A 67,647-nucleotide genomic window follows, 5' to 3' on the forward strand; every position below is an offset into this window, starting at 1 on the left:
CCAGACGCCTAAGATCTTCTTCCCCTCCTCCGACAGCAAAGTCAGCCGGAGCATCCTCACCGGCCAACCCAATCACGCTGAGATCGACATGGCTTCGCCAAAGAGGTTGTACACTTGTTGCATCTCTTTTTTACTCTACATGTTATATATATATATATTGTCCACTGAGCACACGGATTTGTTCCTTTAGTGTCTCCCTGAAAGAAAAAACGTAGGAATTTTAATTTTCACTTGTCCTCCTTTTCAAATTCCTATTCATGAAGCACAAGACTAAGAGATAGTAGCATAATAGCATTATAACCGTACATTTTCTTGTGGTTTGACTTAATCTCACCATGCTTCTTTGCATCCTGTGATCTTCCAATTGTTGTGAACCAAACACCAGATTGGCAGAAATCCTGTGTTTTTAAATTCTCTGTTTTGTCCGTGCATTCCTATCCTATTCCTGTCTATTTCCTATCCCTGCATTGTTGGAATCCTCCAATTCAGATGAGCCCTTACAGAATTACTTCTCTTGCAGATAGTTGTCAAAGAAAACCTTGCGTGGTTTGTCCCGCTCCTGCTGCGCCATCGTCCACCCCAGCTCAGCTGCTCCAACGACAGAAGGGTCCAGCACAACAGGGATTCGGCCTCCAGACTGCCTTCCGTCGCCTCAGATCTTCTTCCCCGCCGCTGGCAGCCATGAAAACTGCATTACCATCATCAACCGGGTAGATGACCTCGAGGACTACACGGGTCCGCAAGAGAGGTCGCACTCTTTCGTGTCTGCTTACGTTATGCATCGCTTAATATTACATGCTATTTTATCGTCCTGTTCACCAATTAGACTCTGAGTCAGCTCCAAACTAATGGTCAAACTTGAGTTTTTAAATGGTTGTGGGGTACATATCGGGGCCGCTATCAATAGTATATATCTACTATCTGGTTAATCTCCGGTGTCTACTATGAGTTTCATGTTGGGTGGGAAACAAACAGTAAAGAAGCCATTATCTATATTTTTAACTAAAGCCATTATCTGCCTGCTATTATTGGTTTGGGGTCTATCCACAGGTTGCTACCATCGCTCTGGATTTCTGCATGCACTCCTTACATAATCGCACTATATTTTATTCCTATGCATGACAGTTATTGTAAACAATGGAACTGAACATGCAGAGCAAAAGAGACGAGCCTTGCGTGGCAATAAAATTTCATGCAGACGTCGCTCCATGGTAGGCGCAAAGGCAGCCCCCCTCCACGCATTTCGGATTGTAATCGAGAGGAAGATATCTGTTCTGAGGAGGATTCAGAAGGAGAAGACAACTCCTATTTACCTCCCGAGGTCTTCGCTCTAACTTGGCATGCTGATGTTGGTTATATCATGCATATGGTGTCTTGCATTGCTTACTTTATACATCAAATATGTCATCTGCTTAGTTTAGACATCATTTGTGTGAATGCCATCTGTTTAGTTTATTCATCATTTATGTGAATTATGCAACACCATCTTGTTTAGCCAGGCATCATATATATGAATTTTGCAATGCCATCCTGCTTAGCCAGTCATCTTATATGTAAATTATATCAGGCCATCCTTTTTTCATTACATATTACATTTGTCAACAATGTTAGTACATTCAACTGCTCTTCGTGTGCATCAGCCATTTGACATGGTGATGGCAAATTCTGGAGTGAAAACAAGGTCTTCAGAGCCGACTATGCTATCTGACGAAGTGCATATCTCGCTGGTTACGGATAGCTCCTCATAGGAGGATTCAGAGACAAATGACCAGTCCTATTCCCCCCACCCCAAGGTGTATTCTCTAACTTGGCAGGGTTATGTTGCTCATATCGTGCGTATGGTGTCTCACATTGCTATGTCATTTGATTAGTTTAGACATGCTTTGTGTGAATGCCACCTGTTCAGTGTCTAATTACCATATATGTGAATTATGCATTGCCATCTTGTTGCAAGACATTATATATGTGAAATATACAATGCTATCTTGTTGCAAATGCATTATATATGTGAATTATGCAATGCCATGTTGTTTAGCCAATCATCATGTATGTGAATTATATCATGCTATCATTTTTTGTATTACGTGTTCCATTTGTCGACAACGTTTGTATATTCAACTACTATTCCTGTGCATCAGCCATTTGAAGCGGTGATGGAAGTATCTGGAGTGAAAACAAGGTATTCAGAGTAGACAATGCTACCTGCTGAAGCAGACATCTTGCTGGTTACAGAGAGCTCCTCAGAGGAGGATTCAGAGACTGATGACCAGTCCTATTTCCCCCCTGAGGTCTATGCTCAAACTTGGCAGGGTTATATTACCCATGTCATGCATGTTGTCTTGCATTGCTTAGTTTTTACATCATATATGGATTTCCATCTGCTTACTTGCTTACTATATAAATCATATATTTGAATTATCATGCCATCATGTTTACATAGTACATACACATCATCTATTTGAATTATGGCATGGCAACCCATTTAATAAAGACATCATATAGTTATATCATCTCATCCTGTTTAGTGTTTACAGTCATCATAATTTTGAATTATGGCATTCTATCCGTGAATGTATGTGAATTATGGCATGCCAACCTATTTAATGAACACATTATATAGTTATGTCATGTCATCATGTTTACATAGTCTCATATTTTGAACTATGTCTTTCCATATTTTTTAGTTAGCCATCATAATGTGAAATTGTGTCATGCTATCCTGTTTAGTTAGCCATCATATATGTGAAATTGTGTCATGCTATCCTGTTTGGTTAGACAACATAAATATGAATTATTTCATGCGCTCTTTTATTCCCCACTATCCATTGCACATGTCTATCATACAATGTCTATACTTTCAATTACTTTTCTTGTTTATCAGCCATTTGAATTGGAAACCGTGATGGCAGTATCTAAGGGAGTAACAACACGGTCTTCGGAAAAGATAGTGCTACCAGTTGATGCAGATAGAACCACGGTTGTACTTGCCCAAGGACCAGATCCACCACACATAACCCAGACTCTCGCAGATTGTACCCCTACCCAGTTGGACAGAGAACCAGCTACACCCCTTCTAACCCCAACCCCGGCAGATAGTAACCCAGTTCCAGTTGACACAGCACCATCTCCACCATAGAGCACCCAAACACGAGCAGTTAGTAAGGGAAATGTAGTGCCCAAAGCACGAGGACCACCACTACGAATCCCAACTCAACGCTTAAAGGAGAAGAAGATTTGTTCTCAGGTCAGGTTCTGTAGCTATGGTTCATACACCTTTGCTCTTGCATTACTATATTTACTCATACCAACTATTTTCAAATTTGAAGGATGGAATTGAAACTCCAATGACGCAACAGGTATGTTTTAAACCTGTTTCTTTAACTGGTTTGCTGTTGTAACCAGCTCTATGTTGATTTCAGGTTCAATTGAATAAACAGTTATGTTCTCATGTCATGCACATTACAAGTGTTGTTATTGCTCTATAGTTACCCACACTTATATCCTGTCTATTCTGCTTTGTCTTGAACAAATATTATTTGAACTGTGTCTCTATCTTGATTTGGCAACAAAAACTAGAATGATATAGACCATAAAGTGACCATGGTATATAGATATATGTTTGTTTCATGCTGTTATCCTGTCCACTTTACTATTGAACTCATTTACCAAAATGAGTTTCATATACAACATGGTAAACATGTGATGTGTCTGCTTGTTTCTCTTTTAGAATGCGGACAAAATATTGGAGAACAGTACCGCGTTATCCAATGGTAAAGGAAGTAATGCAGATAAGGTTCAAGATAGTGAGACATCCCTGTTGGTCTCCAAGAAAGCTGATAAAAACTATCTTGACGACAGTGAGGGAACCCAAAAGTCCTGTCTTGATGTAGTGTTCGAGTTACTGGCCACTACTGCTGGCACAAGCTCTTCGAACTCGCTGCCTGAATTAGTTCATCTTCTTAAGTCTCAACTTCAAGTTGAAAGACAACGATCAGATGTGCTGCGACAGGAAGCTGAAGGACCGAGGAAGTCCCATCAGAATTCAGATGCATATTTTCTGGTGCAACAGCAAGCGCTGAAGGATTTAAGCGCCAAACAAGAGAAAGTTAATAAGCTTGCTAAGCATCTTGCCAGCATTATGGGTACCTAGGATATTGTTTCTTGAGATCTTCTGAAGTGGTTTCAGTTCTGGATTTGTTTTGCTGCGGTGTTTATTTGCGCTGGTCGCCAACTTTGACAACCAGTGTATATGATATGCTGCTTTGTTCCCTATATTTGCACTAGTGGCGAACTTTGATGCCCAGCGGATGTAATATGTGTAATAGTCGTGATAGCCTAGCGTTAGTTGCTTGCTTATTTATTTCCTTGTTGTCTTATTTTTTTTTTGCTTGTAGTCATTGCAGTTCTTTTTCCGCGGTTAGCTAGTGGCTGCAATAACCTATTTTTTAAAACTAGGCCACAATAACCATGGGCTAATATTTACTGTAGTGACACTCGGCCTCCTACTGGCCGTAGAAACAGTGGGCCTTCTACGGGCCGTAGAAACAATGGGCCTTCTGCGTGACGTATCATCAATGGGCCTTATACGGGTCGTATGATCGATTGGCCAAACATGGGCCAAACAAACCACATTATGGCCGTAAACGGGCTAGAGTTGGAATCGTCCGTTCATGGGCCGACCATAACGGGCCATCGTTAATAGGCCGTATTTGATGACGCTATGAAAATGGCCCAACGTATTAACGGACCACAAATGGGCCAACTGTAACCACGGGCTGAATTTGGCCCACAAGCAGAAAATGACAGTAACGGACCGTAAGCAAACGAATGCTGGAAATGAGCCCAAGAATAAATGGGCTCTGAGAAGGCTGAAAGATAACATGGGCTGGAAACGGCCCAACGGAATAATGGGCCGTTAATGGGTATAAAGTGATACACTGTTCATTACGGGCCAGTTTCACCACGAGCCGTAAATGGGTGTAAAGTGATACACTGTTCATTATGGGCCAGTTTCACCACGGGCCGTTAATAGTCCAAGAGTTACATAGGGCCTCATATGGGCCGAAAGACGTCATAGGCCATACATGGGCCAGAAGTGAAAACGGGCTGGAATCATATTGGGTGGCCCAGATGATGCTACTGGGCCTAATTCGGATAGGGCGTAACGGGCCTTGGGTTAGCGGGTTGTAAATGGGCTATATGCGAACATGCCATTAACAGGCTTTACATGGGCCGGCGCGCCACCTTTTGACCAAGTCAAACGGGCCGACTTTTTCATAGGAATGGGCCTCTGTTGGGCCGTGCCACGTGTCGACGTATCATAGGCACCTTCTGTCCAATGAGTGTGGATGACATCTGTCCCAACGATGAGCCGAGACGTGTTTCCTCCAGCCAATGATGATTTTACACGTGGAAAATCCCCATTGGTCGGGGCTGTTAACGGGTTATCGGATCCAAAACCCGACCCGATAGCTTAATGGTGTTCCGTTACGGTGGATGCCACATGCTGTGACGCGGGATTTATCGTCATGGAAGTGGACACTTCCGTGATGATAATTTTGGTAATGTCATGGAACACTTCTACGACAACACAGGTATGACTATCTGGATTCTGTCATAAAATCGTCATGGATGTACATGCATGACAGAAAATGCGACCTACTGTGACAAACACGTATCATCACGGAAGTGTATTTTTTTTGTAGTGCTATGATGTCTCTTACTGATTTACCACTATCATTTTGGGGTTATGCATTAGAGACAACTGCATTCACTTTAAATAGGGTACCATCTAAATCCGTTGGGACGACACCGTATGAACTGTGGTTTGACAAGAAACCTAAGTTGTCATTTCTTAAACTTTGGGGTTCCAATGCTTATGTGAAAAAGCTTCATCCTGATAAGCTCGAACCCAAATCAGAGAAGTGCGTCTTCATAGGATACCCAAAAGAAATTGTTGGGTACACCTTCTATCACAGATCCGAAGGCAAGATCTTTGTTGCTAAGAATGGATCCTTTCGAGAGAAGGAGTTTCTCTCGAAAGAAGTGAGTGGGAGGAAAGTAGAACATGATGAGGTAATTGTACCTTCTCTCAAATTGGAAAGTAGATCATCACAGAAAACCATTCCCATGATGTCTACACCAACTAAAGAGGAAGCTAATGACAATGATCATGAAACTTTAGATCAAGTTACTACCGAACCTTGTAGATCAACCAAAGTGTGTTACGCACCAGAGTGGTACGGTAATCCTATTCTAGAAGTCATGTTACTAGACCATGACGAACCTACGAACTATAAAGAAGCGATGATGAGCCCAGATTCCGATAAATGGCTTGAGGCCATGAAATTTGAGATAGGATCCATGTATGAGAACAAAGTGTGGACTTTGGTTGACTTGACCGATGATCGGCGAGCCATAGAGAATAAATGGATCTTCAAAAAGAAGACTTACATTGATGGTAATGTTACTGTCTACAAAGCTCGACTTGTCGCGAAAGGTTTTCGGCAAGTTCAAGGAGTTGACTACTATGATACCTTCTCACCCGTAGGGATGCTTAAGTCTATCCGAATCATGTTAGCAATTGCCGCATTTTATGATTATGAAATCTGGCAAATGGACATCAAAATTGCATTCCTTAATGGATTTCTTAAAGAAGAGTTGTATATGATGCAACCAGAAGGTTTTGTCGATCCTAAAGGTGCTAACAAAGTGTGCAAGCTCCAGTGATCCATTTATGGACTGGTGCAAGCATCTCGGAGTTGGAATATACGCTTTGACGAGGTAATCAAAGCATATGGTTCTATATAGACTTTTGGAGAAGCCTGTATTTACAAGAAAGTGAGTGGGAGCTCTGTAACATTTCTAATATTATATGTGGATGACATATTGTTGATTGGAAATGAAATAGAATTTCTAGATAGCATAAAAGGTTACTTGAATAAGAGTTTTTCAATGAAAGACCTCGGTGAAGCTGCTTATATATTCGGCATCTAGATCCATAGAGATAGATCAAGACGCTTAATTAGACTTTCATAAAGCACATACCTTGATAAAGTTTGGAAGAAGTTCTAAATGGATCAGTCAAAGAAAGGGTTCTTGCCTGTGTTACAAGGTGTGAAATTGAGTCAGACTCAATGCCCGACCACTGCAGAAGATAGAGAGAAAATGGAAGTCATTCCCTATGCTTTACTAATAGGTTCTATCATGCATGCTATGTTGTGTACCAGACCTGATGTGTGCCTTGCTATAAGTCTAGCAGGGAGGTACCAAAGTAATCTAGGTGTCGGGGGTGTCGTGCGACATATGCCAAATGATGGCTTATCATGGTGGGGGAGAGTAATACGTCGTCGGTGCCTGGAAACGGGATAAGGCATAGATAGGTACGCCGGCGCATCTTACCTAGGTTCGGGCCTCTCGTAGGAGATAACACCCCTAGTCCTGCTCTGCGGGGTCTCCGTATGATCACTATCTCAACAAGTAGCTACAAGCTTGCTCCTTGAGCTGTTTGGCTAGAGGAGGAAGAAGGGCAGGGCTAGCTCTACTCCTCTCTCTATGTGTGTGTGCTATCTAAGAAGCTGAACCCTTTGCATAGGTGCGCTAGGGGGTTTATATAGGCTTACCCCCTAGGGGTACAATGCTAATCCGGCTGGGTGTAGGATCCATCCATCAGTGTCTCTGGTGGCCGGCTTCTCCACCGGCTGTTGGGGCCTACCGCCTGGTGGGTCCCGCTGGTTGTCTCGTACTTGGCCAACAGGTCGCGCCCGCCGCTTGTGGGTCCTGCCGATTGCTTAGGACTGTGGTAGTACCACTGATGATGTGTGCTTTGTCGGGGGGAGCATGGCTACAGTGTCGCCGCCTGGCGGGCGTTTACTGTAGCCATTCCCCGTCTCTTCTGGTTAATGGTGCATAGACTTTGAGGGAGGGGGAGGGCCGCCTACTAGGAGTCGGCCTCCCCCTGCGCTGATTGGTCAGGGCCTGCCGCCTTCTGGCTTCTCACAGATAGGTAGGGCCCGCCGCCTGCAGGCTGTACCGACAGCCCGTCGTGGGGGCGCCGCACCCTAGGCCATAGGTGTGGCAACAATGCCGCGCCAGGCGAGGGATGTCCGCCCAGTACGCGGCACTGTGGCCACGCTCTTCCCTGGATTCGGGGGTGGCAGGCTGCACTGTAGCCACGCCCCGTCTCATCGTCATAATGAGGTGCTAAATTTGAGGGAACGAGGGGCCGCCTGCTAGGAATCGGCCTCTCATGAGGCCGCCTACTAGGAGTCGGCCCACCTCGTGGCTGTCTTCTGGGCTCTGTCGCCTTCCAGCAGCCGATCGGTTGGGCCAGCCGGCCCCCAGAAGGCGGATGCTTATCTTTGATGCTTTGAGGGCCGTAGCTAGCCCCGATGTCTTGAAATACCAAGGGGGCGATGTGGCTACCCGTGGTCATTTACTCCGACACCAGGAGTGGATCACTGGACAACTGTCAAGAACATCCTGAAGCACGTGAAAAGGACCAAGGATATGTTTCTCGTTTATGGAGGTGGCAAAGTGCTTGTCGTAAATGGTTACGTCAATGCTAGTTTTGACACTGATCCGGGTGACTCTAAGTCACAAACCGGATACGTATTTATATTGAATGGTGGAGCTGTCAGTTGGTGCAGTTCCAAGAAAAGCGTCGTGGCGGGATCTACGTGAAGTAGAGTACATAGCTGCTTCGGAAGCAGTGAATGAAGGAGTCTGGATGAAGGAGTTCATATCTAATCTAGGTGTAATACCTAGTGCATCGGGTCCAATGAAAATCTTTTGTGACAATACTGGTGCAATTGCCTTGGCGAAGGAATCCAGATTTCACAAAAGAACTAAACACATCAAGAGACGCTTCAACTCCATCCATGATAAAGTCAAGGAGGGAGACATAGAGATTTGCAAAATACATACGGATCTGAATGTGGCAGACCCATTGACTAAGCCTCTTCCACGAGCAAAACATGATCGACACCAAGACTCCATGGGTGTTAGAATCATTACAATATAATCTAGATTATTGACTCTAGTGCAAGTGGGAGACTGAAGGAAATATTCCCTAGAGACAATAATAAAGTTGTTATTTTATATTTCCTTACATCATGATAAATGTTTATTATTCATGCTAGAATTGTATTAGATGGAAACTTGATACATGTGTGGATACATAGACAAAACACCGTGTCCCTAGTAAGCCTCTACTAGACTAGCTTGTTAATCAAATATGGTTAATTTTCCTAACCATGGACATGTGTTGTCATTTGATGAACGAGATCACATCATTAGGAGAATGATGTAATGGACAAGACCCATCCGTTATCTTAGCATATTGATCGTTAAGTTTTATTGCTATTGCTTTCTTCATGTCATATACATATTCCTTTGACTATGAGATTATGCAACTCCCGGATACCATAGGAATACTGTGTGTGCTATCAAACGTCACAATGTAACTGGGTGATTATAAAGATGCTCTACGGGTATATCCGAAGGTGTTTGTTGGGTTGGCATAGATCGAGATTAGGATTTGTCACTTCGAGTATCGGAGATGTATCTCTGGGCCCTCTCGGTAATACACACCATAAGATGCCTTGCAAGCAATGTGACTAATGAGTTAGTTGCGAGATGATGTATTACGGAACGAGTAAAGAGACTTGCCGGTAATGAGATTGAACTAGGTATGAAGATACCGACGATCAAATCTCGGGAAGTAACATACCGATGACAAAGGTAACAACGTATGTTGTCATTACGGTTTGACCGATAAAGATCTTCGTAGAATATGTAGGAACCAATATGAGCATCCAGGTTCCGCTGTTGGTTATTGACTGGATAGGTGTCTCGGTCATGTCTACATAGTTCTCTAACCCGTAGGGTCTGCATGCTTAACGTTCGATGACGATTTTGTATTATATGAGTTATGTGATTTGGTGACCGAATGTTGTTCGGAGTTTCGGATGAGATCATAGACATTACGAAGAGTCTTGAAATGGTTGAGAGATAAATATTTATATATAGGACAATGATATTCGGACACCGGAAGTGTTTCGGGGTGTATCGGGTACATATCGGAGTACCGGGGGGTTACCGGAACCGCCCGGGGGATTAATTGGCCTTATGGGCCATAGGAGGGGAGCACACCAGCCCACAAGGGGTGGTGTGCCCCCCTAAGGAAGGAGGCCGAATAGGAGAAGGAGGAGGGGTTTCAGCCCCCACTTTCCTTCCTCCCCCCTCTCTTCCCTTTTCCCCCTTCCGGTAATAAGGAAAGGGGGGCGAATTGGATTAGGGGCCCAAGCAGGATTCCTCCTACTTGGGCGCCCCATGGCAGCTCCCCTCCCCCTCCCACCTATATATACATGGGGAGGGGCGCCTAGAACACACACCAACAATTGTTAGCCGTGTGCGGCACCCCCTCCACAGTTTACGTCTCCGGTCATATCTTCGTAGTGCTTAGGCGAAGCCCTGCGCGGATCACTTCACCATCACCATCACCACGTCATCATGCTGACAGAACTCTCCCTCAACACTTTGCTGGATCAAGGGTTCGAGGGACGTCATCGAGCTGAACGTGTGCAAAACTCGAAGGTGTCGTACGTTCGGTGCTTGATCGGTCGGAACGAGAAGAGGTTTGACTACATGAACCGCATTGTCAAATGCTTCCACTTTCGGTCTACGAGGGTACGTAGACACACTCTCCCCCTCTCATTTCTATGCATATCCTAGATAGATCTTGCGTGACCATAGGACTTTTTTGAAATTGCATGTTGTGTTTCCCAACAATTGTGTGGATAGGAAGTCAACTTCTGGAGGGTGTCAATTCCTTGGTCACTCTTTGGTGAGTTGGTCTTCAAAGAAGCAAAATTGTATATCACTCTCATCCACCAAGGCTGAGTATGTAGCTGTCGCAAGTTTTTGTGCATAATTGCTATGGATGAGGCAAACTTTAAAGGATTACAGTGTCACTTGTGACAAAGTGCCTCTTCTATGTGACAATGAAAGTGCTATCAAGATTTTTCTCAATCCGGTGCAACATAGCAATATGAAGCATATTGAGATTCATCATCATTTCATTAGGGATCACATCAAGCGGGGAGATATTGATATCATCTACATCAACACTCAAGAGCAACTAGCGGATATTTTCACCAAGCCTCTAGATGAAGCAAGATTTGCGAGTTAAGGCATGAGCTAAATATCATTGATTTGAGCAATGTGGCTTGAATCTAGGCACACCCCACCGCACTCATCATCATACCTTGTTCTAGTTGTAGGCATGGACATAGGGGGGTGTTATTCTCTCAATGAACTCTCCCTCCCCCCATTATGCATAAATAAATCATGTCTTTCACATTAGCCATTTTTTATGGTGCTTGTGCTTCAAAGATGAGTTTAGGTCATGGGCCCAAGGTTAAAATCTTCGTGGTGCCATACCTCTTGACTCAAACATATGTGGCCTCGGCCACCACCCTCTCTTTGAGAGTTATGTGGTTTTTCTCTAGTTTTGCCTTGTGTTGGTTGGTGTTTTGCTTCTAGTCTCTCCGTGGGTGCATCTCTGGTTTTTGTGTGTGTTTTGGTCTTTGTGTTGCTCCCTCGGACAGTCTCTGATTTTCTTTTTGTTTGAGCTAAGCCATTTTCCTTTATGTATAGTCGAGTTTGCACTGGGCGGTACTACCACTGGGGATGGGCGGTACTAACGCTGAGTAGCATCAAGCAGCACTACCGCCCGCCCGAGCAGTACTACCTCTACGGGGCGGGCCTGGGGGGTTATGTTGGGCAGGGGGAGTTTCTTTCTCCCCATACCCATTCACGCGCCCCGCCCGTTCCTCTTTTTGCTCCAGCGGCGATCTCGCCACGGGAGGCCACCGCCGGGCCGCCTTCTCTAGGCCATCCTTCGCATTTCCATCCAGTGGAATCAATCCCCACCCCTTCCCCTTGCCATGGATGCTGGTATTGTCCCTGTTCTTCTCTTCGTTGCTTCTAGTTTTTAGATATAGGCTTTTGGGGCAATAACCTTAGCATTTATTGATATTTGGCCAAATCGAGGCTTGAGTAGGATGTTGAGGGCTGCTAGACTAGTTGGATTGAAGTTTGGTAGGAGTATTTTTGAATTTGGCACCCCCGGTAGTACCGGATTCGGCTGCGGCAGTAGTGAAACCGCCGTTCTTCACCTTGAGCGGTACTACCGCTCCCCTGGAGTGGTACTGCCGTTGGAGGCGGTAAAAGGTACTACCGCTGCCTGGTAGTGGTACTACTGCAGGGATGCCACCTTCCATCTTTCTCATACCACACTTTGATCTTTGTTGCTTTTTCTGCTGGCTTATGCTCGTTTCCTCTCTTTGCCTTCGTGTTTGTGTGTTTGGTTCCAGGTGATGGCCCTTCAGAGCACCCTATTCGTCGTGTCAACCCCAGGCGTCCGGGCAGATCAAAGCGCTATCGCACTTCTGAGACATCGGCTGCTTCTTCAAGTGCTCCTCCATATCAACCCAAGCCGCCTACTAAGAGCATTGCAAAGAAGCCCGGGACGAAGCCCAAGTCTGTGACAGAGATGACTGCTAAGGAATTCTGTGTGGCTCGACGCCACAACCCATATGCTCAAGATCAAGATCCAGCTCTTGTCAATCGTCCCTTCTGGAATCGGTTTCAGTTCTCTGTCTTCTTTGATGTGCTCAAGGCAAAGAAGAATCTCTATGTTCGCTCCATCGACATTTCGTTTTTGGAGAAGGATCGTGCTTACTTTGGAGAAGCACTGGATATGTGTTCTTAGTTGAACATTCTCAAGATCATGGAGTTCAACAAAGATTTTGATGCGGACATGGTGGCTCAGTTTTATGCCACGGTCCACCTTGGCACTAATGAGGAAAGAACTTTGACATGGATGGCCAATGGCAGACTTCTCTCAGTCAAATGGAAGGCGTTCATGGAACTATTGGGCATTGAAGACCAAGGAATTGACAAACTAGTTGGCTTTCATCCTCACAAGAATGTCACCTCTACTCACGAGCAAGCTCTCTGGCCGTACAACACTGTGAAGATTCACCCCGTGACGGAGAAGAAGACCTATGAGTTGTTCCCTTCCCTGGATATCCTTCATCGCATCTTCAGAGAGACTCTTTTTCCTCGCATTGGGAACCTGGATATGGTCCATTCGTACCTCGTGGATATGTTCCTATTTTGCGAGCATGAGAAGGACAACAACATAGGGAGACCTTGGATATCTCTCATGTCATGAGGACAGAGCTCCTCTTTGCCATCACTGAGCGCAAGTGCCCCATCTACGCCCCTACCCGATGTTGCTCATTGAGAAGGCATGGGCGCACACCTATCCTGGAGTCTTGTTGGAGACCGGTGAAATGATCTCTCACGAGGTTAAGCGTCTGAGACAGAAGGAGCACCGGGGCACTCCTACTCCGGAGTCTGGGATTCTATCAGGTGCTGACGAGGTTGAGGTTGAGGATGAGGATGAGGAGGACTATGAGCCCTCTGGTGTGGAGCCCTCTTGGGCAAAGAAGCTCAAGCGCAAGATGAAGAAACTTTTCTGCATGGAGTCGCACGGGCAGTATATGGCTGATGTGTCTGAGAAGAAGTCAAGGAGCCGTCACAGGGAGCTCTTGCGTCAGTTTGGTGCTATAGTTAACAGTGGGTCTGAGGGCAAGGTCACAGATGAGGAGTGGATTTCTCATCACTGCCCCTGGATGGATTCTGAGTCTAAGGAGCCGACTGCCGATGACGGAGACGCGAGCGACCACGTAGAGATGTGATGATGGAGATCCTTTGCTTTGCTATCACATGTGACTGTAGCAGCACTCTTTGCCCTTTTGGTGTCTCGATGCCAAATGTGAGAGAGTTTAGGGATTTGTCGAGTTGAGAGTGTGTTTTTTTGCCGTGTCTTTCTCTCTCGCAAACTCTTTCTTTCGTCGTTTGCTTTGGTTTGGTTTGCGTCTGTGAGACCTGGTTACCTTGTCATATGGTGTGAGACATATGCTATCCTATCTTATGCTTATCTAATGTATGTCTAGTACTTTGGTAGTTTGTGAGTTGCTTGCTTAAATTGATCCTATTATGCTCACTTACTACTCCTTGCATCCTAGCTTATTTCTCCCTTATTTTAGATGCAAGTGGTGTCAGGCTATAAAATATAGGGGGATTACTGATCCTAATGTGTGTACTTTGCATTCCAAAGGCACTCCTAATTAAGTGCACACATCTAGGGGGAGCCCGTTTATATTTTGTAGTCTCTGGGGTTTGCTTACTCTCTTGTTAGTTCTCTATGCAAATCCCGTGTTGTCACCAATCCACCAAAAAGGGGGAGATTGTTAGGGCATGTCTCCCTCTAAGTGGTTTTGGTGATTGATGACAATACTTTTGCGGACTAATCGTGTGCATTGAGCATTTCAGATATTCATTCATTGGCACGAGACGATTCTTTCCCCTCGGTGTCTAAGGAGAAGACGGTGTGTTTCCTCCATTTCAATTTTGGTGGACTTGAGTCATAGGAAACACCATACTATCAAGAGGGGGTTCGTATCGGAAAGGTTAGGGTGGAATCAACCCGTACATGTCTCCTTTGCACCCCCAACTCTTTCCCGCATCTTTGGAGGATCCTTCATTGTCTCAGAAGTGGGCTTGATAGTGATCTAGCGGTAGTACCGCGGCACCGAGCAGTAGTACCGCCTAGAGCCACAGGCGGTAGTACCATTGTTCATTAGCGGTAGTACTACCCGAGGCTCTCGACAGTAGTACCACTTCTATGTCATGTTATTACCTCCTCGATTCAAGAGCGTCGCTTCTCGTGTCGGGTTGTGCGGCTGTAGGAGCGGCAGTAGTGGCGGTAGTAACGCTCACGAGCGGTAATACCGCCCCTACCACCGCAGCTAGTGCCGCCCGGGCTCTCGCTCTCATACCCCTTCCTCCTCTAAGGCCCCTGCTCTCAATCTTCACGGTAGTACCGATGGGATTCGCGGTAGTACCACTGCCTCCAGCAGTAGTACCGCTCCCCTGAGCGGTAGTACCGCTATGTGCGGGCCGAGGAGGGGATAACGGTTGGATTGGTTCCCCCACTATAAAAGGGGGTCTTCTTCCCCAAGAAGACCTACCTCTTTTCCCCTAAGCTCCATTGTTGCTCCAAAGCTCATTTTCACCCGATCTCTCTCCCTAGCCAATCAAACTTGTTGATTTTCTAGGGATTGGTTGAGAAGGCCCGGATCTACAGTTCCACCAAGAGAAAATTGATTCCCCCAACTAATCCTTTGCGGATCTTGTTACTCTTGGGTGTTTGAGCACCCTAGATGGTTGAGGTCACCTCGGAGCCACATTCCATTGTGGTGAAGCTCCGTGGTATCGTTGGGAGCGTCCAATCAAGTTGTGGAGATAGCCCCAACCTTATTTGTAAAGGTTCGGTTGCCGCCTTCAAGGGAACCACTAGTGGAATCACGACATCTCACATTGTGTGAGGGCGTGAGGAGAATACGGTGGCCTTAGTGGCTTCCTGGGGAGTATTGTGCCTCCACACCGCTCCAACAGAGACGCACTTCCCTCAAATGGAAGGAACTTCTAAAGGAAATATGCCCTAGAGGCAATAATAATGTTGTTATTTATATTTCCTTATATCATGATAAATGTTTATTATTCATGCTAGAATTGTATTAACCGAAAACTTAGTACATGTGTGAATACATAGACAAACAGAGTGTCACTAGTATGCCTCTACTTGACTAGCCCGTTAATCAAAGATGGTTAGGTTTACTAACCATAGACGTGAGTTGTCATTTGATGAACGGGATCACATCATAAGATAAAGATGTGATTGACTTGACCCATCCGTTAGCTTAGCACTATGATCGTTTAGTTTATTGCTATTGCTTTCTTCATGAATTATACATGTTCCTATGACTATGAGATTATGCAACTCCCGAATACCGGAGGAACACTTAGTGTGCTATCAAACGTGACAACGTAACTGGGTGACTATAAAGATGCTCTACAGGTGTCTCCAATGGTGTTTGTTGAGTTGGCATAGATCGAGATTAGGATTTGTCACTCCGTGTATCGGAGAGGTATCTCTGGGTCCTCTCGGTAACGCACATCACTATAAGCCTTGCAAGCAATATGACTAGTGAATTAGTTGCAGGATGTTGCATTATGGAACGAGTAAATAGTCTTGCCAGTATGTCACGCCCTCGATGCGGCTATATCTCCCACGTGTCGAAGCACGACTTAGAGGCATAACCGCATTGAAAGCAATGTCGCAAGTGAGGTAATCTTCGCAAACAACCCATGTAATACAATAAGGGAAAAGGTACATAGTTGGCTTACAATCGCCACTTCACACAAATACATGAATAAAGCATTACATCATCCAAATACAGTCAAGGTCCGACTACGGAACCAAAATAAAAGAAGAACCCCAAAAGCGACAAGGTCCCCGATCGACCCCAATTGGGCTCCACTACTGACCAACTAGAACGAAACAACACAAAGGACAAGATCTTCATCGAGCTCCTCCTGAGCTTGGTTGCGTCATCTGCATGGTTCAACGGCACCTGCAAGCTGGTTTTGGAAGTATATGTGAGTCACGGGGACTCAGCAATCTCACACCCTCGCGATCAAGACTATTTAAGCTTATAGGAAGGGTAAAAGGTATGAGGTGGAGCTGTAGCAAGCGACTAGCATATATGGTGGCTAACATACGCAAAAGAGAGCGAGAAGAGAAGGCAAAGCACGATCGAGAAACTATGATCAAGAAGTGATCCTAGGAAAACCTACGTCAAGCATAACTCCAACACCGTGTTCACTTCCCGGACTCCGCCGAAAAAAGACCATCACGGTTACACACGCGGTTGCTGTATTTTAATTAAGATAAACTTCAGGTTTTCTATAACCGGATGTTAACAAATTCCCATCTGCCCATAACCGTGGGCACGGCTTTCGAAAGTTCATAACCCTGCAGGGGTATCCCAACTTAGCCCATGACAAGCTCTCACGGTCAACGAAGGATATTCCTTCTAGCGGGAAGACCCGATCAGACTCGGAATCCCAGTTACAAGACATTTCGACAAGGTAAAACTAAACCAGCAACACCGCTCGAATGTGCCGACAAATCCCGATAGGAGCTGCACATATCTCTTTCTCAGGGCACACTCAGATTGTCTTAGGTACGGGTAGGCCAGCCCAGAGTTGCCCCTGGTGGCCACAGGCAGCTGACAGGTTGGACCAACACTCAAAGGAGCACTGGCCCGGGGGGGGGGGGTTAAAATAAAGATGACCCTTGAGTCTGCAGAACCTAAGGGAAAGAAAAGGCTAGGTGGTGAATGGTAAAACCAATGTTGGGCATTGCTGGAGGAGTTTTACTCAAGGCGAACTGTCAAGGGGTTCCCATTATAACCCAACTGCGTAAGGAACGCAAAATCCGGGAACATAACACCGATATGACGGAAACTAGGGCGGCAAGAGTGGAACAAAACACCAGGCATAAGGCCGAGCCTTCCACCCTTTACCAAGTATATAGATGCATTAATTAAATAAGAGATATTGTGATATCCCAACAAGTAAACATGTTCCAAGAAGGAACAACATCTCCATGTTCCAACAAGGAACAAACTTCAATCTTCACCTGCAACTAACAACGCTATAAGAGGGGCTGAGCAAAGTGGTAACATAGCCAAACAACGATTTGCTAGGACAAGGTGGGTTAGAGGCTTGGTTCAACAATATAGGAGGCATGATAAGCAAGTGGTAGGTATCGCAGCATATGCATAGCAAAAGAGCGAGCAACTAGCAAGCAAAGATAGAAGTGATTTCGAGGGTATGGTCATCTTGCCTGAAATCCCGCAACGAAGAAGAACGAGTCCATGATGAAGACAAACGAACGTAGAAGAACGGGTCCTCACAAATGCGACGTTATAGGAACCAACCCGAAGAAGCAACACCGGAAAATAGCAAAAAACATAGTAAACAACCACCACATAATCATGGCATGATGCATAACCAAGTATGATGCATGTCCGGTTTAATGAGGCATGGCATGGCAAAAAGCACAAACAACCCTACAAATTAAGTGGAGCTCAATATGCAACTGGATGCATATTGACGGAACACCACATTCGAGTTACTTAGTTCGATCTCGTTTATGTACCCAACAAGATTAAATGTTGTTTAGCATGGCAAGGGGTGAAGCAAAGTAAAACTACCTATCTAGTCAAGTTTAAATGAGGCCGGAAGCAACGAACAACAATTCCGGTAAATCCCCATATGCATATATTAGGTTTGGTACTGTTCTGCCTTAAACACAATTTTAGAGTTATTAAACATGCAAGACAAATGCACCATGTTAAACTAGGCATTTTCCACCCCATTTACATATAAAGTTTGTTACAAACCGAGTTACGGTTAAAAGGTTATGAATTAAATCATTCTAACATGGCATAGGAGCAAATTTAATCAAACAACATTTAAACATTTTAAACATAGATGAAAGTGGCAAATTATGAAATTAGACAAAATTCTAAGCACTTTTCATATACTCCCTCCGTTCCTAAATATATGGTGTATAGTTTTTGGCACGAAAATTAAAGAACGCACATGGAGGGATAATTTCACGAGTTTTGGGCAAGATTTCACCTGACTAATTGACATGAGAAAATAGGGGAGCTTGCTTGATATAAGGAAATGTAATCAAATCCTTGAAACAATTATCCAAAGGAGTGGTGCAATGCAATACACCTTATATTTTGGATTTTTTCTCAAAAAACTGTACACCTTATATCAAGGAATGGAGGGAGTATAAATCATTTTTATCCGATGCACGGTTTGTGAGATATTAAGTGCATGAACATGAGGGTGCAATCTGTAAATATGCAGTTTTTGGACTAATAGGAAAATCGCAGCGCAAAGGAAAAAACATATCAAGCCGCATCTACTGAACTGGGCTAGCTGCTGCGAGCGCTGCACGCGGGTGGGTTTCGGTGGGCTTCTCACCTCGGGCCAGATCTGGACTGCTGACTGGATGCAGACGCTGGGCCTTGGCACGGGTCGCGGTCAACGCCCTTGAGGCAGGGGACGAGCGCTGCTTGACCTGAAGCAGGGGACGCAGGGGAAGCAGGAGAGCGGGACTCCGGCGACGCGAAGCTTCGGGAACAAGATGGCGACGGTTCTGGCATGCATCCACGATGTTCGCTGTCGCCTGCAGAACGCTGACAGGGGAAATTCAGAGAAGAAAACGGGAAGTGCGGAAGAAAGAGATGGCGAGGGAGATGGCATGGGCGCGACGGGGCCTGCCTGGGGTTGCCGGCGAGGGCAAGGCCGGTCGTCGGAGGCACGAAGGAGATGCCATACTTGCTAGGGCGGCAAGGCAGCGAACATCGAGGTCGATGCAGAATCCATGGCGCGGGGAGCTCCGGTGACGTAGGGCTGATGAAGAGCTCGGGCACGAGGGCGCCATGGGGGCTCTTGTTGGAGGTGGTCGCCGGAGCGGCGAGGCAGCGAGGGAGGCTCGGCTGGCCGCGGAAGATGGAGGCGCATGGGACTGCGGCTGCGGACGTCGGCGCTCTGGAGCTTGTCGGTGGCGGCGGAACGGCGACGAGGCCGAGCAAAGGAAGCGTACATGTGGGGCTCCAGAAGAAACTCCCCTCCGGGAGCGCGAGGAGGATTTCCTCTCCTTGGATCATGTGCACTTGGCAGAGCAGGAGGGGGGTCGAGCGCTGCTCCTGGTTGGTTCGATTTCGGTGGGGATTGGCCGGCGCTGAAAATTAGGAGGGAGGGGACTGGCTGTCTGGATCGGGGAAGGATCCCGAGGAACACGGGAGAGTGGGTGGTGGCGCAAGAGGGAATAGGGTTAGGTTAGGGTCTAAAATGGACTAGGGTCTATATATATGCGAAAGGGGATGATTTAGATCCTTCGATAGCGATCGGGCGGTCCGGAATAAGTGGGTTAGGGAGTCCAAAAGAGAAACCGGTGACGTTTTGTAGATGTTTGGGGTTGATCCGGACACAACGGTAGCGACAGTCCGAGTCGGGCCCGGGACAGCTTTCGGACGCGCGTGCGAGGAGGTCCGATGCACTGTGCAAAGAGGGGTAGGCATGGGTCTAGGTGGACTGTGGAGAGCGGGTTGGGCTGAGACGAGAGGAGAGGAGTGCAGCCCGGCAACTGTTTTCGGAGACCGAAAACGTCCGACGTTAGACCGACTATAATGTCGCTATAGTTATCCATTGGGCTATCAAACGAACTCCGAATGCGATGAAACTTGACAGGCGGTCTATCTACACTATAATAAGACCACACGCCAACTTTCATCCCATTCCGAGAACATCTTCCATCCACTTATAAAATATTATTTCGGACATGCCATGGGCGCGTGCAAGTGTGGTTGGGCTCAGAACGGACAACGGACGGAACTGGGGAAACCCGGACGGATGCAAGTTTTGAAAACATGATGATGCAATGCACATGATGACATGACAAGATGCAACACACAAACGAAAGACATGGCAACAACAGCGAATAACTGAAAGACACCTGGCACATCAGTCTCGGGGCGTTACAACACTCCACCACTACGAAAGGATCTCGTCCCGAGATCTAGAATGGCACCGGAGGGAAACGGAAAAGGAAGAGAAGAGGTAAAACTAATTGCTTCTTTGACAAACGAGTGAAACCACAACCTTGAGAGGTTGAATAAATTGAAAGAAAGAATGCAACAAAGAATAACAAAGTTGAAAGCACTCCGGTAGGGAAGAGTAACAAGGAAGAACAAATTTGGGCAGCACTCCGGTTGAAAGGAAAAGGAAATGAATGAGAACTTGGTAAAATGAGAGGATACATGATGAAATCACAACAGACAGTCTCCGGAACTATTGAATGCATGGAACAAGGGGTAAGAAAGATCTCAGACAGCACTCCGGTTGAGAAGAGATGCAAGGCTTGATAAGGCGAAAAGAGCTTGAGCAAAAAGGTCACAACACTCCGGTTGGAAATGGAAGGTAAAGAATATGAGCTTGGCAAAATGAAAGCACTTGGATGAGAGTTCGGTTAGAAGAGGAATGATAGACACAACACTCCGGTTAAAAGGATAAGCATGAGAAGAACATGATCTTGACACACCGATGATGGATTGAAGAGAGCAACATCACCATGCCTCCGGAACAAAAGAATAGACGATAAATAATTGAAATAAAAGAATGGGGAAGAAAATGCCAAGTTGTGCCACAATTGAGCTTGAAAAGGCATCCTTAGGAGAATGGTCGAACGGAGTTATTGGAAAACCAACAACGAAAAGAATAAGCTTGATATGGTCTTATGGAGTACATCTCAAATTATGAGGTGACAACCTGCCACTCACGGGAAAAAGAATTGGATTGATAAGAACAAGGAGACGAGAAGCTATCTCACCGGGAGGATAAATGAAGAACTTGGATCATTGATAAACACCATAAGAGCGACAATCTTAAAAGGAAAGCTTTAGGTGAAATATAACCCAAGATAACTCCAATGACAAGATTGATGGATTTAAGATACCTCACTCTTAACAACATGTGAATCATGAAACATGAACTCAAATTATCAAGAATGACATAAATACCACCTCCAATGATACGGAAAAAAATTGTACTCCGGATTGCAAGATGAAGAATGCTTGAGCTCCTTAGAAAAGAATCTTGATGACCACTTCGAGAAGGAATTAAATCATTTATGAACCATCATGTAGAACCTTGATGAAGAACTCCGGTAACAAAAGGATGATCAAACGGAAGGAAAGAGAAGTTGAAAACACAAGGTGAAACCTTGTAATGATTTAGACGAATCTCCGTGGTGATATAATTGCGAGAGTTTGGGACTCCGGGAAAGAAAAATGAATCAAGTGAAACCGAGAATTTGATGAGCCTCCGGAATAAAGAATTAATCACTTGGATGAAGCAAGAATAAGAATTACGTTATGCGTATCCTTCACCAATTAAATTGATGACAATCAACGGATTTGGCACACTACTTATTCTCGTAGAAAGGATTAAGATAGATATAGCGTCAACTTGGAAAGGTCTTCCATGAACCACCGGTCGGGTTGAGACAACGAATAAATTGATATGATGAACGAAGGAAGACAAAATCTTGGAAGAACCACCGTAAGAATTGAAAATGAACGAAGAAAAACGAACACATCAGCAGGAGGAATTGGAAAATGAGCGAAGATACTTGAGGGAATTTCGATGCAAGTGAACGACGAGATCCCGAATTGATTAGAGAAAACTTGAACGAAGCACCGGTAAGATTTGGAGAACGAGAGCTGAAAGCTAGAATGAAAAAAAAATCTTCTGAAATGATGGGCTTCGTAGAAAAACAAACTAAAATACTCTTGAATTGCTCTAGATGGGTGAAAAGAAATACTGACAAATGAATACAATGGTGAGAGAATGGCAATAAGCTAGAACCACGAATCTTGAAGAGAAATGGAGCAAGCTATGGAGGAAAACTCTCCTTCGGTCTTCAAATCCGAGAATGATGATGAGAAACAACACCATGAATCATTGAGATACTCCGGAATAAGAAGAATAGAAAAGTTGAACCGATGATGAAAAGCATTTGAAAGATCTTGGAGAAATACATATGACTGATGATGAATCATTCTTATGTCAAACTTCGTAAAGAGATTTGAGGATAGCTCCGGGAGAATTAGAAGAGTCAGGTAAGATCCTGGGAAAAGACTTGTGGGTTAGGGCCCACTCAAAAGAAACACCGTTGAAATGATTTAAAAGAGAGGTTGCACCGGTTGAATTAAATGGCTTGAATGAGATAACAACCTCGAAATAGGTTGAACTGATCTTGAATGAAAAGACGAGCCTTCTGAGATATCTTGAGCACTCCGGGACAATAGGATAGTGAGAAGTGAACGATTAAGAATTGCACCGGCATGAGAAAGCCTTGAAATGAGGAAAGGGATATGATCCACAAAGTTTGAATTGAATCCACTGGAGAAGAAAACGAGTGAAGAGTGACGAACTTGAGGTTCCGTTAGTATCTTCTTGAGAATCACAGGGTAAGAACATGAAGGAAAAGAATAGAGAGACTTCACATGAATAAAAGGATACTTGATTTAGAAATCCGAATCCTTGAAGAAAAAGGGTGGGAGGGCGGGAAAAACAAAGACAACTTGGGGACGGATGAAACAGACAACGTTGAGAAGACTTGAGTTGATCTTGCGAATGTTGAAATGATCGGATCCACTTGAAAAGAAAAAACACCGGTTGAAAAGGATTTACATGACAATCTCGATTATCATGAAGGATTGGTATTCACATCGGAGTATGAGAACACCGGTTAGGAAAGGTATGGAATCAACATTTGACTTCGAAGCAACTCGAATACCACAACTCAAAAACAAAACAAAGGATTAGCTTGCAGAATAAGCCGGAACAAACATATGATAGAGATTTCGTCCAAAGTTTTCATGGTGGGGCCTACACGGGCTCGATCGTACAGCACCATCATGTACAAGGCAGTGCACATGACATACGAAGCGTCCCCGAGTCGGCATAGCCAAGGACTCTTTAAGACATAATGAGACCACTGTAAAACCAACCGTGAATAGGCGGACCACTAGACGTCGAACCCCAATTTCATATCATACATCCGTTGGAAAGATATCCTAAGAGCTACTTGAATTCCCACTTATAAACTCCCGAAATTTTCCGATTATGCAATCAGGTGTTGGGGATACAGGGGAAGCATAATATCTCACCCAAACTAACAAATCCTACATCCAGTTGTATCCATCCTTCAACACATAACCAAGAAACCTTCGGAAATCGTCTACCTCAACCTTCGAAAAGCATCTGTTATACGAGTTATGGCAATACTCCCGAACTCCCGCCCCAGTACTGGGTGGCGTCGAGGTTATCTCACCAACAACTGCATAAAAGAGATTTTCGATGGCGGCGAAACTAAACTCAGGTATTCCAGAACTGCAACGATAAAATTGTGACGACAACACCTCGGAGCTCAACTCCCCGGGACACTGCCACAACCCCTAAATGACAGGAGGCACCAAGAACAATGTTCTCGTCACAAATCCATCAGAACGATTCCAAGATACCCGCGTGATCCTAAATTTTTTTAGTGAAATTTGAGAAGAGAACAGTCAAAACACTACTCAGGATGCCTTACGAGAGCGATGAAGGGACTGGGGAGTAAAAAGAATTCCTAAACTCTCCGATATATAATTCCTAAATGACTCAAAACATTTTTTTCTAGACTCAACTCATCCGCTAATTCGATCAAGCAGTGGGGGCTCCTAAGGTCGGGGAAGGCTCTGATACCAACTTGTCACGCCCTCGATGTGGCTATATCTCCCATGTGTCGAAGCACGACTTAAAGGCATAACCGCACTGAAAGCAATGTCGCAAGTGAGGTAATCTTCGCAAACAACCCATGTAATACAATAAGGGAAAAGGTACATAGTTGGCTTACAATCGCCACTTCACACAAATACATGAATAAAGCATTACATCATCCAAATACAGTCAAGGTCCGACTACGGAACCAAAATAAAAGAAGAACCCCAAAAGCGACAAGGTCCCCGATCGACCCCAACTGGGCTCCACTATTGACCAACTAGAACGAAACAACACAAAGGACAAGATCTTCATGGAGCTCCTCCTGAGCTTGGTTGCGTCATCTGCACGGTTCAACGGCACCTGCAAGCTGGTTTTGGAAGTATCTGTGAGTCACAGGGACTCAGCAATCTCACACCCTCGCGATCAAGACTATTTAAGCTTATAGGAAGGGTAAAAGGTATGAGGTGGAGCTGCAGCAAGCGACTAGAATATATGGTGGCTAACATACACAGAAGAGAGCGAGAAGAGAAGGCAAAGCACGATCGAGAAACTATGATCAAGAAGTGATCCTAGGACAACATACGTCAAGCATAACTCCAACACCGTGTTCACTTCCCGGACTCCGCCGGAAAGAGACCATCACAGTTACACATGCGGTTGATGTATTTTAATTAAGATAAACTTCAGGTTTTCTACAACCGGACGTTAACAAATTCCCATCTGCCCATAACCACGGGCACGGCTTTCGAAAGTTCATAACCCTGGAGGGGTGTCCCAACTTAGCCCATGACAAGCTCTCACGGTCAACAAAGGATATTCCTTCTAGCGGGAAGACCCAATCAGACTCGGAATCCCGGTTACAAGACATTTCGACAAGGTAAAACTAAACCAGCAACACCGCCCGAATGTGCCGACAAATCCCGATAGGAGCTACACATATCTCTTTCTTAGGGCACACTCAGATTGTCTTAGGTACGGGTAGGCCAGCCTAGAGTTGCCCCTGCTGGCCACCGGCAGCTGACAGGTTGGACCAACACTCAGAGGAGCACTGGCCCGGGGGGGTTAAAATAAAGATGACCCTTGAGTCTGCAGAACCCAAGGGAAAGAAAAGGCTAGGTGGCGAATGGTAAAACCAATGTTGGGCATTGTTGGAAGAGTTTTACTCAAGGCAAACTGTCAAGGGGTTCCCATTATAACCCAACCGCGTAAGGAACGCAAAATCCGGGAACATAACATCGATATGACGGAAACTAGGGCGGCAAGAGTGGAACAAAACACCAGGCATAAGGCCGAGCCTTCCACCCTTTACCAAGTATATAGATGCATTAATTAAATAAGAGATATTGTGATATGCAACAAGTAAACATGTTCCAACAAGGAACAACATCTCCATGTTCCAACAAGGAACAAACTTCAATCTTCACCTGCAACTAACAACGCTATAAGAGGGGCTGAGCAAAGCGGTAACATAGCCAAACAACGGTTTGCTAGGACAAGGTGGGTTAGAGGCTTGGTTCAACAATATAGGAGGCATGATAAGCAAGTGGTAGGTATCGCATCATAGGCATGGCAAAAGAGCGAGCAACTAGCAAGCAAAGATAGAAGTGATTTCGAGGGTATGGTCATCTTGCCTGAAATCCCGCAAGGAAGAAGAACGAGTCCATGATGAAGACAAACGGACGTAGACGAACGGGTCCTCACAAATGCGACGTTATCGGAACCAACCCGAAGAAGCACACCGGAAAATAGCAAACAACATAGTAAACAACCACCACATAATCATGGCATGATGCATAACCAAGTATGATGCATGTCCGGTTTAATGAGGCATGGCATGGCAAAAAGCACAAACAACCCTACAAATTAAGTGGAGCTCAATATGCAACTGGATGCATATTGATGGAACACCACATTCAAGTTACTTAGTTCGATCTCTTTTATGTACCCAACAAGATTAAATGTTGTTTAGCATGGCAAGGGGTGAAGCAAAGTAAAACTACCTATCTAGTCAAGTTTAAATGAGGCCGGAAGCAACGAAAAACAATTCCGGCAAATCCCCATACGCATATATTAGGTTTTGTACTGTTCTGCCTTAAACACAATTTTAGAGTTATTAAACATGCAAGACAAATGCACCATGTTAAACTAGGCATTTTTCCACCCCATTTACATATAAAGTTTGTTACAAACCGAGTTACGGTTAAAAAGTTATGAATTAAATCATTCTAACATGGCATAGGAGCAAATTTAATCAAACATCATTTAAACATTTTAAACATAGATGAAAGTGGCAAATTATGAAACTAGACAAAATTCTAAGCACTTTTCATATATAAATCATTTTTATCCGATGCACGGTTTGTGAGATATTAAATGCATGAACATGAGGGTGCAATCTGTAAATATGCAGTTTTTGGACTAATAGGAAAATCGCAGCGCACAGGAAAAAAACATATCGGGCCGCATCTACTGAACTGGGCTAGCTGCTACGAGCGCTGCACGCGGGTGGGTTTTGGTGGGCTTCTCACCTCGGGCCAGATCTGGACTACTGATTGGACGCAGGCACTAGGCCTTGGCGCGGGTCGCGGTCAACGCCCTTGAGGCAGGGGACGAGCGCTGTGAGCGCTGCTTGACCTGAAGCAGGGGACGCAGGGGAAGCAGGGGAGCGGGACTTCGGCGACGCGGAGCTCCGGGAACAAGATGGCGACGGTTCTGGCGTGCATCCACGACGTTCGTTGTCGCCTGCAGAACGCTGGCAGGGGAAATTCAGAGAAGAAAACGGGGAAGTGCAGAAGAAAGAGATGGCGAGGGAGATGGCATGGGCGCGACGGGGCCTGCCTGGGGTTGCCGGCGAGGGCGAGGCCGATCGTCGGAGGCGCGAAGGCGAGGTCATGCTTGCCAGGGCGGCAAGGCAGCGAACATCGAGGTCGATGCAGAATCCATGGCGTGGGGAGCTCCGGTGACGCAGGGCTGGTGAAGAGCTCGGGCACGAGGGCGCCATGGGGGCTCCTGCTGGAGGTGGTCGCCGGAGCGGCGAGGCAGCGGGGGAGGCTTGGCTGGCCACGGAAGATGGAGGCGCATGGGACTGCGGCTGCGGATGTCGGCGCTCTGGAGCTTGTCGGTGGCGGCGGAACGGCGACGGGGCCGAGCAGAGGGAGCGTACAGGAGGGGCTCCAGAAGAAACTCCCCTTCGGGAGCGCGAGGAGGATTTCCTCTCCTTGGATCGTGTGCGCTAGGCAGAGCAGGAGGGGGGTCGAGCGCTGCTCCTGGCTAGTTCGATTTCGGTGGGGATTCGCCAGCGCTGAAAATTAGGAGGGAGGGGACTGGCTGTCTGGATCGGGGAAGGATCCCGAGGAACACGGGAGAGTGGGTGGCGGCGCAAGAGGGAATAGGGTTAGGTTAGGGTCTAAAAATGGACTAGAGTCTATATATATGCGAAAGGGGATGATTTAGATCCTTCGATAGCGATCGGGCGGTCCGGAATAAATGGGTTAGGGAGTCCAAAAGAGAAACCGGTGACGTTTTGTAGATGTTTGGGGTTGATCCGGACACAACGGTAGCGACAGTCCGAGTCGGGTCCGGGACAGCTTTCGGACGCGCGCGCGAGGAGGTCCGATGCACTGCGCAAAGAGGGGTAGGCATGGGTCTAGGTGGACTGTGGAGAGCGGGTTGGGCTGAGACGAGAGGAGAGGAGTGCAGCCCGGCAACTGTTTCCGGAGACCGAAAACGTCCGACGTTAGACCGACTATAATGTCGCTATAGTTATCCGTTGGGCTATCAAACGAACTTCGAATGTGATGAAACTTGACACGCGGTCTATCTACACTATAATAAGACCACACGCCAACTTTCATCCCATTCCGAGAACATCTTCCGGCCACTTATAAAATATTATTTCGGGCATGCCGTGGGCGCGTGCAAGTGTGGTTGGGCTCAGAACGGACAATGGACAGAACTGGGGAAACCCGGACGGATGCAAGTTTTGAAAACATGATGATGTAATGCACATGATGACATGCCAAGATGCAACACGCAAGCGAAAGACATGGCAACAACAGCGAATAACTGAAAGACACCTGGCACATCAGTCTCAGGGCGTTACACAGTAACAAGATTGAACTAGGTATTGAGATACCGACAATCAAATCTCGGGCAAGTAACATACCGATGACAAAGGGAACAACGTATGTTGTTATGTGGTTTGACCGATAAATATCTTCATAGAATATGTAGGAACCAATATGAGCATCCAGGTTACGCTATTGGTTACTGAACGGAGATGAGACTCGGTCATGTCTACATAATTCTCGAACCCGTAGGGTCCGCACGCTTAATGTTCGATGACGATCGGTATTATGAGTTTATGTGTTTTGATGTACCGAAGGTAGTTCGGAGTCCCGGATGTGATCACAAACATGACGGGGAGTCTCGAAATGATCGAGACATAAAGATTGATTTATTGGATGATGTTATTCGGACACCGGATGAGTTCCGGGGTCACCGGATAAATATCGGAGTGTCGGGGGTTATCAGAAACCCCGGGGGGAACTAATGGGCCAACATGGGCCTTGTGAGAGATAGAAGAGAGGGCCCTAGGGCTGGTCGCCCCCCCTCCTTGAGGAGTCCGAATTGGACTAGGAGGGGGCGGCGCCCCCTCCCTTTCCTTCTCCCTCTCCTTCCTCCCCCTCTCTTCCCTTGTTGGAAACCTACTAGGAATAGGATTCCTATTCCTAGTAGGAATCCTACTTGGGGGCGCGCCCCATGAGGACCGGCCGGCCTCCCCCCTTGCTGCTTTATATACGGGGGCAGGGGAATCCTAGAACACACAAGTTGACAGTTGTCTTAGCCGTGTGAGGTGCCCCCCTCCACAGATTTCCACCTTGGTCATACTGTTGTACTTCTTAGGCGAAGCCCTACGTCGGTAACTTCATCATCACCATCATCACACCGTCGTGCTGACGAAACTCTCCCTCGGCCTCAACTGGATCAATAGTAAGAGGGACATCACCGAGCTGAACGTGTGCAGATCACGGAGGTGTCATCCGTTTGGTACTTGATCGGTTGGATCGCGAAGACGTTCGACTACATCAACCGCGTTTCTTAACGCTTACGCTTTCGGTCTATGAGGGTATGTGGACACACTCTCCCCTCTCATTGCTATGCATCTCCTAGATAGATCTTGCGTGATCGTAGGAAAATTTTGAAATATTGCGTTCCCCAACAACTTCGGTAACACATCCTCGTCTCCACTGGCTCCACTTGTGGTTATCTCTTCCCTTTACTTTGTGCAAGCCTTTATTGTGTTGTATCCTTTGCTTGCACTTGTTGTTGTTTGTTGTTGGCATGATATAGGTTGCTCACCTAGTTTCACATCTAGACAACGTATTTGTTGCTAAACCTAATTTGTTAAGAAAAGCTAAATTTTGGTTGTTGCCTATTCACCCCCCCCTCTAGTCAACCATATTGATCCTTTCACCTGCTTCATTAGTGGGCCACTTTGGGTAACCCATGACGTATGCAAGGGAGACTCCATAAAACTTGGCGCACAACAGGAGGACTCCTATTATCCTTGGCCTCCAGTACATTATATAAACAGAGGCTAGGCTAGGCCATAGATCATGACAGTTACAAGCATTAGGGTTTAGAACACAACATACGATCTCGAGGTAGATCATCTTGTACTCGATACTCCATCATCAATATGATCAAAGCAGGATGTAGGGTTTTACCTTTTTTAGAGGGCCCATACCTGGGTAAACATCTTCTCCCTTATCTATTATTACCCATCGTTCCCAGGACCACAACTCGGAACCCCCTACCCAAGATCAACCGGTTTTAGGACGTCGATCATATATCTAGGTGCTCATCAAGTCCAAAATTGGTAGCAACATCTATCTGATTTAACGCAAGCACTTGCCACTTCAACCAGAGCTAGAGGACTACACTGTCACCACGGATCTTGCTGATCCTAGATTGTTGTGGTTAGGAGCAAGCACAGGCTTCCAGAGTTGCTGCACAGGCTAGTGGGCCAAGTTCATCTACTGTCAGGGCTGCCACTACTGAGATGCCCAAGACCAAGAGTGATCAGATGACATATCTTTTCTTCAGTACCGAGAGGATTGAGCATGGCCTAGCTAACCTTGTGAAGAACCAGGAGAGCTTAGAGCGAATCGTTGAGACTAAATTCCATGATCTTGATGTCAAGGTGGCAGAGATGGTCATTGATCTAATGAAGCTCAAGGAGGACTTTGAGGCATGGATGCATAGTGATTCATATGAGCAGACGGCCACTCGGTATCAGTCTCAGCCTATACCTACTCCTATAATTATGCCAGCTATAGTTGTGCCACCTCCAGTGTCTACACCGCCAGCCTAGTAGACATCGTCAGAGGCTTTCACAAACGCTCTCATCTCCACTCCATCGACCCACACTGGAGCTGACAGCCAGAGGACTTCTTCATCTCCTGTAGCTGTGGATCGAGCCTAGAGTGACGTCTAGATATAGGTCACTTGAACTTTTTGGTAACTTGTTGCCAAAGGGGAGAGTGATATAGATCTTCAGGGCTTTGAGTGAGAGAGTGCCTTGCATTTTCGTTTTATTTGGTTTTTCTGAGATACTTTGATTTGCTTTGTTTTGTAAGACTTATTGTATGTTCTTGATTGTACTCTATTTTGCTTATCACACCATCTATATTTTTGCTTATGCTTGCTATTATGGTCATTCACATGCGTGCCTTGGTGATGAGTGCTTATTGCATTCCATTCATATTCTTTTGTGTGCTCCACCAAGATGTATGTGGCATGGAAGAGTTATCCCATGATGCTAATCGATTATGCGTTTGCATTCAAATGCAAAAAATTAATGATGCACAAATCCAGGGGACCTCTCTTCCTTATCACATACTTGTCAAAGCGACAATGTCATTCAATGATTATATCTTACGTTGAAGCTCTGATCTATATGTTTTCTTCAATTACCAAAAAGGGGAGTTGAAAGTGCAACTATTCCCTGAGTGGTTTTGATAATTCATAAAAACATATGCATCATTAAACTAATGCATACTCATATTTCAGGAAAGTTCAATTTAGGTATGGAAATGGGATGTGATTGTGGACCCCTCAATATGCAAAGGATGCATATTGGCAAAGCTTTAGTACCCCAAATTTTTGGTTAAGTGGCCCAAGATAACATTGAGGAAAGCCAATACTATTAAAAGGGGATGAGGTTTTGATAATGGTCTAACTTCTCAAGTGCTTAGAGATACTGCTCCAAAACCCTTAGTCACACTCTGACATTCATATGTGTTTAAAACCCTAAAGTCAATCTTGGTCCCACTAAAACACTCTCGTCCGGACTCCCCGAGATACAATTGACATAGCCACTTCCTAAACCCTAGCAACTCGATCTCACCGAGATGACTCTTCGGTCTCACCGAGAGCACTTGCCAACCTTTTGTTACCAATTGGTTCACCTCTGAATTTCTGGGTGGTTTGAATCGGTCTCACCTAAGTGTGAAAATTAATTAAGTCATCGCCATTCGGTCCCACCGGGCTGTTTCATCCGGTCTCACCGAAAGGCCTAAAGTTCAGATCTTTTGTACTAGTCGGTCTCATCGAGTGTTTCCACCTGGTTCCACAGAGTAGCGCATAAAGGTGTGTAATGGTTCGGTTTTTGGTGCCGCCAATATACGCCCACCCATTCCACCAACTCTTAGAGAGCAATCAGTTTCAAGCTACCACTTACCATATCCATTTTCTGAGAGAGAGAACTACCTATACTTGTGTTGAGATCAAGCGGACTCACTCCAACATTTGATCCTTGATCTCTAGCCTCCTATGTGAGAGAGTGTCTAAGTGTTGAGGAGACTATCTTTTGAAGCACAAGAGCAAGGAGTTCATCTTCAACAACAACATCTAATAATTTTTGGAGAGTGGTGTCTCCTAAATTGGTTAGGTGTCACTTGGGAGCCTCCAAGCTTGTGGAGTTGAACCAAAGAGTTTGTAAGGGAAACGATATGGTCTACTTCATGAAGATCAACCCCGGGTGAGGCTAGTCCTTCTTGGGCGTAAGCCATGATGGCATAGACAAGGTGCTTCTTTGTGGACCCTCTGTGGGTAGAGCCCTTCGTGGACTCACGAAGCCTTTACCCTTCATGGGTTGAAGTCTCCATTAACGTGGATGTACGATAGCACGGCCTATTAGAACCACAAGAAAAATCACCCTCTTCATTGCATTTGATTATCTCCAAACCCTTCATCTACCTACATATGCAAAGTCTTTACTTTTCACTGCTACTATCTTACACTTGCATGTGTAGGGTGCTAGTAGACTTGCTAAATCAGCCAAGAATTAAAATTGGGAAAAGATAGGTTTTTATTTTTCAAGTAGTCTAATCACCCCCCTCTATACCTACTTGCAATCCTATAAGTGGATCATTCATGTTCACGTGCACCCTATTGAAATTGAGCAAGCAAATTTGCCAAATTGAGTTGAGCAGTTTAACATCCATACATGTATGCCTAACAGAGATGATCGTACATCATAAATAACCAAGTTTCATATGAAAATAGATATCATATAAAAATGAGGTCAAAAATATTCCGAGATGGCGAGGAAGGCCTCCTAGTGAAAAGAAACATGAGCTTGAGAGAGAGAGAAAGAGAGATCTTTCGATCATTACTCTTGATGGTGAAGAAGTTATTGATTGTCAACCCATATTAGACTATTTTAGGGGTGCGGGACCAGACACAAACGGATGTCGTACATATAGCTATAGCATTAAAAAGGAAATGAGACTAGCGGAAGTGTAAGACACATAATGGTAGTGAATAGAGCGGAAGTTTCTTATGATTTGCTTGTTCCTAAAATTATCCCGTCAAGTTAAGCAATACCTTTTAATGAAATCCGGGCTCTGGTGTATACGGAGGGCCTCACCATTTAAAAGGGAACAATAGAAACTAAGGAACCCACTTTTTTTCGAAAAAGACGACTCAGGTTTTCTTAATAATTATGTATCACCGAATTTCCGCTCTCAACGGATGGATCGAGCTGGCCTATCTTGAAGTGAGAGTAAAATGATCTCCCTTTCCCCAACACGAGTTCCCAATTTTTTTTGGTATTAGACTGGAGTTAGTAACCAATCCCAACAAGGAAGTATCGACAAAACTTATATAAACAAGATCTTTAATATCATTCATCATGAGACATATATCTGTCACTATAACTAAGAACCAAGATTTGTATGACAATAATTGGTATCAATGCAATAGATGTAAGTGGGTCAAAAGAAGAGGGAAAATGACTTTTATCTTTGTACGTGATTTGTACCTATGTATCAAACTTATAATAATAGTATCCACTACAAGCTACTACAACTAAAACTCCATTGACGGAATTAAAATACTACAAGTGAAATTAAAATATAGTAGAATCTAGCGGGTCATTTTCCTTTCCCCTCAACATCTTCTTTACTGCATCGCTCTCTCCACTCAATGAACCGCATGTACGCCCCTCTTCTTGCATCACTCCTCCTTAAAACAATGACGCTCTGCCATATTTGAATCTCTTCCATCTCTCCCTTCAAACCCCGGCGAAACATTGTTTGGACCAACCATACTCATAATCGACGCATGTGAAAAGCTTCATACCCATAAACGATAAAAAAATCATAGACTACTTCACCTTGCAACGCCAACATCGGCACTAAAATGAGGAACATTGAAACACACCATATATGTATAAGAGGGATGTAGAGAGAGAGAGGGAAATAGAGAGGGGTAGAGAGAGATGGATGATTGTCGGGATGAATATTGAAGGAGGGTGTGAGATTTTAATGGGTAGGAAATCTAGGAGGAAATGGCGAGATATATGAGTAGAAATCCGTTGACACCAAAATGAGAGGCCCTCCCGACTGCCAATGGCGGAAAGATCACTGCTCCCACATGTCCGACATAACACGTGCCCTTCCACCACGTTGATAGAAGAGACAAAACCCCTTACACCATTATCAACGGCAGAATCTACGCGTGATCTAGTAAGCCCGACAAATTTTGTCCCGACATGACATCGCGTAACCGTTCCTGTCCTTCCACCATCCTGCATGGTGGACCACACCTCCACCACTAGACCGGCGTGGCCTTCATCCATTTGCGTCAGATATATGCTGCTTCCGCCATCTATGTTGGTGGGGGACCCTGCTCTGCCATTTGGCATGGCAGAATTTGAGACCTAGCCAACCTTCCACCATAACATTTGTAGCAACCAGTTACAAAGGGGGTGGTTTCATCATTTTGGTTGGGAAGAGGGTCATTTATGTAAAAAAATCCAAAGCCGAAATACCTGAGTCCAAGGTTTTATTGTGCAAAACTCTAAATCTGAAGATGATTTTGCGTCGCAAAGCTCAAAACCTCTCACCCGCCGGTGCGGGACTAGGTGGGCCCACACGACAGCAGCTCGCAAGATCTTTGGCGCTAAGAAAAATGAAAATATGGACGCAATTAAAATCACATCTAATAATCCATCTGTTCCATCTCTCCCTTCAAACCCTAAAGGAATATTGTTTGGGCCAATACCCATAACTAACGCATATGAAAAGCTTCATACCCATACATGACCAAAAATCCGTAGACTACTTCACCTTGTAGCATCAGCACCGGCACCAACATGCAAAAATGAGGAACATTGGAACACGTTGTATATGTGAGAGGTGGAGGGAGAGAGGGAGAGAAAGAGAGGTGATTGTTTGGACGAATATTGAAGGAGGGTGAGTGAGATTTTAATAGGTACTCCCTTCGTTCCAAAATAGATGACCCAACTTTGTACTAAGTTAGTATAAAGTTGGGTCATCTATTTTGGAACGAAGGGAGTAGGAACTGTAGGAGCAAATGGCGAGATATATAAGTAGAAATCCATTCACAACAAATTGAGAGGCCCACCCACCACTGCAAATGGCGGAAAGCTCACTTCTACCGCATGTTCAACATAACACGTGCCCTTCAACCACCTTAACAGAAGAGACAAAACCCCTTACGCAATTATCAATGACAGAATCTACGCGTGATCTAGTAAGCCCGATAAAGTCTGTGTGGACGTGTCGTCGCATAACCATTCCACACCTTCTACCATCCTGCATGGTGGATCGCACCTCCGCCACTAGACCGATGTGGCCTTCATCCATCTGCGTTGGCTCTATGCTGCTTCCGCCATCTATGTTGGTGGGGGGCCTGCTCCGCCATTTAATGTGGTGGAATTTGATGTCTAGCCAACCTTCCATAACATTTGTAGCAACCAATTACAAAGGGGGTGGTTTCATCATTTTGGTTGGGTGGAGGGTCATATGTGTAAAAATTGAAAGTTGAAACACCCGAGTCCAAGGTTTTATTTTGCAAAACTCTAAATCTGAAGGTGCTTTTGCGTCACAATACTTGTAACCTCTCACCCGCCGGTGCGGGGCTAGGTGGGCCCACACGGCATCGGCTCCCAAGTTCTTTTGTATGAAAACGAAAATATGTGCGCTAGTAAATTAAAATCGTATCTAATCCGTAGACTACTTCACCTTGCGGCGCCAACATCGGTAGCAACAGGCAAATGGGGAACATCGGAACATGCTATATATGTATGAGAGAGAGAGACGGTTGCTTGGATGAATAGTGAAGGAGGGTGAGTGAAGATTTTAACGGGTAGGAACTGTAGGAGGAAATGTCGAGATCTATGAGTAGAAAACCACTCAAAACAAAATAAGAGGCCCTCCCACCACTGTCAATGGCGGAAAGCTCACTGCTCCCGCATATCCGACACAACACGTGCCCTTCCACCGCCTTGACAGAAGAGACAAAACCCCTTACGCCACTATCAGCGTCAGAATCTACACGTGATCTAGTAAGCCCGACAAAGTCGGTCCCGACGTGCCATTGCGTAACCGTTCCCACCTTCTACCATCCTGCATGGTGGACCGCACCTCCGCCACTAGACCGATGTGGCCTTCATCCATCTGTGTTGGCTCTATGCTGCTTCCGCCATCTATGTTGGTGGGGGACCCAGCTCCGCCATTGGGTGTGGTGGAATTTGATGTCTAGCCAACCTTCCACCATACATTTGTAGCAACCAATTACAAAGGGGGCGGTTCATCATTTTGGTTGGGCAGAGGGTCATATGTGTAAAAATTGAAAGCGGAAACACCCGAGTCCGAGGTTTTATTTTGCAAAACTCTAAATTTGAAGGTGCTTTTGCGTCACAATACTTGTAACCTCTCACCCGCCGGTGCGGGGCTAGGTGGGCCCACACGACAACGGCTCCCAAGATCTTTTGTATGAAAAACAAAAATATGGGCGCAAGTAAATTAACATCGTATCTAATCCATAGACTACTTCACCTTGCAGCACCAGCGCCGGCTCAACAGGCAAATGAGGAACATTAGAACATGTTGTATATGTATAAGAGGGATGGAGAGAGAGAGAGGGAGGGGGAGAGAGAGAGATGATTGCTTGTGTCAATAGTGAAGGAGGGTGAGTGAGATTTTAACGGGCAGGAACTCTAGGAGGAAATGGCGAGATCTATGAGTAGAAAACCACTCACACCAAAATAAGAGGCCCTCCCACCACTGCCAATGGCGGAAAGCTCATTGCTCCCGCATATCAGACACAACACGTGCCCTTTCACCACCTTGACAAAAGAGACAAAATCCCTTACGCCATTATCTACGCGTGATCTAGCAAGCCCGACAAAGTCTGTCCTGACGTGCTGTCGCGTAACCGTTCCCCACCTTCCACCATCCTGCATGATGGATTGAACCTCCGCCACTAGACTGATGCGGCGTTCATCCATCTGCGTTGGCTATATGCGCTATCCGCCATCTATGTTGGTGGGGGACCCTACTCCGCCATTTGGTGTGGCGGAGTTTTACGTCTAGCCAACCTTCCACCATAACATCTGTAGCAACCGGTTACAAAGAGGGTGGTTTCATCATTTTAGTTTGGCAGAGGGTTATATCTGTAAAAGTTCCAAAGCCGAAACACTCGAGTCCAAAGTTTAATTTTGCAAAACTCTAAACCCGAAGGCGCTATTTTTGCATCACAAAACTCATAGGGCCAGTTCTTTTCGGCGATTCTCCCAGAATCGACCCCTCCCCAGCTTCTCTCAGAATCGCCACTCCATATGTTTTTTACAATCCTAACTAATTAGACCTTAATTAGATATGATTGTAAAAAAATATGGAGTGACCCATAATGTCACCCGCAGGGCCGGACCAGGCGGGGCCACACGGCAGCAGCTCGCCAAAATCTTTGGCGCTAAGAAAAACGAAAATACGGGCGAAATTAAAATCGCACCTGTAATCCAGCTGTTCCTTGAACCCTTGACAGAGGATATGCACGAACGCTGCTGCCCGCAAAAATAAAAATAAAAATGCACGAACGCTCCGTTTGGCAAGATTAAAAAGCCAAAAAGGAAACATGCTTTTGGCGCGCATCGAAAATCTTGGCATAAAAATATTGGCGCGGGAATTCTCTGGCGCGTGTATAAATAACGGAATTCTAGGGTTCCCTCCCCAGTTCCCCATTGCTCCTCTCCATCTCCTCTGTCTCCCTCGATCCGCGCCGCAGCTGCCCCCACCGCCCTCCGCCTCCACCGAAGCAGCGCCGCCAACCGACGCCCTCCCTCTCTTCTCCGTCCGTCCATCCCTCGTCGAGCCAAGCTGGGAGTGCTGGGGGGATCTCGGGGATGTTAATCGGCGACCAATCTTCGGCTGAATCAAGATAGAAACAGGTATCGTGCCCTTTCCCGTCGCAGATCTGGTTCCGGTGCTCCTCATTTTGCCTGTTCCGCGGTCCAATCTATCGTGTATGCAATTGTTCTCTCCGATTGATAAGTTGCTATTAGGCGTTCGCGAGGTAACTGCTAGGCGTTGATTTGTCGTAGCATCTGCACGACCGTGCAATTCTTCATGTATTGCGAAATTAGGGATGCGTGTTTCTGAAATACTTTTGGTTTGTCGAATTACTAATCTGGGTTACGGTGGTTATTAGCATGCCGCCAATTGCTGTGCGGCTCCCGTCTACGCGTAATCCATATATCTTCATCGATTCTGTAATGTATATGAAGCATAGTTGCAGATCAGCTTAATTTTTTCTTAGATTTTTTTTGCAGGATGATGTAATTTTGTCTTCTTAGATGATGTAATGTTTTTTTAATCTAAAGCACATATGGCCTGGAGCACGTCTTTGCATTAATAAGATGACGTAATGTTGTAATCTGACTTCTGAAAGCGTCCTGTTCCAATTGTATGTTCTGCTGCTGCCGCTGTCACTTCTTTTGTGACTAGGCCCCTGTTTATTCTGAAATTGTCCAACCTTTAAATATTTTACCGAGTGGCAGGATCCTTTTGCACTCCTTTTTGTTGTGTAGTTCTGTAAAATGTCTTTTGTTATTTATTGAGTACTTTATGTTAGTATCTACCGTTATACTGACCTTTTCTCTGTTGCAGGTTTTGATACTGAAGTCTGGGGGAGTAGTATACTCTGTTTGAGTATACCATTTAGTTTTGGAATAAACCACTTCTCCACATGGCGGGGGCTGAATCCGCACTACCCGCAGTTGATCATGTGGTGTTGGATAACAGCGATACTGAAGTCTCAGAGGTCGTGGAATGCGATTCCACAGTTGTAGAAGTGCTGGACAAGAGTGCCGGTGAAGAAGTTCGTCTGCAATTTCCCTTGGGAAATAAGGAAGATGTAGAATCCCTTGGCACAGTTTGTGATCTTGAGAATAATGAGGGTAATGTTGCTGAGGCAACCACTCTGAATGTGGTTGCACTAGAAATGTCCATCTCTAGCAAGGTTTCAGATGAAAGTATTTCACTGGGTTGTCAAACACCAAGGGGAAACATCTTTGACCCCTTTGCTCCAGGACCAGAGGAGGCGCTCTGCGGTGCGCCGAAGAAGAACGTGGTTAGGGGAGTAGAGACCCTCTCCCGCAGAAAGCTCATCTTTGAATCTGATGACTTCCCAGTCAAGAGGTTAAGCTTTGAGTTTGATGATTCAGAGGAGGAAGATCTGTATCTCCAGGGGATCTGCAAGATGTTTCTTGATCTGATCATCTCAAACCAAGCGCTGGAGGCAACCGGAGACGGCGAGGCTGTTCTGATAGATGCTGCCATCCCACCTGAAAGCTACAAGACCCCTGAATCAAAGCCTCTGCTCACCGGCATCGCGGACACCTGCCCGGACGCTCCTCTGCGGCCATCTCTGAAGATGATCAAGCTCAGCCCGGGCATCTGCCGGAAGCTCGACTTCGGTTCGGTCAGCCCCAAGACTCTTTTCGCTGAAGACAATAAGAGCTGAGCCTGTCCCCATCCTTGGGGAACATGGTCTTGGTGCGGCATCCTACAGAGGCATGTCAGCGTGGTGACTTTGCTAACTCTGAAGCTGTACAGAGCTAGCGGTGATGGTTGAGTAGGAAGCAGCCTTGATTAAGTTATACATGTAAAATCTATGTTTAGTTTTCCTTTGGTTTTAGCTAAGCCCAGTCTTACTGCCCTGATTGATCATTGATGTAGTAGTACCGGCTCATGTGCCTTGTGGGCTTTCGGCCTAGCGTTTTGTAAATCTTGAAAAATAGCTTGTTGTCTCTCTGTGCTTGCCTTGAACTGAAGGAACTGTTGCAGATTCATCCTTGCTTAGCTTTTTATCTTTGCACCTTGACACCGAAATGATGCAGTGGCGAAATCGAACATGGCTTGGCTTGGTTTGATGCGACTGGTGTAGGGTGAGTTGCTGGCGTACTGGTGTTAATTGTGCTGAGCTGTAATTCATCTGCCTTATTAATTGTGCTGTCCTGTCACGATTAGTGATGGCTGCTCTTCCTGTTAATTTTAGCCGTCAGATAGAGCTTCAGATGGATTGGCTGACGGCCTCGATTTGTCCTTGCCTTTGATACCCTTTTTCGTTCCCTTCGCGAGGAAAAGGGGAGCTTTCATTGATCAGAGGAAAAAGGACTACACACAGGGTTTATTTTTCACTGCTTGTATGTTTGACCTGTATTTGCCGACATATTTGGTGGCATCACGAATCCACGATGTTGTAACCTGAAAATTACTTTCAGCACAGGTGACAGGTGGCTTGGCTTTAAGGATTATATATAGAGAGTAATCAGAGGATCAAGTGCTCGGGGAAGGCCTCGAAGCGACCCCGTAACAGCAAGCTATATAAGCATAATATAGGATGAGGTCGTGCTTAGGATTCGTGCGCTCAAAGCAAGAATCTAGACACATGATGTGATGATGATGATGTGATGAACAATAAGAGCAAGACATATCCGTGTATACTAATCAATCCACCCTGTCTGTCTCTGTACAAGAAAATTCCATCAAAATCGCAAGACCAAACCCAGCACTGGAAACAGCTAAAAAGACAAATTAATTCTACCCAAGGCCGAGACTAACTACAGCAGTAGGAGTACTATACTGATGAAATGATGATGAAGCGTCATCGGAAATTCCAGAAACACCTCACCCTTTTCTCTTCTCTCCGTGATGACAACGATGTCGCCGGCCCCACCCACACGTGCCGTGCGTATCAAACGAACACGGCACAAAAAAGGTCTCCTCCTCGCCTCCATCTCCGGCGACGCCCGCGGCGGAGACGGACAACTATCGTCGAGCGGACGGACGGACGAAACGAAGGGGAGGATCAGAGCTTGGTGTGGTCGCGACACTCCTGGCTGCGGACGCCCAGCTCCGCGACGCCGAAGACGAAGCTGCAGTCGGAGTAGGCGACGGCGTGGCGCTTGAACACGCCGAACACCGCCACCCGCCCGGGGATCCTGGTGCTGGCCTCCAGCGGCAGCGATCCGGCCTCCACGTCCGCGACCAGCTGCGCCAGGTCCCCGGCGAACCGCTCCGCCTGCAGCGTCAGCGCCAGCTTCACGTCCGCGTCCCCCTTACTGGGGACGCGGCCGGGGTCGATCTCGGCGTCGCCGACGTGGGCGCCGCGGTAGGTGAGGTCCGTGTGGCCGCCCGTGGGGAAGGAGAAGGAGGCCGGGTTGGGGTTGTGCACGGACACCGTGATGAGGAGGGTGACGTTGAGCTGGATGCTGAGCGCCGGGAAGGTGAGGCGCGGGGCCACGCCGATGAGGCGCGTGGAGACGAGCCGCGTCGTCGGGTCCCGCACGCGGAGCACGGTGAGGAAGAGGATCAGGAGCACGACGGCGATGAGGACGAGGGTGACGGCCAGGCACGCGCAGCAGAGGCAGCCGCGGCGCCGGCGCAGGCGCTGCTTCTGGTGGCGCGGGTCGTCGACGGGCGGCTTGGAGGTGGCCGTGTGCGTGGGGAGGCCGCCGCCGGTGACGCTGCCGTAGCCGTTGGTGGACGCCATTGGTTGGGGCGGGCTCGGGATGCTGAGAGAGATCGAGGGGGTTGCAAACTTGGAGTGGCGGCGAGCGTGCGTGCGTGCGGAGGTGGGGGTGGTTTGATTCGATTTTCCGGTGGGGATGGAAGGATATCAATGCCCGGATGACGACTTTTATACTGCTTCTAAACACGGCTACTAGTGCAAATGCGAATCGATTTTTCTGAGTTGTTTCCATGTACGCAAAATATCGTTTCTGTGTGAAAACTACAAATATTTTGCTTTTAAGGATGTAGTTATAATTTTCCTTTTACAGCACGCGTGAAACGGGGAGGCGGATCGAGCACACCGATAGCACACAGCCTAGTGATTCTACACGATCCCAACGAAAGAAAAGAAAAAAACATGTACTACACGATCACATCGGAGTGGTTGTTGATGGTCTTCACAGGAGTCTCACATAGTGTACTCCAACGGTTGGGTGTATGGCTGGGCGTTGGGAATTGAATACTGACGGGAACATCACAGGGTTGGCTCGCCATGGGCGGCGCCGCACCAACCAACCAGACCGGCGACAAGGAGCGCGAAGCGAACTGACACGACCCCCACTACGCAGGGCTGGGCAGGGACGAAATAAATGGCCGCGCTTTGGGCGGGCAACGCGTCGTGGTCGCCGTCGTCGCCCGACGGGGCGCGCCAATTAGTCCTCCAGTTCCGTTGCCCGTACACGTCCAGCACTTTTTTTTTTTTTTGACGAAAAACAGCATTGTGCTGATTTCATTCATTAAGATAGGATGAGACACCCCAAGAAATACATGTCAAGGTTCAGGACGGCTGAAGGCCAGAAAGGGGAAGGAAAAGCTATACAAATGTACACTAGAAAAAGAAAGAAAGAAAGAAAGAAATTATCTCGCGCCTGTCCATTGTGCTCCTTTGAATCCAGCGATTCTCCAAGAATTCAGCTCATTGATAATGTTCTCAGCGACCTTCAGGAAGTGGTTTGCCTTGTTGTTGAATATGCGGCTGTTTCTTTCTTTCCAAACCTGCCAGGACACCGTCATTATAAGTGATGATAGGTCCTTTTTCCTGCCTGTACGATCCAGAGCCTTTAACCATCAGTCCAATATAGAGCCAGTATGAGCAATAGGTAAGAGGTTGAATGGAAAATTATATATCGCCAGGCAATAGCCCCAAATACCAGCCGTGAAGGGGCAGCTAGATACAAGGTGCAGACCATCCTCCCACCCTAAGTGGCATAATTGACAGATCGGGTTGTGAGGCCAACCTCGCTTCGCAAGGTTGTCCGCAGTCAAACATTTGCCCTGTACAAAGAGCCAACTGAAGAATCTTATTCTTGGTGGAACCTTGATATGCCAAATGATCTCAGGAAGAGGAGAATCAATCCTGCCCCAGAATTGACATAGGTAAGCTGACACACGTCCAGCACTTACTCAGCTGATGATCGCTCCCGTGTTTCCACGCTCCAACCGGTACCAGCGATCCTCCCGTTCTGTTGGTATCGCGGTGTCATCATGTTTCCACGCCCAACCGTACCAGGATGGGGGTCATGGAGGCGGACATCACGGCCAGCTCCAAGTCCACCGTTGACGTCCACAGACGGATCTCCTCTTGGGCATCTCAGGATTCTGTCTTTTGGAACATGCACTAGTTATTAGGCCAATTCCAACACGCGGGAGCAAATCAGATGTCCGTTTTGTCCGGATTATGTTTGCACCGGTAGAACGGATATGCGTGCCCGGATGCGGTCGTCCGGCCGTTGGTGCGTCCAACCGGCTGCCGCATCTCAAATTTTTGTCCGCGTAAATTTTGGCCTATATAGACATTGTGAATATAAAAAAACGATCCACAAAGTCTTAAGGTCACACATTCAAACTAAACTTGAAATTATATTTTAAAAAACACAAAACTAGATTTACGGCGTCGCCGCCGTGGCCGTCTTCCATCATCCGTGGTGAGGTCGATGCAGGGCGGTGGCTGCCATAGGTGGGCAGGCGGCCCCTGCGGCGGCTGCCAGGCGGGACACGCCCGCACCACTTCTGGCCGTGGCAGTCAGCGCCCACCCACTCGGGCGGCATGGACACATACTCCGGAATGCAGGGCACCGTCTCCATCCAGTCCAGGACTGCCCCACCAAGGCCGCGACGGGTGGCTTCTCGAACACCTCCTCCATGGCCTCCTCCTTGAGCTGCAGGTCCAGGATGGTAACGTCGTCGGTGGCCGACAAAGCCACCATCTCGTCGAGGCCCTCCCATTCGGCGCGGTCGTGCTCCCGAATAGAGTCCTCAAACACTCTCCTCACCAGCTCCCCCTTCTTATCCTTGGTGGACATGGTGGGAGGTGGTGGTTGCGGGGACGGCGAGGGAGAGGGCGTCGGTGTTAGCCCGCACACCCACGCATGACCGCGCGACTGGGGCGGGCTAGGAGCGCGTACGCGGCTGGCAAAGCACGCCCGTGGTGGGTTCGAAGCACGACCGACAAAATAGGATTGCCGCAAAGGTCGTTCTCGTCCCGGAATCATGTGTTCGAGAGCGGGGAATCGACGGCATACCTGGCGCTATTGACGAGGTCCAGCGACAGGCGGGCACGGCCGCTCACCGAGGTCAACGGCACGGGCACCCGGTCTGCCGTCAGGTGCCAGTTGTTGGGGAGATGGACGTCGCTGAGGGAGTCCTGGACTAGGGGGTCCTCGGGTGGCCGACCTATTGTTGGGGAACGTAGCATGCAATTTTTTAAAAAAATTCTATGCTCACGCAAGATCTATTTAGGAGATGCATAGCAACGAGAAGGGGAGAGTGTGTCCACGTATCCTCGTAGACCGAAAGCGAAAGCTGAAGGAAATATGCCCTAGAGGCAATAATAAAGTTGTTATTTATATTTCCTTATATCATGATAAATGTTTATTATTCATGCTAGAATTGTATTAACCGAAAACTTAGTACATGTGTGAATACATAGACAAACTAAGTGTCACTAGTATGCCTCTACTTGATTAGCTCGTTAATCAAAGATGATTAAGTTTCCTAACCATTGACATGAGTTGTCATTTGATTAACGGGATCACATCATTAGAGAATGATGTGATTGACTTGATCCATCCGTTAGCTTAGCACGATAATCGTTTAGTTTGTTGCTATTGCTTTGTTCATAACTTATACATGTTCCTATGATTATGAGATTATGCAACTCCCGAATACCGGAGGAACACTTAGTGTGCTATCAAACGTCACAACGTAACTGGGTGACTATAAAGATGCTCTACAGGTGTCTCCGATGGTGTTTGTTGAGTCGGCATAGATCGAGATTAGGATTTGTCACTCCGTGTATCGGAGAGGTATCTCTGGGCCCTCTCAGTAATGCACATCACTATAAGCCTTGCAAGTGATATGACTCCAATGTATCTATAATTTTTGATTGTTCCATGCTATTATATTATCTGTTTTGGATGTTAATGGGCTTTATTTTACACTTTTATATTATTTTTGGGACTAACCTATTAACCCAAGGCCCAGTGCAAATTGCTGTTTTTTTGCCTATTTCAGTGTTTCGCAGAAAAGGAATATCAAACGGAATCCAAACGGAATGAAACCTTCGGGAACATGATTTTTGGAACAAACGTGATCCAGAGGACCTGGAGTTGACGTCAAGAAACAGACGAGGAGTCCATGAGGCAGGGGGGGTGCGCCTACCCTCCTGGGTGCGCCCTCCCCCCTCGTGGCTCAACCGACCTACTTCTTCCTCCTATATACACTCATATACCCTGAAAACATCCAGGAGCACCACAAAACCCTATTTCCACCGCCGCAACCTTCTGTACTCAAGAGATCCCATCTTGGGGCCTTTTTCAGAGCTCCGCCGGAGGGGGCAACGATCACGGAGGGCCTCTACATCAACTCCATGGCCCCTACGATGATGTGTGAGTAGTTTACTTCAGACCTTCGGGTCCATAGTTATTAGCTAGATGGCTTCTTCTCTCTCTCTTTGAATCTCAATACAAAGTTCTCCTCGATCTTCTTGGAGATCTATTCGATGTAACTCTTTTTGCGGTGTGTTTGTCGAGATCCGATGAATTGTGGGTTTATGATCAAGTCTATCTATGAACAATATTTGATTCTTCTCTGAAATCTTTTATGCATGATTGGTTATCTTTGCAAGTCTCTTCGAATTATCAGTTCGGTTTGGCCTACTAGATTGATCTTTCTTGCAATGGGAGAAGTGCTTATCTTTGGGTTCAATCTTGCGGTGCTCGATCCCAGTGACAGAAAGGGAAACGACACATATTGTATTGTTGCCATCGAGTGTAAAAAGATGGGGTTTATATCATATTGCTTGAGTTTATCCCTCTACATCATGTCATCTTACCTAATGCGTTACTCTGTTCTTATGAACTTAATACTCTAGATGCATGCTGGATAGCGGTCGATGTGTGGAGCAATAGTAGTAGATGCAGGCAGGAGTCGGTCTACTTGTCACGGATGTGATGACTATATACATGATCATGCCTAGATATTCTCATAATTATTCACTTTTCTATCAATTGCTTGACAGTAATTTGTTCACCCACCGTAATACGTATGCTATCTTGAGAGAAGCCACTAGTGAAACCTATGGCCCCCGGGTCTATTTTCCATCATATAAGTTTCCAATCTATTTTATTTTGCAATCTTTACTTTCAATCTATATCATAAAAATACCAAAAATATTTACCTTATCATTATTATCTCTATCAGATCTCACTCTCGTAAGTTGACCGTGAAGGGCTTGACAACCCCTTTATCGCATTGGTTGTGAGGTTCTTATTTGTTTGTGTAGGTATGAGGGACTTGCGTGTGGCCTCCTACTGGATTGATACCTTGGTTCTCAAAAACTGAGGGAAATACTTACGCTACTTTGCTGCATCACCCTTTCCTCTTCAAGAGAAAACCAACGCAGTGCTCAGGAGATAACAGCAAGCAATGTGACTAATGAGTTAGTTACGGGATGTTGCATTACGTAACGAGTAAAGAGACTTTCCGGTAACGAGATTGAACTAGGTATTGAGATACCAACGATCGAATCTCGGGCAAGCAACATACCGATGACAAAGGGAACAACGTATGTTGTTATGCGGTTTGACTGATAAAGATCTTCGTAGAATATTTAGGAACCAATATGAGCATCTAGGTTCCGCTAGTGGTTATTGACTGGAAGTGAGTCTCGGTCATGTCTGCATAGTTCTCGAACCTGTAGGGTCTGCACGCTTAACGTTCGGTGACAATCGGTATTATGAGTTTATGTGTTTTGATGCACCGAAGGTAGTTCGGAGTCCCAGAGATGATCACGGACATGACGAGGAGTCTCGAAATGATCGAGACATAAAGATCAATACATTGGAAGGCTATGTTTGGACATCGGAAGGGTTCCAGATGAGTTCGGGCATTTACCGGGGTACCGGGGGGTTACCGGAACCCCCGAGGGAGTCAATGGGCCTTATTGGGCCTTCGTGGGATAGAGGAGGAGGTGGCCAGGGTGGAGGGCGCGCCCCCCAAGCCCAATCCAAATTGGGTGGGGGCCCGGCCCCCTCTTTCCTTTCCTCTCTCTCCCCCTTCTTTTCTCTCCTACTCCAACTAGGAAGGGAGAATCCTACTCCCACCGGGAGTAGGACTCCCCCTTGGGCGCGCCATGAGAGGGTCGACCCTCCCCCTCCTCCAATCCTTTATATATGGGGGAGGGGGTACCCCATAGACACACAAGTTGATTGTTTAGCCGTGTGCGGTGCCCCTCCACAGATTTCCACCTCGGTCATATCGTTGTAGAGCTTAGGCGAAGCCCTGCGTCGGTATCTTCATCATCACCGTCATCACGCCGTCATGCTGACGAAACTCTCCCTCGACCTCAGCTGGATCTAGAGTTCATGGGACGGCACTGAGCTGAACGTGTGCAGATCGCGGAGGTGCCGTACCTTCGGTGCTAGGATCGATCGGATCGTGAAGATGTACGACTACATAAACCGCGTTGTCATAACGCTTCCGCTTACGGTCTACGAGGGTACGTGGACAATACTCTGCCCTATCGTTGCTATGCATCACCTGGATGGATCTTGCGTGTGCGTAGGATTTTTTTTGAAATTACTGCGTTCCCCAACAATGGCATCCGAGCCAGGTCTATGCGTAGATGTTATATGCACGAGTAGAATGCAAATGAGTTGTGGGCGTGAGCATATACATATTGCTTGCCGTCACTAGTTGATTCTTGATTCAGCGGTATTGTTGGATGAAGCGGCTCAGACTGACATTACGCGTATGCTTATGCGAGACTGGTTCTACCGACGTGCTTCGCACACAGGTGGCTAGTGGGTGTTTGTTTCTCCAACTTTATTTGAATCGGTTTCAATGAACATGGTTCTTTCTGAAGATCAAAAAGCAACCACTATACTACGTTGTGGTTTTGATGCGTAGGTAAGAACGGTTAGCAGCCACGTAAAACTTGCAACAACAAAGTAGAGGACATCTAACTTGTTTTTGCAGGGCATGTTGTGATGTGATATGGTCAAGACGTGATTATATATATTGTTGTATGAGATGATCCTGTTTTGTAACACAGTTATCGGCAACTGGCAGGAGCCACATGGTTGTCGTTTTATTGTATGAAATGCAATCGCAATGTAATTGCTTTAATTTATCACTAAGCGGTAGCGATAGTCGTAGAAGCAATAGTTGGCGAGATGACAACGATGCTTCGATAGAGATCAAGGTGTCAAGCCGGTGATGATGGTGATCATGATGGTGCTTTGAAGATGGAGATTAAAAGGCACAAGATGATGATGGCCATATCATATCACTCATTTGATTGCATGTGATGTTTATCCTTTATGCATCTTATTTTTCTTAGTACGGCGGTAGCATTATAAGATGATCTCTCACTAAATTTCAAGGTATAAGTGTTCTCCCTGAGTATGCACCGTTGCTACAGTTCATCGTGCCGAGACACCACGTGATGATCGGGTGTGATAAGCTCTACGTTCGCATACAATGGGTGCAAGCCAGTTTTGCACAAGCAGAATACTCGGGTTAAACTTTGCGAGCCTAGCATATGCAGATATGGCCTCGGAACACTGAGACCGAAAGGTCGAGCGTGAATCATATAGTAGATATGATCAACATAATGATGTTCACCATTGAAAACTACTCCATCTCACGTGATGATCGGACATGGTTTAGTTGATATGGATCACGTGGTCACTTAGATGATTAGAGGGATGTCTATCTAAGTGGGAGTTCTTAAGTAATATGGTTAATTGAACTATAATTTATCATGAACTTAGTACCTGATAGTATTTTACATGTCTATGTTGTTGTAGATAGATGGCCGGTGCTGTTATTCCGTTAAATTTTAATGTGTTCCTAGAGAAAGAGAAGTTGAAAGATGATGGTAGTAATTACACGGGCTGGGTCCGTAACTTGACGACTATCCTCATTGCTGCACAGAAGAATTACGTCCTGGAAGCACTACTGGGTGACAAGCCTGCTGCAGATGCTGTTGACAACGTTAAGAACGTCTGGCAGAGCAAAGCTGATGACTACTCGATAGTTCAGTATGCCATGCTTTACAGCTTAGAACCGGGACTTCAATGATGTTTTAAACGTCACAGAGCATATGAGATGTTCCAGGAGTTGAAGTTAATATTTCAAGCAAATGCCCGGATTGAGAGATATGAAGTCTCCAATAAGTTCTACAACTGCAAAATGGAGGAGAATAGTTCTATCAGTGAACATATACTCAGAATGTCTCGGTACCACAACCACTTGACTCAGCTGGGAGTTAATCTTCCTGATGATAGTGTCATTGACAGAGTTCTTCAATTGAAAGTGCGTTATATCGACTAGAGGGGGGGTGAATAGGCGATTTTTATGAAATTCTTCACTGAGGAATTTGCCGGTGAGGAAATTCCTTAGCGAAGAACTACTAGCAGCGGAATAAGTACTCAAAAGTAAACACAACAGAATACAAGCATAGTCATCAGGATGAACTAAAGACAGGCACAGAGTACAGGAAGCGTAATCACAGGACAACACATGATGAAGACAAACAGACTGAAGAAATTGAACTGAGGAAATTGAGAAAGTCTTCAGTAAAAGTCTTCAAACACAGATATGAACAAACATACAACACAGTCATGAGGAAATGAAAGAGTTGAGGAAATAGAACCAGTAAGCTCGGTGAAGACAATGATTTGGTAGACCAGTTCCAACTGCTGTCTCAGCTGTACGTCTGGTTGGAGCGGCTGAGTATTTAAACTCGAGGACACACAGTCCCAGACACCCAGTCAAGGACACTTAGTCCAAGACACCCAGTCCTCACCGTATTCTCCTTGAACTAAGGTCACACAGACCTCGTCCAATCACTCGTGGTAAGTCTTCAGGCGACTTCCAAATCTTCACAAACTTGGTCACCCGACGATCCACAATTCCTCTTGGATGCTCTAGACCATGACGCCTAACCGTCTGGAAGAAGCACAGTCTTCAAAGGTAACAAGCGTCGGATCCACTCAGGATCAATCTCTTCAGTGATGCTCAATCACTTGGGGTTTGTAGGTGTTTGGGTTTTGGGTTCCTGGTTTTTCCTCACTTGATGATTTTCGCTCAAAGTCCTCGGAGGATGGGTTGCTCTCAAATGACAAGTGTCAGTTTCTCTCGGAGCAGCCTCAACCAGCTAGTGGTTGTAGGGGGCGGCTATTTATAGCCTAGGGAGCAGCCTGACATGATAAGACATAAATGCCCTTCAATGATATGACCGTTAGGTGGATAGATATTTTGGAACAGCTGGCGCATAGCACAACAACGGTCGGAATTTTGAGTGGCAAAATCCTCAGGGCTATCATGTTCCTCACTGTGTAGGCAATCCGCACTGGCGAATTCCTAACTCCTTAGTCAGGACAAATTCCTCAGAGACCAGAAGAACTTCGTCTCTGTCACTGAAGAAATTGACTGAACTGTATGAGATTTTCAATGGCTTCACTCGAAGGGATTGGTAGGTGTAGGATTTTGAGTTGAGCATCACATGGAAATTTTTCCTTAGTATTTCCTCGACCCCCTTTAACAGTACGGTGTTTCCTATGACTAAAAAAAGAGAAAAACAAAACTATGAAAACGAAAGTCTTCAAGCTTCATATTCCTCGCATGAATATCAAGTCTTCACGGACACACCAATTTCTTCACTTTCAAAGTCTTCATGAAAGTCTTCAGAAATACCAAAATCTTCAGTCGAAGATATTCATTTTTAGGGGTCGACTTTTCCTGTAAATATCAAACTCCTCATAGACTTATAGACCTGTGTACACTCACACACGCATTAGTCCCTTAACCTATAAGTCTTCAATACACCAAAATCACTAAGGGGCACTAGATGCACTTACAATCTCCCCCTTTTTGGTGATTGATGACAATATAGGTTAAGTTTTCAATGAGGATAACCATATGAAGTGTAAATACTGATATTGAGGAATTTGATTGCAAGATATAGAAGAACTCCCCCTGAAGATGTGCATAGTGAGGAATTTGCTTTTGAAGCAACGCACACTTGAAGAGTTGAATCATGGAGATCTCCCCCTATATCTTGTAATTCATACACGCATTTAACATATAATATGAAGAATTTGAAATGCATGAAGAAATATGGTGCCTGATGAAATTCAGCATGCATGCAATAATATTAACGAGGAATAAGCATGCATCAAGAGTATCAGAGCACAGTGCATCAAAAGTATCAGAGCACCATCGGGTTTAAGATTACAACTCGATCCAATAAAGTTTCAGAAGAACGAGAGTTGTAACTTAGCAAAAAAAAACATTGTATATGGGCGATAAAATAGACCCGCTTGAAGACTAACTCAAATTTCTCCCCCTTTGTCATCAAATGACCAAAAGGATTGAAACTGAGGACTAACACCCCTGAAGATAATCAAGTTGATGAAGGAGCGCCAGCGTTGTTGGGGTCGTTGGTTGATGTAGGGCCTGCCGCAGTGTCGTCTAAATCTTCATGTTCATCAGTGTCGCGCAATGAAGAATATGAGCTGGCCACCAGAGAAGGAACCTTGACCTTCTTGAATTTCTTCGGTGGAGGTGCAGACCAGTCAAAATCTTCATTAAGACCCATGTTCTTCAGATCTTCTTCACCATACAGATGTGACAGGATTGCCCAGGTGCGACTGAAGACTTGATGGAGGTAGTAGTGGTTTTTCTTCACTGCATTGTGTGTGGCAGTCATGTTGTGAAGAAGTGAACCAAACTGACGCTTAACCCATTTGTGATTTCGATCCACCTTCTGGTGAAGACTAAGCAGAAGTTCACGGTCTATCATCACGCGCGGAGCAGTGGCTTGAGGAGTGGACTTGGGAGCATTGGCAGAGTCATGTGTGGCAGAGTCATCATTGGTGGAATAAGATGCAGCTTTGCGAAACTGACCATCCAATGGACGAATGCCTTCATCAATTACAGCTGGTGCCTTGCCCTTTCCATCAACTGACGAATATGTCTGCTTGAGGACTTCAATTGGGGGCAAGTAGTTAAGATGATTCTGGAAATCAGCTTTGTAGTTGAGTGAAGACCTTGTCCCGAGGAATCTCATGATCCAAGGTGCATAAGGCTTCAGCTCAAACGGAGACAGTGCAACATTGGCCATAGTCCTCATGAAGAAATCGTGATAGTTGACAGGAATGCCATGAACGATGTTGAATATCAGATTCTTCATGATGCCAACAATTTCCTCATCAGATGAGTCGTGGCCTTTGATAGGACTGATTGTCCTCGTAAGAATACGATAGACCGTTTTGGGCACATACATCAATTCCTTCACGAGGAATTTTGTTCGTGGTGCCTGACCTGGTTTCAAAGGCTTCATCAGCACTTGCATGTAATGATGTGTGAGCTCAGGTTCACTGTAGATGCAGCGAGCTTCTTCAAGGGGAGGACTGAGTGGTAGAGCACGAAGCAATTCAGAGGCTGGTGCAGTGTAGTGAGTGTTTTCAGACATCCAGTCCAGCACCCATGAATTCACATCTTCAGCATTTCCGGTGATGTGCAGCGTTGCATAGAATTGAAGAATCAGTTCTTCATTCCAATCGCAGATGTCAGAGCAAAAATTGAGCAGTCCAGCGTCGTGAAGAACACTGAGGACTGGTGCGAAGCACGGCAGAGATTCCATATCCACGCGAGGAATATGCTCATGGTAGAAAATCTTCTCCTTGTTGAACAGCACTAAGGAATAGAAATTGGCTTGACTAGCAGTCTAGAAATGCCTCTTCCTAATGTGAGCAGAGTCATATGGGTTATAATCTTCGAAGAATACGTGCTCGCCGAAGAAATCATCAGCCTTAAAATTTTGCTTGTGTGAGAATGGGTCCTTTGGCTTTGGCAGAGGAGTGTCAGTGAGTTGCATCACGACCTCAGGAATCTCAATCGCAGGTTCTTCAGGCTGAGAAATTTCTAGTTCTTCCTCAGTGGCAGTCTGCGTAGTTGGTTGTTCAGCAGCAGCAGTTTCTTCAGCGCTAGTGGCTAGAATTTCCTCATGGACAGATGCAGTGGGATGAGTTTCTTCAGAGCCCATGTGAACAGTTTGTGTGGGGGACTGAGGAATTTGCTGTAGAGGGGTGAACATTGGAGTGTTTGGATGCTGACTTTCCCAGAATTCATCACTGATTACGGGTGTGGAGCAGCCAATGTCCACATCTTCATCTTCCATTTCTTCAACGCCAGCCTCTTCAGCTATGAACTGAGGCATAGGCGAGGAGATGATAGGTGTTGAAGGGATCGCATCCACTTCAATTTCTTCATCCAACGGTTTAGACGAAGCAGCAGAAGGAGTTTCTTCATCAGATCCGCTGGGGATCACATATTCTTCATCAAAAGGAACAAGGTCCTTTGATGGCCTGGGTTGAGATGGGAACAATATCAATCGTATGTGCAAATGGACTTGTCATAGGCTTCATTTTCTTCGAAGCTGAAGAATCTGAAGCAGCTGATGCTTTCCTTTTATTCACTGCAACACACTCTGTAGCCTTGGTCTTCTTCACATCTGATGTAGAGGGAAGGATTGGAGTTGAAGTTGGTGCAGGAGCAGCTGAGGAATCTGGTTGATTTTCTTCAGGCACAACTGATGCAGTTGTGCTGATTTCTTCAGTTTCTTCAGGCGCACCACTAGTGGATGCCCTGGCAATTTCTTCGGTGGCTGGAATGCAGTCATCATCCCTGGAACTCACATTTTTTTCAGCAGCCTGATTGTCATCAGCGGTGCTGGCATGTTCTTCAGTCGGTTGAGCAGATGCTTCAGCCTGAGGAATTTCCTGTTGCGTTGGGGCAGCAACATGTGAAGTGAACTATTCAGTTATCTTTACAAATCTAACTTTGGCTCCTTGCCAATCAGCATAGTAAGCATTGAAGTCATCGCTGAGGGTTTTGATTTCAGATTGGATTTTTACAAGTTCATCAGTTGTCATAGTGACAACGTTGTTCTTCATATATTTCTCCTTTCTGTACTGGGCCTTCTTGATCTGCCTGGCCTGATCATATTTCCATTTCTCCTCTTGGATGAAATGAGTCAGCATGTGATTTTGACCAGGCGTCAGCTTGAAGTCAGGCATAGGAGTATTTGGGTCCTTGTGCCAGAGATCAATGTAGTCGAGGATCAGCTTGGGATCCAAAAGCAGTGGCACAGGTGTGCCTTTGGCTCTAGCGGCCCTAACTTGTCTGTCTCTGATGATTTCTACAAGTTCATCATCATCAGCTTCATCTTCTTCAGGTGGCACTTGGAAAGCGACTTGCTTCTTTTGAGGACTTGGGCGTGGACCTCGTCCAGCAGTGGCCTTGGTCTTCAGCAGAGTGGGGCCAGATGAAGAATTTGGTGCAGCTGAGGAGCTTGTTGAGACACCAGAGGCAATGGAGATGCCTGCAGTCCTTTGGCACGAGGCCAGATGCGCAGGTGTTGAGGACTTTGTCGGAACAACTGAGGACTTTGGAGGAAGTGCTGAGGATTTTGAAGGAGCATCTTGAGGGATTGGTCGTGAGGACTTTGAAGAGTCTGGCCGTGAGGGCGCAGCTGAGGAACTTGGCCGTGAGGGCACTATTGGTGAAGCACTTGGCTTACGAGCAGGCTTCTTAGGCATGGATTTCCTCGGCTTGACAGAGGCCTCAGCAGAGGCAGCAGCAGCCACAACAGAGTCTTCATTAAATTTCCTCACTACTTCTTTGGCTTGCTTGGCCAGCTTGGCTTGGCGCTTGGCCCATTCATTAGGATAGTCCTCACCATGCTTGAGGCTGGTGGGATCAGCAATTTGGCCAGGTGCCAATGGAGCTCTTGGGCATGGAGGATTGAGTGCGAATTTCTTCATGTACTTAGGAGTGACATATCTGTACTCCCTCCATTCTCTTTCCCATCTCCTCTCTATCTTCTGAATGCGCACTTTGCGCTCATTCTTGGTTTCCTCAGTAGGTGTGCAGTACCCAACATATATGTCATCAGGTATTTCAAACGTTGTATTTACCTCAGGCCTCTTTCCTCCCTTCTGTGGCTTCTTACGTCAGCCATTTTCTTCAGTTGAGGAATTTGAACAATTGAATTCTCTGAAGAAGTATGCAACTTTTCTTCGAGGAATGCTGCAAATGAGTTAAGTTGATGAGAACCTAGTGATTCAGCAGCGGACATGTGTACCTGTGAACAGAGTATAGTTGCGAGGAATTTGGAGAGGTCATATGCGTTCTCAGAAGGTTTTTCAAAAAGAACAAGTTTGAGGAATTTGACCAGATGAGTCTTGAAGATTTTCACTAAGCGATCTTTGTCTTAGGTTCCAGATTTGTATAGATCGAAGATCCACACAATTGAGGAATCTTGAAGAAAAATGATGCTTAGAGAAATGAATCAAGAACAGATGACATGTGAGGTGTTTAGTGTGTGTAGATTTGAAGACTAAAACACCTTTGAAGATTTTGTAGAGAAACTTCGAATCAAAGAGGGCAGTAAAAGTAACTTTTAATTACCCTGAATGAAGAACACGACGAACAATGAGGTGAAACAGTGGAGTTTGTCGGTGTAGATCTTCCACGCCCTAACTTGGCGGAGGAAGACGTCTACTGCGGCGGCGGAGGTGAAGATTTCTGCGGTCGGCGCGAGTACGATGACGACGAGGTCGAGGCAGTGAAGCTCTTCCTCACCGGCGACGATGGAGTAGCAGCGGTGCTAGGGTTTGGGAAGCTCGAGTGGGAGAGAGAGATCGAGCGGAGTAAAGGAAGTGAGGAAGGGATGAGGGGGTATTTATAGTAGCAGTGAAAAACTGTTCGCCCGAAGATTTGGGACGAACGTGCCCCTGACCCTTCTCCTTCGCACGACATGTGTCACCCACGTACTGTGTAGTGGAGATCGTGTAAGATCGTGGGTGAATTAAAAATTTATCGTGGGATGCGGAACGGTTTGAGCGGCAAAACCAAAAATTTGGATAAGATTAGTTTTAAATTTCCGTTCGCAATTTCTTCAGCTGACAAGGACACAGTGAAGATTTTGAACAAGTTTCAAATAGAACGCACATGAAGATTTTGAACAAGTTTCAAATAGAACGCACATGAAGAATTTGTGAACAGATTGGGTTGAGTATAACATAGAGGGAAAGGGTCCGATCACATTCACTTAGCAGAGAACCAACTTGAAGAAATAGCAATAAGCGAATGCTGTAGAGGACATAAACTCATATATATATATATATATATATATATATATATATATATATATATATATATAGACAATGAAGAAAAACAACGGAACCAGTGAAGACTATGCAAAGTTGAAGAATATGAATAATTTGAGGAATTTCAACTTTTGGTGGTGGCGTGACCCACCGTATAAGAATGATGATTTCAGACACCGCGTACAATTATCGTAGGGTTCTGAGAATCAAATTCTTCATTAATTTCTTCACACTAAGAGTGTCATTCTTCATTGATTGAAGTAAAACGTTTCTTCATGTGTTGCACATCTAAGTCATCAATTTTGCATAAGTATTAGGATGAGTGTCCTTTTCACAGAACATTCGAAGATTCTAGGATATTTAGCTCACACCGCAACTTGCTAAATCTCTTCTCATCCAAGGGCTTTGTGAAGATATAAACTAGCTATTCTTTAGTCTTCACATACTCAGCTTCAGCAGTAGATAGTGATATGCAGTTCTGTTTCTTCGAGGACCAACAGACCAAAGATCGTCCGAGGAAATGACATGTACCAGATGTTGACTTGCGATCCACACGATCACCAGCATAGTCAGAGTCAGAATATCCAACAAGATCAAAAGCCGAGCCCTTGGGGTGCCATAATCCAAGTGTTAGTGTGTGAGCTAGATATCGAAGAATATGCTTCACAACCTTATGGTGTGATTCCTTCGGTGCAGCTTGAAATCGGGCACACATGCAAACTCTGAGCATTATATCTGGCCTAGATGCACATAAGTATAATAAGGAACCTATCATGGAGCGGTATACCTTATGATCGAAGTCAATACCATTTTCATCAGTGCACATATGGCCATTTGTGGGCATAGGAATTTTGACGCCTTTGCAATCTTGCATGCCGAACTTCCTCAGTACATCCTTGAGGTATTTCTCCTGAGATATGAATATGCCATTGTGTTGTTGACGAATTTGAAGACCTAAGAAAAATTTCAACTCTCCCATACTAGACATTTGATATTCTTCACTCATCATATAGGCAAATTCATCACTATAACGTTGGTCAGTACAGCCAAAGATAATATCATCAACATATACTTGGCACACAAACAATTCTCCATCATAAGATTTAGTGAAAAGAGTAGGGTCGAGTGAACCGGGTTTGAAGCCTTTCTTCATGAAGAGTTCCTTCAAAGTATCATACCAAGCCCGTGGGCCTGCTTGAGGCCATAGAGGGCCTTGTTGAGTCTGAAGACTTTGTCAGGATTCTTTGGATCTTCAAAACCTGGGGGTTGAGCAACATATACTTCTTCCTCAAGCTTACCATTGAGGAATGCACTTTTCACATCCATTTGATATAGAGTGATATCATGATGGTTAGCATAAGCAAGTAATATGCGAATAGCCTCAAGTCTAGCAACAGGTGCAAAAGTTTCATCAAAATCAATTCCTTCAACCTGTGTGTAGCCTTGAGCTACAAGCCGTGCCTTATTCCTCACAACAAGGCCATTTTCATCTTGCTTTTTGCAGTAGATCCACTTTGTGCCGATGATATTGTGCTTGCGAGGATCTGGACGTTTGACCAGTTCCCATACATTGTTGAGCTCGAACTGATGTAATTCTTCTTGCATGGCTTGAATCCACTCAGGCTCCAGAAATGCTTCATCTACCTTAGTGGGCTCTGTAATAGAGACAAAAGCATACTACCCACAAAAGTTAGACAAATGTGAAGCTTTTGAGCGTGTGAGAGGACCTGGCGCTTTGATGTCATTGATGATCTTTTCAACTTGCACTTCTTTTGCAATGCGAGGATGAGCTGGTTGTCGTTGAAGAGTTTGATCAGCGTTTTCTTCAGCACCATTTTCTTCAGGTGCATTAGCTTGATGTTCTTCATGTTCTGGAATGAATTCTTCAGCAGATTCTTCAGTAGGAATGACATCCTTAGTAGCCTTGAACTTGATAGTTTCCTCAGGTGCTGGTTCATCTATCACAGTAGGTAGGTGCTCTCTTTGCGAGCCATTAGTTTCATCGAACCACACATCTACAGTTTCAACAACTTTGTGAAGAACGTTGTTAAAGACTCTGTAGGTGTGCGAGTCCTTTCCATAACCAAGCATAAAACCTTCATGTGCTTTCGGTGCAAATTTTGAGTTGTGATGAGGATCTCTAATCCAACATTTAGCACCGAAGACTTTGAAATAACTTACATTGGGTTTCTTATCAGTGAGGAGTTCATAGGCAGTCTTTTTGAAGAATTTGTGAAGATATACTCTGTTGATGATGTGGCACGCAGTATCAATTGCCTCAGTCCAGAAATGACGAGACATTTTGTATTCATCAAGCATAGTGCGAGCCATCTCAGCAAGAGTCCTGTTCTTGCGCTCCACGACGCCATTCTGCTGAGGAGTGTAAGGAGAAGATAACTCATGAGTAATACCAAGTTCATCAAGATAGTCATCGAGACCAGAATTCTTGAACTCAGTGCCATTGTCACTTATGATGTGCTTGATCTTCACACCAAAGTTGGTTGAAGCCCTCAAGGAAAATCATTTGAAGACTTCCTGCACTTCATGTTTGTAAGTAACAAGGTGTACCCATGTGTAACGAGAATAATCATCAACAATAACAAAGCCATATTGAGATGGTTCATTTGAGATAGCAGAATAATGATTAGGACCAAAGAGATCCATGTGAAGCAATTCAAATGGGCGAGTGGTGGTCATGATAGTCTTCGATTCTTGGCCTTGGTCATCTTCCCAGCTTCACAGGCTCCGCATAGGTGATCCTTGAGGAATTTGACATTCTCGATGCCAATGACATGCTTCTTCTTTGCAAGCGTGTGCAAATTCCTCATGCCTGCATGACCAAGTCGTCGATGCCAGAGCTAGCCTTCTGAAGCTTTTGCAAGTAAGCACACGGCTGGTTGTGGTCCTGTAGAGAAATCAACAATATACAGGTCTCCTCTCCTAAAGCCTTCGAAGACTTTGGAATTGTCAGCTTCCATAACCACAACACAACGGTACTTGCCAAAGACAACAACCATATCAAGATCACAAAGCATTGAGACAAACATAAGGTTGTATCCTAAGGACTCAACAAGCATGACTTTGTCCATGTGTCGATCCTTTGTAATCGCAACCTTACCTAGACCCAATACCTGACTTTTGCCTTTGTCAGCAAATATGATATGCTTCAGATGCGACGATGATAATGGAGCATCCATCAATAGATTCTTGTCACCAGTCATGTGGTTTGTACATCCACTATCGAGGACCCACTCAGTGGCTTTGGGTTGATCATCCTGCAGATGAATTAGTGCAGCTTACAAACTCATATACTTCATTAGTGAAGAATATGATATCAATTCATCAGATCAATTTCATCAAGTAAAAGAACTGATAAAGCAATATGAGGACGTGAGAAATGAAAGTTCATTTCTTCATGATTAGCCTGCGTCCTTTCAGGCATGCTCAGGTCTCCAGCAAATTCTTCAGATGATTACGTGTGTCTGGAGACCTGACCCTGCAGAAGAGATTAGCTCTTTTTCTTCACCACCCACATCTGAAGGGGTGGCAAAGATTTCATCATTCTGCAAGCTCCATACGAGAAGGATGGCATAGAAGCAAGTCCATTTCGTTTCACATAAGAGGGGTTAGAGTAAGCATAAGAGTAAGTAGAGAAATTCTTAGAGGACTTATGGACATAATGATTTGAAGAATAATGCACATATCCATAATCCTTAGATCTTCCCTGCGAAACAGACGGGTTAGCACGATGATGTTCATATGAGGACTTTGATCCATATGAGGAATTTGGTCCGTATGAAGAATTTGATCTGGGGTTCCTATTCTTCACATGTGGCATCATGATGACGTTCACCTGAAGATTTTCAAGGCATCTTTTGGGAACCCAGATTTTCTTCATAGGGGAGCCGTTCCTGCAGTTAGTGCCAACATATCTAGCAAATACTTCACCATTCTGATTTTTGAACAATTTATAGTTGGAGTCAATTGACTCATCATCAGAATGAGGAGATTCACATGCAAATCCAAATAAGTTAGATGGATCAACTGGAGGTCCCTTTGCAGCAACCCATGTAGTTTTGGGGTACTGCTCAGGCTTCCAATATGTACCATCAGCATTGAGTTTCCTCTCAAAGGCGATACCCTCTTTCCTAGGGTTCCTGTTGAGGATTTGCTTTTTAAGCACATCACAAAGAGCCTGATGCCCTTTGAGGCTTTTGTACATGCCTGTCATGTACAATTCCTTCAGCCCTGCATCGTCAGTGATACTAGCAATGTCCTCAGATGAGGAATTAGTGATAGCAGAGGCATGTGAAGAATTTGAAACATTAGCAGCATTTGAACATTCAGGTGAAGAATTAGTAGATTCACGTTCAATGCACTTCAAGCATGGAGGAACAAATTCTTCCTGAGAAGTGCTGATTTGTTGAGCAAGTAATGAATCACGCTCCTTCTGAAGATCTTCATAACTCAGTCTTAGCTTCTCAAGGTCTTGCTTTCTTTGAAGAAATTCATAAGAAAGCTTCTCATGATCCGATAAGAGAGTGTTATGATGACTTTGAAATTTGTCAAGCTTGGACTGAAGTCTCTGAAGATTTTCAGTCAAAGTTTCAGTGCGATCCATTTCTTCACCCAACATATCATCACTTTTATTTAGCATGTTTTGAACCTTTTCTAAAGCCTTTTGTTGTTTAGTGGCAATATAAACAAGCTTTGTATAGCTAGGTTCAAAATCATCATCAGATTCATCATCACTAGACTCGGATGAGGAACATTCGGTTACCTTGGCACCTTTTGCCATGAGGCATGGTGCAGAAGATGATGGTTCAGGTTTGAAAGTCATCATTTTGAGTGATTCCTTGAAATCCTCAAACCAGGGATCATGACAAGTTTGATGACCTTCATAGACGTCAGAGATTCGGTCCCAGATAAGCTTCGCTGCAAAGATGCATAATGCGCCTGAATTCATCTCTGGATAGGCAGGAACAAATGATATCCTTCGCCATGATGTCAAGTTGAGTGTACTTGTGAATATCATCAGTGTCCGCCATCTTGCATAGATCGGTAAGACCAATCTTAGTGACAGTCCACAGCTTGCTGTTCATTGCCATGAGGCGCTTCCTCATCATGGCCTTCCACTTGGGATAATCATGACCGTCAAAGATGGGGCATGTCACTTTCTTCATACCTGCGGTCGACGTAACTAAAACTCCAGGCGGTTAAACCAAAATCACACAGAACAAGGGAGTACCTTGCTCTGATACCAATTGAAAGTGCGTTATATCGACTAGAGGGGGGGGGGTGAATAGGCGATTTTTATGAAATTCTTCACTGAGGAATTTGTCGATGAGGAAATTCCTTAGCGAAGAACTACTAGCAGCGGAATAAGTACTCAAAAGTAAACACAACAGAATACAAGCATAGTCATCATGATGAAATGAAGACAAGCACAGAGTACAGGAAGCGTAATCACAGGATAACACATGATGAAGACAAACAGACTGAAGAAATTGAACTGAGGAAATTGAGAAAGTCTTCAGTCAAAGTCTTCAAACACAGATATGAACAAACATACAACACAGTTATGAGGAAATGAAAGAGTTGAGGAAATAGAACCAGTAAGCTCGGTGAAGACAATGATTTGGTAGACCAGTTCCAACTGCTGTCTCAGTTGTACATCTGGTTGGAGCGGCTGAGTATTTAAACTCGAGGACACACAGTCCTGGACACCCAGTCAAGGACACTTAGTCCAAGACACCTAGTCCTCACCGTATTCTCCTTGAACTAAGGTCACATAGACCTCGTCCAATCACTCATGGTAAGTCTTCAGGCGACTTCCAAACCTTCACAAACTTGGTCACCCAGCGATCCACAATTCCTCTTGGATGCTCTAGACCATGACGCCTAACCGTCTGGAAGAAGCACAGTCTTCAAAGGTAACAAGCATCGGATCCACTCAGGATCAATCTCTTCAGTGACGCTCAATCACTTGGGGTTTGTAGGTGTTTGGGTTTTGGGTTTCTGGTTTTTCCTCACTTGATGATTTTCACTCAAAGTCCTCGAAGGATGGGTTGCTCTCAAATGACAAGTGTCGGTTTCTCTCGGAGCAGCCTCAACCAGCTAGTGATTATAGGGGCGGATATTTATAGCCTAGGGAGCAGCCCGACATGATAAGACATAAATGCCCTTCAATGATATGACCGTTAGGTGGATAGATATTTTGGAACAGCTGGCGCATAGCACAACAACGGTCGGAATTTTGAGTGGCAAAATCCTCAGGGCTATCATGTTCCTCACTGTGTAGGCAATCCGCACTGGCGAATTCCTAACTCCTTAGCCAGGACAAATTCCTCAGAGACCAGAAGAACTTCGTCTCTGTCACTGAAGAAATTGACTGAACTGTATGAGATTTTCAATGGCTTCACTCGAAGAGATTGGTAGGTGTAGGATTTTGAGTTGAGCATCACATGGAAATTTTTCCTTAGTATTTCCTCGACCCCCTTTAACAGTACGGTGTTTCCTATGACTCAAGAAAGAGAAAAATAAAACTATGGAAACGAAAGTCTTCAAGCTTCATATTCCTCGCATGAATATCAAGTCTTCACGGACACACCAATTTCTTCACTTTCAAAGTCTTCATGAAAGTCTTCAGAAATACCAAAATCTTCAGTCGAAGATATTCATTTTTAGGGGTCGACTTTTCCTGTAAATATCAAACTCCTCATAGACTTATAGACCTGTGTACACTCACACACGCATTAGTCCCTTAACCTATAAGTCTTCAATGCACCAAAAATCACTAAGGGGTACTAGATGCACTTACATCAATCACTGCCACCAAGCTACAAGAGCTTAGTGATGAACTATAATATGCAAGGGATGGATAAGACAATTCCTGAGCTCTTCGCAATGCTAAAGGCTATGGAGGTAGAAATCAAGAAGGAGCATCAAGTGTTGATGGTCAACAAGAACACCAGTTTCAAGAAGAAGGGCAAAGGGAAGAAGTGGAACTTCAAGAAGAACAACAAGCAAGTTGCTGCTCAAGTGAAGAAGCCCAAGTCTAGACCTAAGCCTTAGACTGAGTGCTTCTACTGCAAAGGGACTGGTCACTGGAAGCGGAACTGCCCCAAGTATTTTGCGGATAAGAAGGATGGCAAAGTGAAAGGTATATTTGATATACATGTTATTGATGTGTACCTTACTAATGCTCGCAGTAGCGCCTGGGTATTTGATACTGGCTATGTTGCTAATATTTGCAACTCGAAACAGGGGCTACAGATTAAGCGAAGATTGGCTAAGGACGAGGTGACGATGCGCGTGGGAAATGGTTCCAAAGTCGATGTGATAGCCGTCGGCACGCTACCTCTACATATATCTTCGGGATTAGTTTTAGACCTGAATAATTTTTATTTGGTGCCAGCGTTAAGCATGAACATTATATCTGGATCTTGTTTGATGCGAGACGGTTATTCATTTAAATCAGAGAATAATGGTTGTTCTATTTATATGAGTAATATCTTTTATGGTCATGCACCCTTGATGAGTGGTCTATTTTTACTAAATCTCGATAGTAGTGATACACATATTCATAATACTGAAGCCAAAAGATATAAGTTTAATAATGATAGTGCAACTTATTTGTGGCACTGCCGTTTAGGTCATATTGGTGTAAAGCGCATGAAGAAACTCCATGCTGATGGACTTTTGGAATCACTTGATTATGAATCACCTGATGCTTGCGAACCATGCCTCATGGGAAAGATGACTAAGACTCCGTTCTCCGAAACAATGGAACGAGCAACAGACTTATTGGAAATAATACATACTGATGTATGCGGTCCGATGAGTGTTGATGCTCGTGGCGGGTATCGTTATTTTCTAACCATCACAGATGATTTGAGAAGATATGGGTATATCTACTTGATGAAACATAAGTCTGAAACATTTGAAAAGTTCAAAGAATTTCAGAGTGAATTGGAAAATCATCATAACAAGAAAATAAAGTTTCTATGATCTGATCGTGGAGGAGAATATTTAAGTTACGAGTTTGGTCTTCATTTGAAACAGTGCGGAATAGTTTCGCAACTCACGCCACCTGGAACACCACAGCGTCATGGTGTGTCCGAACATCGTAACTGCACTTTATTAGATATGGTGCGATCTATGATGTCGCTTACTGATTCACCGCTATCGTTTTGGGGTTATGCTTTAGAGATAGCTGCATTCACGTTAAATAGTGCACCATCGAAATCCCTGTGGTTTGGCAAGAAACCCAAGTTGCCGTTTCTTAAAGTTTGGGGCTGCGATACTTATGTGAAAAAGCTTCAACCTCATAAGGTCGAACCCAAATCGGAGAAATGTGTCTTCACAGGATACCCAAAGGAGATTGTTGGGTACACCTTCTATCGCAGATCCGAAGGCAAGATATTTGTTGCTAAGAATGGATCCTTTCTAGAGAAAGAGTTTCTCTCGAAAGAAGTGAGTGGGAGGAAAGTAGAACTTGATGAGGTAACTGTACCTGCTCCCTTATTGGAAAGTAGTTCATCACTGAAATCAGTTCCAGCGATTCCTACACCAGTAAGTGAGGAAGCTAATGATGATGATCATGAAACTTCTGATCAAGCTACTACCGAACCTCGTAGGTCAACCAGAGTAAGATCTGCACCAGAGTGGTACGGTAATCATGTTACGAAAGTCGTGTTACTTGACCATGACGAACCTACGAACTATGAGGAAGCGATGATGAGCCCAGATTCCGCAAAATGGCTTGAGGCCATGAAATCTGAGATGGGATCCATGTATGAGAACAAAGTGTGGACTTTGGTTGACTTGCCCGATGATTGGCAAGCCATAGAGAATAAATGGATCTTCAAGAAGAAGACTGACGCTGGCGGTAATGTTACTGTCTACAAAGCTCGACTTGTTGCAAAAGGTTTTCGACAAGTTCAAGGAGTTGACTACGATGAGACCTTCTCACCCGTAGCGATGATTAAGTCCATCCGAATCATGTTATCAATTGCCGCATTTTATGATTATGAAATTTGGCAAATGGATGTCAAAACTGCATTCCTTACTGGATATCTTAAAGAAGAGTTGTGTATGATGCAACCAGAAGGTTTTGTCGATTGAAAAGGTGCTAACAAAGTGTGCAAGCTCTAGCGATTCATTTATGGACTGGTGCAATCCTCTTGGAGTTGGAATATACGTTTTGATAGTGTGATCAAAGCATACGGTTTTATACAGACTTTTGGAGAAGCCTGTATTTACAAGAAAGTGAGTGGGAGCTCTGTAGCATTTCTGATATTATATGTAGATGACATATTGTTGATGGAAATGATACTGAATTTCTGAATAGCATAAAAGGATACTGGAATAAGAATTTTTCAATGAAAGACCTCGGTGAAGTTGCTTATATATTGGGCATCAAGATCTATAGAGATAGATCAAGACGCTTAATTGGACTTTCACAAAGCACATACCTTGATAAAGTTTTGAAGAAGTTCAAAATGGATCAAGCAAAGAAGGGGTTCTTGCATGTGTTACAAGGTGTGAAGTTGAGTCAGACTCAATGCCCGACCACTGCAGAAGATAGAGAGAAAATGAAAGTCATTCCCTATGCTTCAGCCATAGGTTCTATCATGTATAGAATGATGTGTACTAGACCTGATGTGTGCCTTGCTATTAGTTTAGCAGGGAGGTACCAAAGTAATCCAGGAGTGGATCACCGGACAGTGGTCAAGAACATCCTGAAATACCTAAAAAGGACTAAGGATATGTTTCTCGTTTATGGAGGTGACAAAGAGCTTGTCATAAACGGTTATGTCGATGCAAGCTTTGACACTGATCCGGATGACTCTAAGTCACAAACCGGATACGTATTTTTATTGAATGGTGGAGCTGTCAGTTGGTGCAGTTCCATCCAAAGCGTCGTGGCAGGATCTACATGTGAAGCGGAGTACATAGCTCCTTCGGAAGCAGCAAATGAAGGAGTTCATATCCAATCTAGGTGTCATACCTAGTGCATCGGGTCCAATGAAAATCTTTTGTGACAATACTAGTTCAATTGCCTTGGCAAAGGAATCCATATTTCACAAGAGAACCAAACACATCAAGAGACGCTTCAATTCCATCCGCAATCAAGTCAAGGAGGGAGACATAGAGATTTGCAAGATACATACGGATCTGAATGTTGCGGACCCGTTGACTAAACCTTTCTGACAAGCAAAACATGATCAGCACCAAGACTCCATGGGTGTTTGTAAAACCCCGAGTCCGATGCGCCAGGTGTCTCGCTGTTGTTGCCAGGTCATTCGCTTGTGTGTTGCATCTCGCCATGTCATCATTCGCATTGCATCTGCATGTTTTCAAAACTTGCATTCGTCTTGGTCTCCCCGTTCTTTCCGTTGTCCGTTCTGAGCCGAGACACACTTGACGCGCCCGCGGCACGTCCGAAATAGTATTTTATAAGTGGCTAGAAAATGTTCTCGGAATGGGTTGAAAGTTGGCGTGCGGTGTTTTTATGTTGTCGGTAGGCCGCCTGCCAAGTTCCATTGCATTTGGAGTTCGTTTGATGCCCCAACGGATAACTATAGCAGCATTATAGCCGGTCTTTTCGTCGGACGTTTTCGGTCTCGAGAAACGATGCCGGGATGCATTTCTTCCCTCTCCTCTCAGCCCAACCCTCTACTCAGCTCTCCTAGCCCATCTACCTAACCCCCTTAGCTCCGGACCGTCCGATGGTGATCGAACGGCTCCGAAACGGAGCAAAACCCCCTCTCCTAGACCCTCGCCTATAAATGGACGGCCTCCCCCTTCCGTTTTTATCTAAACCTAGCCCCTACCCTCTCCCCTAACCTCCAGCTGCCGCTTCCTCCTCGTTTTCAGCGCTGATCCACCCTGCTGCCGCCACTTGGTGCTTCCCCACTGACTGGCGCCGCCGCAGCCGTTGGCCTCCACCACTCCCGCTCCTCCACGCGTCCTCCTGCCCGCTCCCCGCCGCCGTGGCCCTGGAGGCCCATCACGAGCCCGCCCCGGGTCTGAACTGGTCCGAGCCAGCCCGCTCGCTCCCGCCGCTCCCGCATGCAAGCGCTCCGCCAGGGACCCGAGCTCCCGCTCGAGCCCGTCTCCCCGCGCCACCTGCCCGGCCCCGCCGCCTCGTCGGAGGCTGCACGCACACCGTCACCAGCGTCAAACTCCGGTGAGCCCCGACCTCGCCGCCCTTCTTCTCCCTGCCTCACTAGCCCTCTCTC

At 45.5% G+C, this 67,647-nt stretch overlaps 2 protein-coding genes across 2 annotated transcripts; one reads left to right on the top strand and one right to left on the bottom strand.

Moving 5' to 3' along the window:
* The first annotated feature begins 37,832 nt into the window (after window positions 1-37,832).
* On the top strand, window positions 37,833-39,959 carry LOC123103147 (uncharacterized). The gene is made up of 2 exons (XM_044524641.1): window positions 37,833-38,095; window positions 38,814-39,959. Exon 2 carries the CDS (start codon window positions 38,893-38,895, stop codon window positions 39,667-39,669), a length of 777 nt encoding a protein of 258 aa, XP_044380576.1. The 5' UTR covers window positions 37,833-38,095; window positions 38,814-38,892; the 3' UTR covers window positions 39,670-39,959.
* A 660-nt stretch (window positions 39,960-40,619) lies between these two features.
* On the bottom strand, window positions 40,620-41,834 carry LOC123103148 (uncharacterized). Its single transcript, XM_044524642.1, has one exon. The coding sequence runs from the start codon at window positions 41,698-41,700 to the stop codon at window positions 41,017-41,019; it is 684 nt and encodes a 227-aa protein (XP_044380577.1). The 5' UTR covers window positions 41,701-41,834; the 3' UTR covers window positions 40,620-41,016.
* Window positions 41,835-67,647: the final 25,813 nt, after the last annotated feature.

The sequence above is a fragment of the Triticum aestivum genome, chromosome 5A, assembly GCF_018294505.1.
Source record: "Triticum aestivum cultivar Chinese Spring chromosome 5A, IWGSC CS RefSeq v2.1, whole genome shotgun sequence".
NCBI lineage: Eukaryota > Viridiplantae > Streptophyta > Magnoliopsida > Poales > Poaceae > Triticum > Triticum aestivum.

Excerpts from the sequence above, each read along its gene's own strand:
- LOC123103148 (XM_044524642.1), bottom strand. The coding sequence starts at position 41,700 with ATGGCGTCCACCAACGGCTACGGCAGCGTCACCGGCGGCGGCCTCCCC.
- LOC123103147 (XM_044524641.1), top strand. The coding sequence starts at position 38,893 with ATGGCGGGGGCTGAATCCGCACTACCCGCAGTTGATCATGTGGTGTTG.